Source organism: Galleria mellonella, unplaced genomic scaffold (assembly GCF_026898425.1).
Source record: "Galleria mellonella isolate WM207_F2 unplaced genomic scaffold, CSIRO_AGI_GalMel_v1 utg184, whole genome shotgun sequence".
Lineage (NCBI taxonomy): Eukaryota > Metazoa > Arthropoda > Insecta > Lepidoptera > Pyralidae > Galleria > Galleria mellonella.
The window spans coordinates 10,646,732-10,718,820 of record NW_026442025.1 but is presented as its reverse complement, the minus strand read 5'-3'; positions in this window follow the sequence as shown (position 1 = coordinate 10,718,820).

Below are 72,089 nucleotides of genomic sequence, written 5' to 3'. Positions count from 1 at the left end.
CATATATTATATACATTTCAGTGAGCTTTTTTTTATTTTTCGTACACGTATTTTTACATTATCCAATAAAACTTGTATTGAAGATTTATTGGATTTAGTTTTTTTTTTTATATACACAAAGGTATACTTATCGTTCTAATCCTATGAAAGAGCAGGATATTTATCTAACGAAACTAAATGGACTTATATTAATGTATCAATGTTGATGATCCATGGAAAGTGGTAATATTAATTCCGATTATTGATAGTAACTGTCATTCGTAAATATAGTGTATCGTAAATATTATATATATTATATAATATATATTGAATAATTTAGTTGTAAAATGAAAAAGAAATAAATATATATATTTTATATATAATTTTTCATTTTAAAAAATACAGTACTAAAAGATACAGTAATCACAACAAGTTAATACCAAAGTTAGCAAAGGCGAACTTATCTCTAAAATAGAAAACGAGATTTCTTCCAGTCAACTATATATATATATTTGAAAGATACAATATTAATACATACATATAATACACACATTTCAGCTAAATACAACATATACATATCAAATACAAAGTCACGAAAGATTTGTATTTATTATTTTAATTACTTATCAAAGTGTGACTACGTCTCAATTTTGTGTCAATGTTCAAAAACAATTCAATTAAACTTTCGCATTTATACATATTTTAAATATACTATCGGGAATTGACGTGATGAAAAATTTTTTGTAGGTAAATAGTACCTACATACCTGTCTCTTTATTGCCAACATTCCGCCACGCTGCAATCCACGATAGCGGAAGTCCCAATAGTGTATTTACAAAGTGAATATTTTTCAATGTTTCTGACAAATAATTTCAAAAGCACTTTACTAGCGAACTAAAATGGTAATTAATCATAGAATGCACTGGATGAATCTATTATTTAAAATTTTGCATATATTTATGTTTATATGCTTCGAAATTTTTCAAATACATTTTTACCATCGAAACTAAACGTTTTAGTGACAGCATACAAAAATGTGCATTTTTTTAATTTTTTTTAATTGTCAGATATTTACGCTATTGTCGTACTTTGTCATCATCATCATTATTTTAGTCATTATCCGTCAACTGCTAAATATAGGCCTGCTCCATAAGTTGTCATAAAGAACAGCTTTACATACATTTTCTGTTGAAGTTTTAATACTGGTTGTTGACACTGAGGTTTTTTAGAACAATGTATTATTTTTAAGTTTGTTCTATGTCAGATTTTTATAAGACATGTCTCGTATTTTTTCACTAAACTTATTATTTTATATATCAAATACATATATGTTTTATTACTGCATCCTTCTATTTACAACATTTTCATGTTATGAACGCTCTCAAATAACCGATCATATATTTGCTGCAAAAAAAATATTGTAAAATCGTGTAAACACACTAAAATGTTATAAATATTTGAATTTAGAACACGGAATCGTCAGTTGTAAACATACAGTTCTGCGCAGTCAGTACGCGAGTAAACATTATTGATTGAAAATAACATGATGTAGCACAAGAAAAAACAGACTTTAAGTATGGCAAAACTAATTATTTCGATTTAAAAACTAAATTACCGAACCAATTTTGATAAAATTTCTATGGAACTAAGTAACTGTAATGTCCTTTTTTATCCGAAAGGATATACCCTTTCGGATAAACAAGGATTTTCCAAATCGGTTAATAATTAATTGGTTAATATGAGGTAACAAACATAAAAGAAGTACAATCGAATTGAGAACCTCTTTCTTTTTAAAGTCGGTTGATAATAATTGTGTAAATTAGTTTAGAATTTGTGAAATCGAGACAGTCTTAGCCCATGTAAAAAAAAAAGTTTAATCATTCATGTCTCTCCCTTCTAGTGTTGACAGTTACACATATAGTAATGGTAATGGAATTATACAAAATAATTCAAATTAATTCAAATTACCAGTGATATGGACTTCCGCAAGATAACACCTAGTTCAGTAAAATATAAAAAGAAAAAAAATATTTTTTTTTTATTTTAATGAGGCACACATAACAAATTATAACCGGATATAACAAATAATTGTCGGAGGTGTCGTATGAGTTGCGTGCTATTGCTAGATTCATTCACCAGTTAGTTCTTGGCGTACCTTGGACAACCAGTGGTAGCGTTTTAAAATTTAAAACGTTATTCAAACTGATATAAATACATACAATACGCTATGACACATTATTGTCATTATTATTCAGCGTCATCACTTCTTGTTATAGTCGATGTATTTAAATAGATAATTGCAGATTGACTGCTAAATATCGATAGTTTATATAAATGTGATGGATCAGGGAAGTCAACTTGATCGATACATTATTAATGTATTTCTCTGTCACCGTACAGAAAATGGTGACGAAGGAATAAAATGCGTCATCACTTTTGGCTAAAATCGTTAAATTTTCTATTTATTATAATGATAAGTGCAGATTGAATGCTAAATATGCTTGCTTACATAAATATGATGATTCAGAGATCTGGATTTCATCACACGAAAAGTGATGATGGTGAAATAAAATGCGTCATCACTTCTTGCACTAGTCGTTAAATCTTCGGTATAACGATAAGTGCATATTGACTGGTAAATATGGACTGTTTACATAAATTTGATGGTTCAGGGGACTCGACCTAATGCGTGACTCCACTTCGCTGACAGTTTCACGCCCTGTGAACTTTCCTTTTACACAATATTGCGTCATAGTGACGGTTTAAGATTGATTCCCGTGCTCAGCGACCCGCGTTAATACACATAAATCAGAGTAGCACGTACACTATTGTGTTGGTAATATAATTTTTTTTCTTTGTCGCGACATAAGAGTAAATGACAAATATCCAGCGAATCCTGCTTAATGTCACAAATGTGAAAAAATATATATATATATATTTGTATATATACATGGAACATATACATGTCTATATACATGAATACATGTAACGGGAAATTAATGAACTCACTGTGTTTTTATCATCATTTCATTCCAACACCATTGTCTCCAGTCATTGTTACTCCACTCCCACCCCTGCCCGCACCGACGTCGTCATAGGTTATGCGAGCTACGACCACAATGCAAGGAGAAATACTGTGACGTAAAGCGCTGAACGCCCCCTGAAGAATACTTCCGGATAAAGTCGAACCGATTGTCGGAAAAGGAGAAAAACAAAATTTCCTGTTATATATCTATATATTTAGATGTCGTTATAAAAATTTATTATAGTTATAAAATAATATATTTTTTTATAATAGATCAAGATGGAATATGTGCCTGTATATGTTAATGGAGTAATAGGATACCAGTAAAGGATGAGACAATGAGAATGAAGTTAAAACAATTAGCTCATCATGATGAACTGCCAGGATTTAACGATGATGGTTTCCAGGGTGTTGGTGAAAGAGGTCGATAAATTATCTCCCTACTGTTTGGGTGTTTGTTACGTAATCGTGCTTGAACTGCTTTCTATATTATAATCGAATTTTATAGAATAAACTCGAAATATAAAGAATAAGTTATTCTTGGAGATGAAAAGGAATGGTTATTTATTGTATTTATTAAGTGTGGTCGCGGCACCAAAACCTAATTGCGATTGCCAAACATGGTAACTACTGACATCCCATATAGAGAGAGGCTTACGTTAAGCAGTGGTCATTTTATGGTTGATGTAAAATAATAATAATTTATTGTATTCTTATTCTGCTATAATACGGAAAACAAATTATTAAAAAATAATAAACAAAATCCGTTTACAATAACCGAAGATACCGCGTAACATACACACAAATAAAATATACTTTTCGAAGCCCTTATAAATCAGCGTAGGGGCAAACGAGCATCCGTTCGATTATTCTAAATCCGTCTTTAGACGACCGTTTCATTATAATTAATGACAAGTTAGTGAACCCCAAACTGATTGCCTTGTTTATGGGCACGGGTGAGCAAGGCAGGGCTGTTCAAACTCAGGACAAGTTTCAATTTCCTAAAATATTGCTTGAGGCTTCAACGTAAGAATAAACAGATTGGGTGGAAGTGACCATGATATTTTTTTCTTCACAGACATTAATGCATTAACATGCAGTAATGTCGTTAAAATTTACCCTCCTTCCCTGCTTTTAATGATAATTTAAAAAAGCTTATAAATATGTCTATTTGAATAGATGATTTCTTTTTTTTGAAGTCAAGCTGATGGCCCACCTGATGGAAAGTGGCAACCGGCGCCTATGATGATATGAGCATGGACATAACAGAGTATACTGTTTTGCCCACGATACTTCCCATGTTATTCCTCTGTACCCTGTAAATTCACTACCATATTCCACCCTTCAAACCGAATCACAGTCATGCAAACACAACTGCTTCACGGTAGAAACACGAACGAGACAGAGGTGCCCAAGCAAAAGACTTTTGTATACAGTTTTCCTCTGGTATTTTTTTTATTCCATTCAGACTCTGCATAATTTGGAAAAGTTGTTATACATTTATTCGCTATTTAACAATTAATTTGTTTATATTCCGCGACTCAAGCGATATACATATGTGCGAGACAGGCTTTGCCTAGTGTGGGGTCATAGCTATATTGTACCATAGGCTAATTTTGATTGTATCTATTGTTGCAAGCCCTGACTGATAGGACGCAAGTTGGACGCGAGCCGTCTGCGCGCTAATATAGTTTTTATTAACGAATTCATAGGAGTGCCAGTTCTACGTGAATATTTATACTTATGGTTTAACTGCATTGGAAGGGCATTGTTAATGTTATTTATATCGTGGCAAACGATGAAATTTGAGTCAAATTACTTATTATTTGATGAGCCTTTAGCAGATTATTTAGCGTTAGTGATTATTAATTTCGAGACGGGCATCTAGTGGAGTGATAGCACAACTGAAAGAGCACAAGTCCTGACAAAGTGTAGCGTGAAAGGTGCGTGTTTAAACTATGCCCACTTTGAATTTTTTTAAATTATATTATACATTTTTGCAATATATGTATACTTACTATAATATACGTATATTTACTGGGTATAGAGAAATAACACCTGAGTCCTCAGGAATGGCGACGTATGGGGGTGTCATGGGTGAAACAGTATACTCTGTTATGTCCATGGTACTGTTCATGCCTATAGGTGACGGTTACCACTTTCCATCAGGTGGGCCGTCAGTTTGTTTGCCGAAAAATCAAAACGATTACGATTCATTTAAAAAAAGAAGTGCTTTAGCAATGAAATTAAACAATTTCTATTAACATCGATTGTAAAACGACAAAAATTTAACTTTTAATACCAAAAATGGGTTGCTGACCCTGTAGAAATCTCTTTATCTCTTTTTTAGAATCCCATAAATTGTATGAATAAATAAATTAAGCAACAAATATATAAATTGAATGAATGCTCACATTTTAATGTAAAATAAATACTATTTTTTTGACGATAAATTGACAGCCCTCCTGATGGAAAGTGGTAATAGCACCATGGACTTTACAGAATATACTGTGTTCACGGTATTCCTCACGTGTTGCCATTTTTAGCGACTACGATGTTTTTTAGGTCTCCTAAAAAACATTCTATTTATATATTAATATTCATCTGTATATTATATAAACAGTTGCCCTCTGGTGAGATTGTATAATGTGATACAATATTATTATGCCTCGACATCAAAACAAATATAAATTAAACTATGTGTTATTCAAATCTACTGTAACACGTCCAATTCGAATATATGGTGGAGTGATACACTTAAGGAATTTCCTCAAATTTTTCCTTCTAATACAGTATTTATTATAACATTTACGAGAAAAAAGCTACGCAGTTTGTTTGTTTGTTCCAATGAGGTTTTCCTTGTTCCAAAAAAAGAAATATATATGTACTAATACTATAGAACTTTCATTATATACATTTTACTGAATTATGTATTATCTTGTAGAAGTGCGTATTACTGGTTAGTTGATTAGAATGATTTTTTCTATTACGCTACCATTAGTATGCGTGTTTTAAAAATGGTATTATTAGTATTATATATATATATATATATATATATATATATATATATATATATATATATATATATATATATATATATATATATATATATATATATATGGGGTACTACGTAATACTAATTTTACATGTATATGATACATATTCTTCAGCAATACAAAGGTTGTTAAGCCTCTTAGTAATAAATAGAAATGAAGCGCAAGTTCACTTAATTCATTTATTTTAGATATCACACTATTAAATCATATATTTACTTATTTTACTTTGTATTTGATACATAACAAATAATATAACATAAATACCCAACTTCTGTTAATCCATTCATACTTATTTAACTACAGCTTCTTTAGGACTTCCATCAACAATAATTGTGATATATTTTATATAATGACCACGTGGTTTACTATACTTGTTCACTCTTGATGCAGTAGGGAGCTCCGCTCTGTTCAACGGTTGGACAAGAAGTGTCTCCCCACCCAAATAACAATCTTATATCTACAGGACCGAATTCGAGTGAACAAGCCAGTGAGACCGTGTTCTTATAATTTTATTACTTTTTATTTAAGTATCATGATAATAAATAATTATAAAATCAATTAAAATATAAATTTGTGTTCTATATACATTACAAGAATAATTTATTACCAAATTTGGTATAATAACAATATTAACATTTTAATATATTTAAAGTAGTTAGTCTGATTTTTATTAATAAATGTAGGTACATATTTTAACACAAGATGTTTAAGAAAATTAATATAATTTAAAATAAAAATCTAACACGTGCGACTGTCAACATTTGAGGATTGACTACTATTATTAGTCATAATAGAGATTATAGAATTGCTACTAACAATAACAGACAACTAAGTTAGCCCATCGTGACGAATACAAGAATTAACCACGATAGTTTCCAGGGAACGTGGACCACGTAGAGGTCGACCTGATAGGGTATATTGCTAGCAATGGCGCATGTTAAATCCAGTTACTAATAATTCCTTTCCACCCGGAATCCTGTGCTTGCGAGTAGACTACTTCGTAATAAGCAGTATTTATTCCGCAAAGAAAAATTTTAACTTTTATTACAACAAAATTAATATGGTACCAGCATGAGGAAAAACTCTGTCGACTGCAAAATGAAATATCGAAATAACTTATTGTACTTGTATAGATAGATCACCATCATAATTTCAGCCATTATCCGTCCACTGCTGGGCATAAGCCTCTCGCATAGACTGTCATGAAAAACGGTCCTGAGCCACCTGCATCTACTGTCTCCCTGCAATGCATTTTAGGTAATCACTCTATTTAGTAGGGGGTCGTCCTACACTGCATTTACTCGTATGCGGTCGCCACTCAAAGACCTTTCTTCCTCATATTATTATTATATAGATTTAAGATTCATATGATATAATATCTACCATAAGATATCTCAACAACACGGCACAGGGGATTTCCGACTAATCCAACCGACAGCAAACTAGATTACGGTTTCAAGTCTTCGCCGACTTTGGATTGGGTTAAATTGCTGTTTCGAATCGTATTCGAGGCAATTACATAAACAATACACAGATATATTAATATACAATGAGCTTGTCTGAGTTTGATGAATAGGAGGTTTTAGGGTTCTGTAGCCAATTAGCGAAACCCTTATAGATTTATGTCTCTTTGTCCAGTCGTCTGTCCGTAATATGATAATCATATTTAAGTGGCATCAAAACGAAAGAGAATCTGAATTTATAGAAGAAAAGAGAAAATATTTTCAAACGACTTAAAAAAAGGAGGTTTTATATATATTTTTTTAAAGTTTGTTACCTCATAACTCCGCCATTTATAAACCGATTTGACAAAATTATTTCTTTTTTTATTAGACAGGATATACTTTCACATTGATCATAGAAATTTTACCAAATTTTTTTTTTATACTACTTAGAATGGCAAACAAGCTGACGGCCAACCTGATGGAAAGTGGTAACCGTCGTCTATAAACATGAGTAGTACCGTGGACATAACATTAATTTAGTAGTTTAGCTTTTAAATAAAAATAACTGATTCCGCTATGATTTAAGATGTTTTTAGTGGAACAATCTTAATTTCTAATGTATCTTTTTAAATGAGAATAGAATGATCTACGCTAGCGGTTTACGCTGGCAGGGTATCGGTGACCCGGTGAGGGATGATAGGTAAGGATCAAGTTAGGTTAGTTAGCTCATCGTGATTAATTCTCTAGGAATTAACCACGATAGTTTCCATCAGTGAGCGCGTAGAGGTCAACCTGACAGGTTATATTGCAAGTGATGAGGTAATACTCCCCATTACCAACAATTCCCTATATACGTATTTGTATAGGTATTTCTGTGTTTTTTTTATACAACTTAGAATGGTAAACAAGCTGACGGCCCACCTGATGGAAAGTGGGAACCGTTACCTATAGACATGAGCAGTACCATATACATAACAGAGTATACTGTTCGCTCATAATACCATCCGTTGCCATTCCTGAAGACTCAGATGTTATTCCTCTGTACCTTGAAAATTCACGCCATATCCCACCCTTTAAACCGAAACACAGCCATACAAACACAACTGCTTCATGGTTGAAACACGAACGGGACAGAGGTACCCAAGCAATCGACTTTTGTACAAAGTCTTCCTCTGTGTGTGGTGTTTTATGGCTAAGAGTAAGTTAAACGGCTTGGTGGATTTTTGTAACTGGGTTAGCAGTTTTTATTTAGTTTTTATTTTATTTTCAATTTATTGAATAATTTTATAATTGTATAATTATCGGATATTTTTTTATTATTTAACAAAAGTAATAACTGCCGGATTAACTTACATGTATTTTAGTTGAGAAAGCTCAAGTAAAATAAAATAATTAAATACACTGAAGTTAAGATAAACTGCTATCCAGTTGTTGTTATAGTGAAAACAATTTCTTTCTTAACGCTTCATTATTAACTTGTAATCCGGCCCGAGTTAGTCCGAGTAGATAACAATAATTGAATATAATATACAGTCTATTAACTAGTAATTCAACCCGGCTTCGTACAGGTAAATAGAATAGTCGTATATAGTATATAGACAATATTACTCGTGTATAATGTAGCTTTTTATAGGTGAAAAATTTTTAAAATATGTTGAGTAGTTTTTGAGTTTATTCATTAAAAATAAGCAAACAATTCAATGTTTTCTTTTTATATTATTAGTATAATAATAATTGTAATTTTTATTTCGAACTTTTTTGATCCATTAAATATTTATTAAATTTACGTACACAATACACACACACACACGCACGCACGCACGCACGCACGCACGCACGCACGCACGCACGGTTTACTAAGTACAACAATGTTGTACTTAGTAAACCATGTTGTCCATCTTCGTATAATATAAATTATAACAATGTAATTTTGTGTACAATAAAGTATAAATAAATAAACCGAAAAACATTTGATACTATTTCGCCGTAATTAAATAGCATCTGTATTCGGTAACTAGGTTTTATTTACAGGGCTAGACGGAGACGGAGTTTAAATGTTATTTTCTTTTCATTTATTGAATCAGAAAACCAGCAATCTCGTACATTTTATAAGTCAATAAAAAATATTCAATGGATGTTCAACCCAACAGACTGTGTGGATTTTTTCACACAATATAGAGCGACAAAGAAATTAAGTCGTCAATTTCTTTGGAAAGTAAATTTTAATATCTTTGAGACTTCCATGACCAATAATTACATGGGTGACACAGTATACTTTGTATTATTCATGTCTATTGAATCAGAACAACTCTCAATCAGGTGAGTTGTCCTCTTGTTTGCCATTCTTAGTTGCATAAAAAATAATGTATTTTAAATATTCTTACCTGTTACTTGTCATATATAAAGCTAATTTTATGTCACATTCCTTTATCCTCACGACTCTGAAGCATACGTGCCTTTTCCAAATATATTTGTAAAGTTATATATATATATATATATATATATATATATATATATATATATATATATATATATATATATATATATATATATATATATATATATATATATATAGTTACCGGCCATATATAGATTTCAGGACAAACTAGTTTTGCCTAGGCTAAACTAGATCTTCCTATACACGATAGGATTAACTAGTACAGCCTAGTCTAAACAAGTTTGTCCTTAGCTCGATAAGATAAACCAGTTTAGGCTAGTCCAAACTAATTTGAACTAATATAAATACGTACACTAAAAATTATAGTATATCTAGAAAGTCAAAAGTCATTTTATTGGTGAATAAAGTTTAAATAAATAAAAAAAAATCGTTTGTACGTATGAATAGTACCATGCACGTCACAGTATATTTTGTAATACTCAACTCACGGTGTCGCTCATGCGTTACCTTTACATAGAACAAGGGTCTGTTGACTCTGTACTCTTTAATTTTACTGCTATAATTATCCTTTCTCTTTGAACCGAAATATAACCGAAAATATTGCGAAAAAAATTGCAATATCTTATTATGTAACTATATTTTTGACAAATAAATTATTATTGTTAGGGACAGTAGAATCCAAAACAAAGGTTTTTTAGAATTTTTATCTATCTGTCTGTATATTTGTTCCGGCACCACGCGAAAAACACTGCACTAAATTGGATAAGATTGTCGTAGCTGTATTCCTAAAGGTGTAACTTAAAAATTGGTATATCTTTTGTTGTGTAAATACTCGTAGCTATATTTACTTATACGTGTGTGTGCGCCAACTAAGAACTTCATAGTTGTCATTTAATTAAACAGTGTGATACGCCATCTAGTGGTAGTAGTTTTCCACTTCTGAAATCCACGTGGGGCAAAGAGCTAATAATGTTATAAATGTGGAAGTGACTTTTGTTTGTTTGTTGCCTCCTAGCTCCTTAATGGCTTAACTAATCCCTTTGAAATTCGGTATATAATGACTACATGAGACAGAGAGGGACCGGACGGATGGCTTCTTTTATTCCGGTTACTGAACACATACCGGTTCCGCAGACGAAATTGCGGGTTGCTGCTAAACAAATAAACGTTTAATTGCAAACAAACAAACAAAACTGACTTGCACATTTATTATTTATTATATTAAATTACTTATTTACCTTCACGCCAGCCTTCTTTCGGGCAAAGTAAAGTGATAATATTATTTTGTTTACATGGAAATTTTGCAACAAAACGCAATTAAGATGTAAGTCAAATTTACGCAAGACTGAGTAAGTTAAGCTAACAAACCCCTTTACGGTCATAAAATCAAAATTACGACTGAATTTGTACCTATTCTCTATTTGTTCAGGGGTGTAAGCTTTAAAGGGGCTTTTAAAGTCTTTCTCTATTTAAAGGACTTTTGTATCATTGATAAAGTACAAAGCTGAAATTGCGTCCGCAAAATAAACAAAACCCCGTTTGTCCCGTTAGAGTATGCTATTTTGAGACGCCATTGTTTCAAGGGACGTCTCGTCACGACGTCCGCCTGACGTGTAATTATTGTGACCCACATTAATAAAAACAAAGGCAAGACTCTTGTGTAGTTTCAAAAGGCTTTATAATAAAAAAAAAAAGTTGTCCGGACGACGCGTTGTGGGACTCAGGTAAAATTATAAGATAGTAAAAGTGTAAATGGAATAATATTTATTTATTTATTTATAGGATTACCAACATAAAATACAGCTACAATAAAGCTAGATTTTAATACAATACATTGGCAGATCAGATCTCACTGTTCCTACATTTATGGTCAACCACAGCATGCCTTGTGTTTAACAAACATTAAAATATAATTAAATTATTAAATGAGTAAAGATATTAACAATTAATTATATATTGTGTAATCACCTATAGAATTGGTTGCATCGACAAGAGGAAAGTTTTAAATGAAAAGAAAAGAATCACCTATAGATTACGTTTTTCATTAGCTTCCATTTTTCTCAAATTTGTAAAATATATAAATTGAAATAAATTAATAAAGTATTTTGTTAAATGACAAAAAAATAGCATGTATAAATGCAATAAATAGTTGTTATTTGAAATAAAAATACTGAGGAAAATGCTTATGTATATCATTAACAAGAGATCCGGCCCGGCTTCGCACGGGCGGATAGGATTTAAGAAAATATAATATGGTCTATATTATTTGTTGATAATTTAACTTTTTAAAATCTGTTATACAACTGATCGGTTATTTGATATGTAATTTTTTAGTTTGATATAATTTTTTTATTTATGTACCGATTGAAATAAAAATTAAATGGAGCGAACCTCAACGCATTAGTGAAAACCGTATTCAAATCGGTTAAACCGTTTCTGAGATTAGCGTGCACAAACATAGAGACGTCTGTCTCTAAGTTTAGAATTAATTTTGTTTATTAATATTATTTTAGAATTTTAGTCTGTTTGTCTATTCAGACAAACAGACAAAAATTCAAAAAATCAGTGTTTTGGATTTTATTGCGTTCATAAAGATTTTCTTATAATAGTTTTTCTTATAAATTTTCCATCTAACAACAGCGACCAGTTATTATTATGTATTGATTGATTCATTGGTTTTACAAGTACTCTTTTGGGATAGATCTTTTTCTGGGACAATATTTTTTGGAATAGATATCTTTTTGAGTCTAGCATATTTTTGGGACAGTCATCTTTTTAGGGCAGGAACATTTTTGGGACAAGTAGTTTATTGACATAAAAAAAACGTCTTGCCTTAATCGAGTTCTTGAGATTTACTGTAATATTTGTGAATTACATATCGCACATACACGCAGAGAAAATAAAGGACGTAGAATAATTATTCGGGTCTCATTTAACTTTTGCTAGATAAGAGTTGGCGCGTCTCCAGAAGGAATTAAAGCAAGAGTATATAGCGGTGTGTGAAGTTTATTAACTTGTATTAAATTATCATAAAATGTTTGCAACACATACTTATCTGTAAGACGCATAAGGACCTAAAATTGTTATATGTAGAGCTTATTTAGATCCATAAAAAATAACTTCAATTTTGGACATAGACTTATTGATTTATTACTATAATGACAATAAATGTGTTAGGTATGAACTTTTAAAGAAAATGTTAGGTATGAAAGTGTATGAATGGTAGGAAAGGGAAAGGTGGATGAACTGTGTGAAAGATGATATGTACAAAAGAGGAGTGAGCCCAGAAATGATAGTTGACAGGGATTTGTGACAGAAGAAGTCATATTGTGTTGATCCTAAATAAACGGGGAAAGACAAGGCCATAATGATGATGATGATAATGACTTTTTTTTATACAACTTAGAATGGCAAACAAGCTGACGACCCACCTGATGGAAAGTGGTAACCGTCGCCTATATACATGAGCAGTACCATGGACATAACAGAGTATACTGTTTCGCCCATGATACCCCCCATGCGTTGCCATTCCTGAGGACTCAGGTGTTATTCCTCTGTACCCAGTAAATTCACGCCTGTTATTCATTAGCGTATCTGTAAGCAGACTTTATATTATAACAAGCAGTTTTTGCTCCACATTGAAGAATAGTAATGGAGTAAACCATATTAATTGAAAAAGAAATGTGAAAAAAGCAATAAAAAATCAGACGGTATGGAAACCTCCACCTTTTGGAAATGATTTAATAATATTTAAGAAGTCACATAGTTCTGTTCTTAGTAACATCGTCTCGGATAATTAACTGGAACACTGCGACTGAGCGGCTCGTTTTCTATTCTATTGGATTAGTAGCTGACCCGGCAAACATTGATTCCGCCTCTACTACCACCTACCGGATCCTTTATTTCTTATTAAGATAAAAACTATCTTATCTTCCAAATTGGAACAAACAATTCAACTTTAACAAAATTGCATTAAAGTTGATTTTAATCTATTTGTAATTAATCTTTGTAATTCTTGTTTGTAATCATTCTTTAAAGGAAACAATAAAGAGTTTTCATTTATTTTTTCATTCGATTGAACAGTTTTAGAGATTAACGTGAACGTATATCGTGAACTTAAGTTATATACATTGAAATAATACTTATCCTGTTTTAAAATCGTTGTTTAGAATTTATATTCTATTAATTAATTAAAAATAAATTATTATGCAATAATTATTAATATTTAATATAATAATGTTTTAGAGCAGATCTAAATTTAGAAATTCAAAGTAAGATAAATAATTTTTGACAAGTCTTTCGGAATTCATGTTTTATTATAGGGAAAACATAATTCACCATAATTTGCGTTTAATGTCGTCCCATGGGAAAGAAATATTCATATTTTCGAAATTATACGAAAATGCCGGTGACGCCCAAGCAATTCCTCTCGCGTTGCAAGTGTTTGTGGGCGACGGTAGCCGCTTTCCATCAGGTGGACCGTCTGTTTGTTTGCCTCCCTAATATTAACAAAAAGTTAATGGAAAATTTGTGGCAATAATGTGTTTTATAATATAATTATTTTTAGAGGGCCATTAAGGAATTTCGTGACTTGAAATATTGCGTTTGAACTTTAAAAATAATGGACATACGCCGCAGGGTATCATGGTAGTTATTTGTATATATCTGTGGACCATTAGTTTACATTGGAGAGTTCCATTTTGCATATAAAATATATTATTATATTTCGAAATTTAACCTTAGAACCTGTACTTCTATGATCAAGAGGAATTAAAAAAAAAAAAAAACTATGTATAATTTCAGTAGAAAATATTCTATTCTGATTATTTGTGGCAAGTGACTATTTGTGGTGGTGGCTCCTTGGTTATAGCCTATGTAGCCTATGCTTAAATGCGGCGCTATATATATGTTGGCATATGTTACATATATTTTACAAGTTTATCATATTTCTTTCAAGTTTCTCGATGAAATTGTTGGATTACCAAACTAACTGATGTTGGGTATCTGGGTCAAGTAGACGTCCACGCAATTCCTCTAAGGAACTGTCGTGGTTAATTTCTTTCAGATTCGCCATGATGTGGGTATATCAACCTGACCTGAAGGGAAGAAGGGATTGTTAGTAATGCAGACTACCAGCCCCATTGCTAACAAGGTACTCTATTAGGTCGCTTCGATAGGGTATTTTTTTTATCTCCCCTATTATTATCTGTATATGTTCTAGATCTCCCCGTAGTCCCCCTGGAAAGTATTGTGCTGAATTCCAGGTGTTAACATTCCATTATCATCCATTAAAATCCTGAACTAAAATTTTAAATTCTATGCTAAGACATTTGGAAAGAAACCCATGCCCAGCAGTGGGACCTTCATGGATAGTTATGGTATCTACAAAATTTTAGTTTAAAAGCATTTCGTCAGTTCGCGTCTCTGTTATAGAAATGTATATGGTTAAACAAATCTTGCCCCGTCTTGTAAGCCACGTATCTCGCTTATTCTGTAGGGGAATGCCGATATATAATCTAAGTATAGAACATCAAGAGAGCCTTTGTCGAGATATTTACACCACAACACATAGGGCAAGTCACTAAATGGAGTTTACTTTGACTACACAAGTAGACATCGTCTACACGTTATTGCTTTTTAGCTATTCGGTTTAATATAAGGAACTCATTTGTATAAATACAGATGACGACTTATTATGTTTACTTAAATACATATATTAATGTACCATAATTTAAGATATGGCTTTTAAAAGCAGTGTCTCAATTCAAATGTGACTGAATTAATATGGTACAAACATGTTAAGTGGACAGTTAACGGCTGAAATAATGATATCCATAGAGTCATAGCACTTAGTTCTCAATAATGGCATTGCATGATTATTACGCTATTACTATATCTTCATCAATTCTGAACCGGATTTTGGTGAAACTTTTTGCATTTTGCCGTATGGTTTCGATATAGAATGGGCCACCCTTACTTACCTTACACTCGTGGGTGTCGTAAGAGGCGACTAAGAAAAATAATGGTCAAGAGACGGACAACAGCGTAACCCTCATAAAATATTACCAAAAGCCTAACTGCGGTTGCTAGCCCTGCTTGCCACGCGTAGTAACTACTGGCAAAATTCCCTTTATGCAGTTGATATGATGATAATGATGATGATGATCTTAATGACCACGTGATTTTATATTCAGCCATGGAGATACAGCTGTTTCACAGCAGAAACACGCTCTTATGAGCGCAGCGTTCTTCTTCTGTGTGGAGAGATTTCTTCCCAAAAGTGGGATCCAAATGGGTCATTATAAGTAAAATCAGATCAATTATTGACGGATGCAATATATTTTAATTAGCCGTATGGTTCCGGCATAGAATGGGCCACCATTTCCTTTTCCGTGGGTTGTAAGAGGCATGCCAATCGTGATAATTAATAATAATAATTCTTTAATTGGAACAAAAACATTGGTTATAATATTATTGAAAAACGATGATATCCTCAGAAGTATAAAACTGTGTCGCGAATATCAACGCCCTCCTTCTCATTGCAGGATTCCAAAACAGATATTTAAAACGTATGGTAGCTAGTTACATCAACGAAGACATTTTGTCACTGTCACAATTACTGACAAAATTCCCAAGAGGCAGTCCTATATCCAGCAGTGGACATTTAATGGCAGATATGGTGATGTTATATTGTAATGGATTGTTTAATTTCATTAATAATACGTAAGCCACTGTAATTAACATATGCTAAGAAGTAATTAGCATATGCTGAAATAAAAAAATGTATGCCTTTAGATAAGGCGCAATGTGTAGCTCAATAATATTTAAGACCATTAGTACCACATTTTGAGCAAATAAATGAATTATTATTATTATTATAACACTGCACACAAAATACTAACAAAAGGAATTCGCCATCACAGAACGAATTGAAACGAAGTTTAGACTGAAACAGAAATAAAATTAACAATCTAGTAGGTAATACGAATTCCTGAGACGTCGCAATTTTAACATCGGTATCCTTTTACGTTGTTGAGGTATGTTCGCTGACATTTAAATTGGTTTTGTCCTGACTAGTTATTTTTCGCCAATATTGAATTTGCAGTATCACTATTCATCACCCTTTCACTGTCCGCTGTTGAACATAAGGCTCCTCTTGAAGGAGTTTGCCTACAGTTGCCATGCTTTGCAACCGCAGTTGGACTTTAGAGATATTTTAAGAGGGACGCTGCTGCCCAACCCTCGCCCTCCTTTAGTTGTCTCTTACGACACCCACGGGAAAGAAAGGGGTGGCCTATTCTATGCCGGGACTACACGGCCACTATTACTGTTAGATGTACAACTATTGCATGATCTTAAACAACTAATTACACGACGGAATAATGTTTTTTTTTTTCTAAAGGTTTTCTAAAGGTTTTTTCTAAAGCTTTCTAAAGGTTCTTAATTCATCTGTATTTTTTTTTTATATAACGTTATGTGATAAAGTTATATCATTAGACTTGAATCTATTTTGACAATTATTTTTGTAATCGAATCGATTCAAGTATCGAGCGAGTGATCATTTGATAAATTTAACGATTAGGTGGCATTCGGAAACAACGATGCATCTTCTCATTTAAATCTAAGTCTAATCTAACAAAGTTTGAAGACAAAAGTCTTAACTAGCCACATTAATCAGCTCTTAGTAGACCAACGAGCCATAGAAAGTGTTATGCTTGAAATTTTGCTGCACGACGGAGTCTAAAATGTGGATATCCAAGCGAGAATAAAGAAATGAAGTGATAATGTGACGGCTAGGTTTGAGGAATAATATCATTAAAGTTTGCGATTGTGATATTGATTTGCGATCTAATGCAGGTGAATATATTCCATATGTTATATTGTAGAATGATGATTTTAAGTATGTTGCAGGGAGTCAATGGATTGTAGAGGGCCTAGAAATTTTCGTTATGGAGACATTTGAAAGAAAAATATGAAGAAATGTTTATTTAGTGCTTAATTTCACACATAATTATAAAAATAAATAAAAATGAAAATAAAAGCATTAAAAGAAAAGAGAAACACAGATTGTGTTTATCAGTGAATAATTTAATAGTTGAAATAATTATAAAATAATAGGTACATTTTTATTTTATATTCATTGTAAGTATATCACTTTACGAATAAACATTTGAATAATCCAATGAGATCAACATTTACAACGCTCCGACTCGCTGCATCGTAAATCACCACGGGATCTGGTCATTTAGTTAAACATTGCCTTATTCCTCCCGTGGGAACTTTCAAGCGAAATAGCTGCAACCAGATTTCGGCTATTACGTTGCTTTGCATATTTAATACTAGCTGCAGCTTTTGGCTTTGCCTGATAAAAGTTCTTTGTGTTAATCCAGGATAATGGACAACCTGTTTGTGTGTGAAATTCTATTGAAATTCGTATAGCGGTTTAGATATTTTAACAAACTTTTGTAAATTATAATATATACTTGTTCTGGCGAGTGCACGTTTCTATTTTTGAAGGTCAAACTCTAAATGTAGTGTAGTTTTTGTTTTAATATGCTATTGGATGATTTTTTTTTAATTGTTAAGTATTTTCAAATTCCATGCATAAGTAGTTTTATATTGCAATGTATTAATTTGACTCCTTTTATTAATGTTAGGATTTGTGTACTAGTATAAATTTTTGATTCTCTGGTGATACAAAAAAGCCTATATCAGATTGGTTAGGAGAGAATGCTATTCAGCGTTAAGTTTTACTTTTAATCTATATATTATGAGTGGCCAATAATGTTATTAAAAAAAATCTAATTAGTCTAGTGGTAGATTCGCCTCCTATTTATACTTTTGCTAGAAGGTTGCCATGTTAGATTCTAATATGCTCAGCGAACTGTGACCACAACGGTAATAGTCAACAAATGTTTTTAGGCCGGATTCACATTATAAGTCCGTACTCAGTTCGTTCTCGGTCTAGTAAATTATTACGTACGAAATAATGGGCTCGATGTCTACTGGGAAAGGCCAGGGGACTATGGATATCTAAAATCGTGGGATATCGTAAAGGTAACACTTAAGATCTACAAAATTATGGTATAAGGCAGGAGGAAGCGAAAAGATCCAATGAGACGACGTGCACGTGAGTAAAAGAAAAGATAAAGTGGGGTCGATTCTGAGGCACCGTTTCTCTAGATATATAATAGTATCTCTTTTCCTAATTTTTTAATTTGATAATTTCATGAAATTACTATTTTATGGGCAACAATAAACTAGATTTATAATAATTTTAAGTTCAATCAATTAGAAAATTAGTTTGAATTGGTCCTTAGAATAAAAATGTCCTTGTAATATCAAATTGAACTTTTATATTACCTATAATATCAAGCAATAGAATTTAATTACTAAAGTTTTATTTTTTTTAGATTTAGAATTCGTTCTAGTAAAAGTAATATTTTTATATTATATAAGAGAAGCTTAATGATTGAGGGATGGGCAGCAGCGTCCCTGTTAGAACATCTCCCAAAGCCTAACTGCTGTTGTCAAACCGCCAACAAACAATGGCAACTACTGGCAAAACCACCCTTTTTGTGTAGGCCTATGTTGAGCAGTGGAAAGTAGACGGTTTACATGATGATGATGATATTGTGCCGTTATAAAAAAAATACGACGTGAATAAATTTATTGACATTCCGGCTGAAGTTTTCAATAGAAGGAGATCATCAGTTTGTTTGAATTTATTTTTATGTAACTTAGAATGGCAAACATGCTGATGCCTCACTTAATACAAAGTGTAACCGTCGCTTATAGATTGATAGAAATATAGACATCACAGGGTATACTGTGACGCCTATAGCAAACATAAATTTTATCACGATTGAATTAGCCGTTTTAGTGAAATAATTATTTTAACTACAATTTGGAAATTTGGAAGGGTTGTATTAAAATTGCATATTTATGTCGAACTATTTATTCTCTTCGATAAAAAAATAATAATCAAAATCAGTTAAGAGATAGCAAACATATGGTGTCATCGGCATCATTCTCATATCAGCCATTAACTGTCCACTACTGAACATAAGCCTTCCTCCTGAAAGGATTTTGCCAGTAGCTGCCACGCTTGGCAGGCGGGTTGGCAACCGCAGTTAGGCTTTGGAGATGTTTTAAGAAGTACGCTGCTGCCCATCCCTCTCCCTCTCTTAGTTTCCTCTTACAATACCCATGGGAAAAGTACAGGTGGCCTATTCTATGCCTTGATCACACGGCAATATAAACATATGGTATGTAACATATAAATATGATCAAATCTCGACCCATTCTATCCTTTTCTATGACCGTTGAAAAGTGAATGGAGTTCGGGTGTTATAGTTTTAAATTATCCACTTTTAACGGGAATTCTTATAAAGTTATCCCAATATTTTTGTCCATACCTATTGTGGAATAGAGTTGCAAATCTTTTATCATGAGTTTCATTCAATTTATAAGAAGGGTAAAAGGGTAAGAACAGATTTACATACTTATTGTAGTATTCCGTTTTAGGGTACCGTGACGATAAACTTGTGAGATAACTTGGATATGTTTTTACTACCTCATCGTGCAGGGTTATAAATTCTTACTAGAGATGGGATTATCCATCTCTAGACATGTGACTAGTATGGGCGATATCGCAATAGGTAGTTGTCAGTATCCAAAATAACTCAATATATATTGATATATATATATATAGATATCAGATATCAATATAGATATCAGATATTAATCTAATAATCTATATATTGAGTTATTTTGGATCTTGACGACTACCTATTGCGATATCGCCCATATTGGTCGAATATCTATATTCATTACGAGCGGGTTCTTCCTTTCGACATTATACAGTATTTAATTTATTTGTAATTGGGTCAATATATATATAGATATTGTTGCTATAATATATATATATATATATATATATATATATATATATATATATATATATATATATATATATATATATATATATATATATATATATATATATATATATATATTATCTGTATATACTATCAACTTACTAATATTGTGACTCTTTGTTACCTCTTGGCATCTTAACGGCTCAACAAGTTGTTATAAAATTTGGTATAAACTTAGTATTTAAGATGAAGAATGAGACACGTAAAAATTAATAAAGAATTAATAAACTTTTGCTTTTATGATAAATGAATGAATGAATGAAAACTCCTCATTGTTCGCTTCAACGAATGATACAGATTAACGGGCAAACACAGTGTAAATCGACCCCCCACTAGATGGAGTGACCCCTCAAATGCATTATGATGCACGTAGAAAGTAAGTGGATATATGTGGCTAAGGAATGTAACTTATGGCAGTCTATGGGGAAGGCGTATGTTCAACAGTGGACAGATAATGGCTCACATGACAATGATGCTGTCATGCACGTAATATTTGGGATGGACAAGGACATACACACTTTTTATCTCAGTCATGAAATTCGTAAGCCTAATAATAAGACCTGGATAAGATAAGAGGACTTATATATTTAACTATGTAATATATAAGTATATAAATGTATTCAGATGGCTACCAAATATACATACAAGTTTGGTCAATTAGTTTACACGTGCGAATTCCTAGAAGTTTTTATGATATACCATGATTTTGACAACAGAAGGGATATATGTAAATTTATCACAAAGTTTATATTTCCACTTTGTTTAACTCACAGATAAAGGTTCAACGTTGGAAATGGAAGGTTATTATAACTACGAAATAGTTAATAATTTTCACTGCCAGTTATCGGGAACACTGCTCGGAATAGTATGTACGATCTCTATTAAAACTTTCATGTACTGTTTATATATACGGAAATGTTGCATCCCTAACTATGAACATGTGAATAAGTAGGTATTTAGTTAGTACTGAAACTCCCGTGAATTTAACAATGGAGTAGTTAGCACGTTGTCTACTCGCGTCCTATTAAGCGCTAAATCAGTCAGGGCTGGCAACCAACAGATTGGGTATATTGATTTATAGTCTATTTCGATGGAACTTAATACTTACAATAGGTACAGATAATAGAATACTATATACTTAGCTAACCTAGTTTTGTGGAAATATAGACACATTCTAAATCAAGCTTTCTCAAAGTGGGCTATAACGCCCCTTTGTGGAGGCTGCAGGCCTAAAGGGGACCCAGAAAAAAATCGGGGACGTTGTGTAGAGACTTGGGGGGTGATTTGTTGATTTTGAAGTAATAGTGGTTTTAAGGTAGGTGAAAAATAATCTATTCTCAAAGTGGGCAGTAGACAAAATAAGTTTGGGAACCCCTGCTCTAAATGAACTTAGTAAACTAGCTGGCGATTTTTTATGTATACCTTCTATTACTACCATTTTTTTTAATGGATAATGAAATGATAACTCCGCCTACGTTTACAGTATACGCTGGCGGGGCACCAGTGAGGGATGATAGGTGAAGATGAAAGCAGGTCAGTCGTCTCATCGTGATGAATACATCAAGAATAAATTACGACGGTTTTCAGGGGGTATCGCGAGAAGGTCGACCTGTCAAAGTATATTGCCATCAATGGGGCCTCTACTCCCCATTACTAACAATTCCTTTACCCCACTATTACCATTAGTAATCCGTAAACCAGCAAATTGTCTTGTTATATTTTTTTTATACCACAAAGGTGGCAAACAAGCATGCAGTTTTTTTGATGGTAAACGGTCACTGTGTCACATGGGCATTTCCGACCCTGAAGTAACCTTAATATACCCTTATTGAAAACTCCCATAATGTAGTCTCTAGGGAAAACCTTGGAAGGGAGCACATTCCACAGTCTTAGTGTTCGTGGTTCGTTCCTATATCAACCATTAACTGTCCATTGTTACTGTCCATAGCCCCTATAAGAGGGGTTTGTCAGTAGTTGCCACACTTGGCAGGCGGGTTGGCAACCGCAGGTAGACCTTTGGTGATGTTTTAAGAGGGACTTCGCTCTACATTCCTTCAACATGAGTTCTTTTAGTCGCCTCTTACGACACCCACGAGAAAGTAAGAGGTCGTCTATACTATGCCGGGACCTACACGACAATTGTATTGTGCGCGGTTAAAATTATTCCTTTGTTTACATTTTTATTACATTATATTGAAGCAAACTGTGTATTTCCAGGGGGAAAAGGGATTGTTAGTAATGGAAACTGAGAATCCCATTACTAGCAATATACCCAACCAGGTCGCCCTCCACGCGGTTCTCCCTGGAAACTATCATAGTTAATTCCTGATGAATTCATCATGATGGGCTAACTGGCCTGTTTTCATTCTCATCTATCACCCTTCACTGGTGCTCTGCCAGCGTATCCCGTTAGCGCAGGCGGGGTTACCATACCATTTTCACCCATCAAAGAAAACTATGTATTTCCTATTGTGTAATGTCTATACATGAAAAAAAAAAGGATTTAAGTATGTCTATTACTTTTCTAATATCCATAGTACAGGGGGGAAGGGATTGTTAGCAATGGAGTTTGACAGCCCCATTGCTTGCAATATGCCCAATCAGGTCAACCTCCGCGTGGTTCCCTCCTGGAAACCATCGTGAACAATTCTCGTTGAATTCGTCACGATGGGCTAACTGACCTGTTTTATACTCACCTATCATCCTTCACTGGTGCCCTGCCGGTGTACACCGATAGCGCGGGTGGGGTTATTATTTCATTATTACCTATAAAAAAAAATCCATAGTACAAGTGTTACTTAGTTTTGTTACTGGATAGTACTATGTTATATGTCCAACAGTAAGGAGATACTTTATTGTTAAAAATTTCGTAAACACACATTATATTTTAATATAATAACTAACGGTTTAATTTACGTGTAATTAGATCGTGTAAGCTCGATTAGTTTCGGGATCAGTTCGTGATCCTTAATCATGAGCGGCTGTGATGTGAGCACGAGCCTAACTTTTTTTTTTACAACTTAGAATGGCAAACAAGCTGACGGCCCACCTGATGGAAAGTGGTAACCATCGCCTATAGACATGAGCAGTACCATGAACATAAGTGTATACTGTTTCACTCATGATACCCCCCATGCGTTGCCATTACTGAGGACTCAGGTGTTATTCCTCTGTACGCAGTAAATTCATGCTATATCCCACCGTTCAAACTGAAACACAGCCATGCAAACACAACTGCTTCACGCTTGAAACACGAATGGGACAGAGGTACCCAAGCAATCGACTTTTGTACAAAGTCTCCCTCTAACTGCGAGCCTCGGTCCGCTAAGTCGAACATATACAGTCACTCATAATTAAGGATCACGAATTGATCCCGAAACTAGTCGAGCTTTCTTGATCTGATTACACGTAAGTTAAACCGGTAGTTATTACATTAAAATAGTTACTTATTGTTTATATTCGTTTCCATATTTATTGTAAAATAAAATTAATAAAAAAATATATTGAACCCACGTGTAAATATAAAATCTGCCTTTATTAAAGCTTGAAATAAGGGCTGACTGAAATGGAACATGCATCGGGGGAAATGGGCGAAAATCATCGCACAATGGCCCATAAAATGTCATAGACTTACGGAATAAATCATGTAGAAAAGACATAATGGATATAGTTTATAAAGAAGTAGTATAACGGTGCGATTGAGTTATTCTTTTTTATTTTGATGGGTGAAAATGGTATAGTAACCCCGCCTGCGCTAACGAGATACGCTGGCGGAGCACCAGTGAAGGGTGATAGATGAGAATGAAAACAGGCCAGTTAGCCCACCATGATTAATTAATCAGGAATTAACTATGATAGTTTCCAGAGGGAACCGCGAGGAGGTCGACCTGGTTGGGTATATTGCTAGTAATTGGATTCTCAGTCTCCATTACTAACAATCCCTTTCCCCCCATTGGGTTACTGTTAGAACATAAAACTTGTTGAAGGTCTCATACCTTCAACTTTGGATATTTGTTATTCAATGGGTTTATCAATCAAATGGGTTTAAATCATATATGGCATATCATCCTTAAATTAGCTATTATCTGTTCACTGCTAAATATAGACTTCCCCTATAGACTGCCATAAAAAACCGTTCTAAGCCACCTGCATCCACTGACTTCCTTCAATGCAATTCAGGTCGTCATTTCATTTGGTGGAGGGTCATCCTACGCTGTGTTTGTCCGTACGGGGTTGCCAATCAAAAACCTTTCTGTCCTATCGATTGTCAGTTTTCGTGTTTCAACCGTGAAGCAGTTGTGTTTGCGTGACTGTGTTTCGGTTTGAAGGGTGGGATATGGCGTGAATTTACTGGGTACAGAGGAATAACACCTGAGTCCTCAGGAATGGCAACGCATACGGGGTATCATGGGCGAAACAGTATACTCTGTTATGTCCATGGTAGTGCTCATGTCTATAGGCGACGGTTACCACTTTCCATCAGGTGGTCCACCTGTGGTCAGCTTGTTTGCCATTCTAAGTTGACAAAAAAAAAAATATAATCGGCCCAATGCCACTTCAGCTTGAAAATAATTTTAGTACATAGATGAACTATATTATATTTATAAATGAACTTATTTTTTCTATCTATCAACGCAAAGCCAAAACTGATTTTCTTTTTGCCGGGACCTACACATGACCTATGTATTTATTATTATTTACTAGCTATTTCCGGCGGCGTTGCATGCTTTAGTATACAAAGTATATTATGTGTTAGAATATAACCCCTATGTGTGGGGGGAAAGGGATTGTTAGCAATGGAGTTTTACAGCCCCATTGCTAGCAATATACCTTATAAGGTCGACCTCCACGTGGTTCTCCCTGGAAACCATCGTGAACAATTCTTATTGAATTCGTCACGAAGGGTAACTGACCTGCTTCATCCTCATCTATCATCCTTCACTGGTGCCCCGCCGGTGTATACCGATAGCGCGGGTGGGGTTACCATTCCATTATCATCCATTAAAAAAAAAAACCTCACGTGTACTAACTTTCATTCAACTTTGTTCAGTTATTTAAGAATATTGAATAATAAACATACAAACCTCTAAATTCACAACCAACTTTACAAACTTTCACATACTATACTTCCATATCAGCCATAAATTGTCCAATACTCAACATTGGCTCCCCTCTTTCATATTAATATAATACGAGTATCAGAATGGTGGTCCCGGCATAGAATAGTCCATCCATTCCTTTCCAGTGGGTGTTGTAAGAAGCGACAAAGCGAGAGCGAGGGATGGGCAGGAGCGTCCCTCTTAAAACATCTCTAAAGTCTAACAGCGATTGTCAATCCATCTGCCAAGCGTGGCAATTACTAGCATAACCCCCCTAGGAGAGGCTTATGTCCAGCAGTGGACAATTAAAAGCTGATACGATGATGATGATGAGTATTAGAGAAATGAAAAGATGCTAGAAAATGTCGTATAGCATTAAAAGCTCGCAATTTGTACGAACATGGCTGTGTTTCGGTTTGAAGGATATGGCGTGAATTTACAGAGCACAGAGGAATAACATCTGAGTCCTCAGGAATGGCAACGCATGGCGGGTATCATGGGCGAAACAGTATACTCTGTTATGTCCATGGTACTGTTCATGTCTATAGGCGACAGTTACCACTTTCCATCAGGTGGGCCGTCAGCTTGTTTGCCATTGTAAGCTGTATAAAAAAAAACATTATCGTGCAATAAAGAATAAATAAATAAATAAATAAATAAATATTTGTAATAATTATAATTTGTTACATATTGATAAGCACTCGAAAAGCGTAAATTAAGGAGTCTCTATTCGGCCGTGGAATATTAAATTAATGTTTCACGGAACACATAATTGTGAATAACTTATAATGATTCCATGAAACCATGCAATTAATGTTATCAAAATAAACTGCCAATTACTACTCGTAACTTAGAGAACGACAATCTCTCTGATCTTACTAGCTTTATCTTTTGATCGATAATGTAATAAGGACAATGACAACTTTTAAATAACTTAATAACTTAACAAGTTGACTGATGGAAAGTGGTAACTATATATCTTTCATGTATTTACATTACATCTTTTATATATTCCTGAGAACTATGGTGTTATGTCACTGTACCCTATAATGTCATTGCCATATCCCACATTTCAAACCGAAACACAACCATGCAAACAGAACTGCTTCATAGTAAAACGTGAATTGGACTGAGGTCCCCAACAAAATGATTATTGTACAAAATCTTTACTTCCTTTGATAAAAATTTGTCTTTTATGATTTTCTGAGGATGAACAAGAATGATGTAGTATAATTGCAGACACATTTTTAAAGATAACACACTGTAGATCTGGCTACAAAAAATATTTAAAACACTGTTTATTTATTTGTTTAAACTTTAATGCACAGTAAAATTATATATACATTTGGCGGATTTAACATCGGATGGTGTTCTCTACCAGTCAACCATTGGGCAAATTGAAAAATACGTAGGCGGTGCATTATTGAATAGAGGAAAACTGAAGTAATACTTGATATATTCATATAATATAAACATAAAATTAGATTAATATAAACATACACATAATTTATTAAATAAATAAATACATACGTGTAGTAAATACATATATACATAAATATTACTATATAAAACAAATAACTGTAACAGAAGAGCAAATAGCAATCTATGACTCAAACAGTAAGATTAAGTTTAAAGGAAAAGTGATTTTTCTAATAAATAAGCATACAATTTATGTTAAAAAGCTGGTTTGCTTAGAGTAGACCTTATGTCAAGCGGAAGTGCGTTATCCAATCAGAATTTAACAAAACTCTTAAGTTATTAAGTCTTATTTAGTCGGTGTAGTAGATAGATAAATAGATAGTCTTTGTTATTTCTTCCAAAAGATTAAAATAGTAAATTTATTATAGATACAAACAATTACAAGAAATAATCATAGTGAGAAAACAATGGGCGACTTTATCTCTAAAAGCGATCTCTTCTAAGCAACCTTTGGATGGAGAGAAGTAATTAAAAACAGTTTGATCGGAGGCACGATGAAAATTCTATCATTAGTAGTAATATTTATTTGTGACTTTGTCCATCTACTCTCTACTATTACAATTAAATTTATTACATTTAATCATTAATAGGACACGAATTTCATTTAATTTATTAACATAGACAGATGTTAGGCAATCTTTTATAGTGGTACGTCTAAATATATATTGAACACCTTTTTATCACAAGTTTAACCTATTTTTAGTAAAACCGTGCGTATAATAATAATTTACGGACGTTGTACTATCGATTGCCTATTTATTAATTCCGTTTATAGCCGCCAAAATCGACTGATCTGTCAGCAATTAATCAAATGTTCGAATCATCGCATAAATTACCAAAATCAAGTAATAAATCAATACTTATTACATATACCGCAGAACTGGTCGTACCTACGTTTCATTTAACGTTTCTGTCTGTTAACAAAATATTATTTACTAGCTGCGTTTCCTGGCTTCGAACAGGTGTACTAATGAAAAAAATAAGTACAAATCTTTCCTGTCGTTTACATTTGTTTTGTTATTCTAATTTGCATAAAAAAACGTAAGAGAATTAAAAAGAGTAACTTTTGAAGACGAACTTGCGGGTTCTTTTCAGCAGATAACAGCATTCCGAATCCAGCAGATGTCATCACCTTATCAGCCATTAACTGTCCATTGCTGAACATAGGCCTCCCCCGTAAGGGGAGATTTTGCTAGTAGTTGCCACGTTTGACAAGTGTATTGGCAATCGCAGTTAGGCTTTGGTGTTGTTTAAAGAGGGACGCTGCTACCCATCCCCTTGACCATTAAGTTCCATTAGTCACTTTTTACGATGCCCAAGAGAAAAGAAGGAGTGCCCCAATTTAGTAAATCAGTAGTAGAATCATAAAAAAAATATCAATTTAAAACAGAGATTTGTAAACAAGTCTATTTGAATAAAGATCATTTCTCTTCTATTCTATATAACGCTAATCTGAAATTATCCCTACATTTCTATTTTCCTTACATTTACCTCCCTGTGACGTCTACATTCCCATAATGTCTGCACTTCGCAAGTCTTATTAAGTTAATATCCACATTTCCATAATGTCTATATTACATTATGCATACATTAATGGAATTCAACGGTACGCATGTACGAGACGGCATAACAGAATTTTCAAAGAGATGTAACAGGAAATATGTCTATTGCGGAGATGTCAACTTACCCTCTTATTCATAAAAACTCTCTTAAACATATTTTAGCTATTGAAATTGTTTTGTCTCTTTCATTGATACTAAATTTCTAATTTGAAAGAAAGTGAAAAAAAAAAAAAACAGTGAAATTGTAACAGATTATAAGTGATAGTGTATGATACCCTTTAGATAACGTTATTAATCTATGGTTAGCAATTTAGCATAGACACGATTAGAAAAGTTTACAGTTGGGGCACTTCTGCTCATACGAGTGAGTTTTATTTAATTAATATACATAATATAATAATATAAATAATACAATACAAGTTAAAATAGATTTGTAGAATATTTTAGTTTTTATGAATTAGGGGATTTATATATGAATCTCATCTTACTAATATAAAATTGTAACTGGAGAATGTCTGTACATGAAAGATATTCAACAAAAAAATATACAATAAACATACAATAAATACATACATAATTCAGTTTATCCACGTAATATTTTACATAATTTCTCGGTCATCTTTACATTAAGCTGATTATGTGCGTCCGGAGACAGTGTAATGTCATTGAAGGTTATAAATAATTGAATATAAAATAAAAATAAACAGTCTAGCCGTATAAAAATTAAAGGCAAACTCAAAGAAAGTCGCCTTTCGCATTTTAAGTGTTCGAAGACATCTGGAGTTTTATTGGCTTTTTAACGACATCTAGATAACTCAAGTGCGCGTACTGAATCTATAATAGGGAATGAACAGGCCTGGAAAATGTAAAGCTGAACAAATTTTCATTTCGTTTTTAGTAAACAAGTAACAACTAGGTGCTTAATATTTAATTAAAATCCATTGTTGGTAAACGATTAGGTATCATTTAATTAATGCCCACTGTTGATTAACAATTAGGTTTTTTTTATACAACTTAGAATGGCAAACAAGCTGACGGCCCACCCGATAGAAAGTGATAACCGTCGCCTATAGACATGAGCAGTACCATGGACATAACAGAGTATACTGTTTCGCCCATGATACCCCCCATGCGTTGCCATTCTTGAGAACTCAGTTATTATTCCTCTGTACCCAGTAAATACATACATATATAAATAAATATATAAATATAATACATGCCCACTGTTAGGTAACAATTAGGTATCACTCAATTGATGCTCACGTCAACTATAATCTGTTTCCATTAAACTTAATGATAATGTAATCAAATTGTATTGAAAATATCACAGAAATATTCTCTAAAATCGTAATGTTCAATCAGTTAATTGAAAATCAATTAATATAATTATTTCTTGCTTCTATTTGTCGATTATTCATTTGTTTACATTTTCAATCGACTACAAAGAGAAGGAGGGACGCAATACGGCTGTATTTTCTTTTTATGTTTGTCACCTCATAACTCCGTCAGTTCTAAACCGATTTGGAAAATTTTTTGTTTATCTAAAAATATATACTTACAGATTAGCGTAACAGAAATTTTACCAAAATCGGTTTAGTAGTTTAATTTTTAAATCACAATAAGTGTTTTTGTCACATCTGAAGATGGGTTTTTTATGGGACATAATATTTAACTATATACGAACCGTGAAATAATACGGAAACTTTAAAAAATACAGTCGTTAATACATTGTTATGGCTTATCACAGTGTGTGATTTAGAACAGAATAGAATAGAAAAGAAAAACATTTATTTGGCATTTCATATAAGAATACAAAATAGGAAAATAACCTTAATCATTTGACATTACATGTATGTACTTGTGTGAATATTGTATCGTAAAAATAAATAAATATATTTGATTATTGTTATGTTTGGCAATATAAAATTATTTTTTGGTATGTTGGCTACATTTGTGCGCATTCTTCTTCTCTTTCTATTCTGTAATGGCGTCGTCATTGTTTTGTAATCATCTTGTTTTTCTATATTTTTAAAAAATATAGAAAAACAAGATGAAATTTTCAAAAGCTGTGTTTTCCTTCGATCCACAACTGACTTATCAATAATTATTACTATGGTCAATAACTTCTATTGTAATATTATGAAAAACAATATAACTCCTATAGAGTTTTTTTTTTTTATGATGGATAATAATGGAATGATATCCCCGCCGGCGCCAACGGTATACACTCGCAGGGCACCAGTGAGAGATGATTAGTGAGGATGAAAAGGCAGGTCAGTTAGCCCATCGTGACGAATTCAATGATAAATTAGTCACAATGGTTTCCAGGGGGAACCGCGTGGACGTCGACATGATAAGCTATATGGATAGCGATGGGGACTAACCTCCCCATTACTAACAATTCCTTTCCCCTCACTCCTATAGAGTTAAACTCGCTTCTTGTATATCTTTATTTAATATAAATTATAACAATATAATTAGATGTTGTGTACAAGAAAGTATAAGTAAATAATGAAAGATAAGGAAATATGAGATTTATTTATTATTTTAATTTGTATTTCGTTATCAATAAAAGCATTACTTCTGTGTGTGAGACGTCACACACCGCCGAACATTGTAATAGATTGCAACGTGGGCAGAATGTGACCCAATATTTTGGATTAATTAGGCCTATGTACTCCATATTTGTACAATCTATTAATGTAACATAGGGTTAGGTAATTACGTACAAATCAAACTCAGATCATCACAAATATCAGCATCGAGTTATTTCGATAGATAATTGAATAAATTCCAGCAGACAGACGCAAATTCTCAAAGACAATTTGAATAAACAAATGTTAAAAATCTCTTTGATCACAAATATAGAAAAATACCGCATCATGATTCAATTTGATTAGAAATTATTGTTTATTTCTTTTTAAAGTAAAAGTGAAGTAAACATATATTTATTATCAAAGTATATTTTAATAAGCGCAAAGTTTAACATTGGTCGGTTTTCCTGTGGTCGACATGAACGAAAACTAATTTTGAAGGTCGATTTGAACGGCATCTAAAAATCGACCCCTTTTTAATAAATAAACTCTATTTCTTATTTGAAACTTTCAAGATATTGTATATTACACAGTATGTTTAAAGTAACATAATTTGTATTAATAATTATTAATTACACATGTTATTTACTGAATTTTATATTTATTTATTTGGTTAAATATTGATGAAAAAAATATGTCAAATCTACTCAACTACCCGCAAAGTTTTTAAATTGATAAGTATTTTGTATCAATAGGAAAGAAATTAGGGATAGGATTTTTAAAGTAATTTAAGTATGGAGGTCTGAGTATCAGCTCATTTTGGTAAAGGGGTCCCTTGCCCAAAATAGTTTGGGATTCTATGCCTTAGAACTGTTCAGTTTTGTTTGTAGACCACTCCTCTTTAATGGTACTAACAATATTATTTTCACTCTGTATGTAAACAAAAAAAAAAAAAAAACAAAGAAAGCGATTGTCAAAGAAACTGAATGGATGTTATCAAATATCGACGGAGCAATTCGCGGTAATGATCTCCCTAATTGGGACTCGTGTCTCTATTGTGCCGTCAAATTCGTTGGAGTTTGTTTTCGATTCAATAAGTGTTTTGTATCAGTTCTTTACGGTTATCTATTTTTGACATTCGTGTATATTGTGATAAGAGTCAAGTGTGCCGTTTGTTTGGTTAAGGTTGTTAACATTGAGGTACCAAAACATATAGATAGTTAAATATAGATAGAGAGGGAGACTTTGTACAAAAGTCGATTGCTTGGGTACCTCTGTCCTATTCGTGTTTCAACCGTGAAGCAGTTGTGTTTGCATGGCTGTGTTTCGGTTTGAAGGGTGGGATATGGCGTGAATTTACTGGGTACAGAGGAATAACATCTGAGTCCTTAGGAATGGCAACACATGGGAGGTATCATGGGCGAAACAGTATACTCTGTTATATCCATGGTTACTGCTCATGTCTATAGGCGACGGTTATCACTTTCCATCAGGTGGGCCGTCAGCTTGTTTGCCATTCTAAGTTGTATAAAAAAAAAGATAAAACGTATAGTTATAATATATAGATACTGTATTTACAATCGATCATGTAGCTTGTGGTTACACATATTTATTCAATAGAATAACTACTGTAGTCATCAAAGGGTACATTTTTTTAATGAGCTAAAGTGGAATGGTAATTTCGCTTGCGCTATCGGTATACACTGGTGAGGAACCAGTAATAGACGATAGGTGAGGATAAAGGCAGGTCATTTGACTCATCGTGAAGACTTCAACAAGAATTAACCATGATGGTTTCCAGGAGGAAGCGTTTCAAGTTGCTCTGATAGGGTCTATTGCTAGCAATGGGCCTGTTAAAGCCCATTACTAATAATTCCTTTTCTTCCAAGGCCACTTATTGGAGCAAATTACCTTAGCTGCTCATAATTCTACAGCAGCCGCCATAGTTGAATTCGATTGGAAATGTTTTTTTTTATACAACATAGGATGGCAAACAAGCTGACGGCCCACCTGATGGAAAGTGGTAACCGTCGCCTATAGACATGAGCAGTATAATGGATGTAATAGAGTATACTGTTTCGTCCATGATGCCCTCCATGCGTTGCCATTCCTGAGGATTCAGGTGTTATTCCTCTGTACCCTGTAAATTCACGCCATATTCCGCCTTTCAAACCGAAACACAGCCATGTAAACACAACTGCTTTACGGTTAAAACACGAATGGGACAGAGGTACCCAAGCAAACGACTTTTGTACAAAGTCTCCCTCTGGTAAAATGTAATCGGTATATGTATATGTATGTATACATACATATACATATACCGATATTCATATATCAGATATCCGACTAAAATAGGCGATATCGGAATAGTTGATGATTTTTTTTCACCACTCATTATCTAGAGAAATAAATCTATTAAACAGAGATCTATGGCAAGGTGTTGTTGCTTTAGTTTTGTTTTCAGAATCTTCTAACTATTGAGCTGACCGATGTCACGTGTCGTTTATTTAAGTACATTTAATTAAACTACGAGTAATAACTAAACTCCTCCACCGTGCGTTTTTCAAGGCACTTTCTCCCACGCACAACCACTCTTTGGAATCAACTTCCAGCAGCAGTATTTCCGAACCGATACGACAACATAACCTTCAAGAAAAGAGCATATTCCTTTTTAAAAGGTCGGCAGCACACCTGCAATGCCGTGGGTGTTGTGGGTGACCATGGGCGGCGGTACTCACTTACATACTTACGTGTTGTAAAAAAAAAAGAACTAAGCAACTAATTGTTTGTAACTTGTTGCTTTTTCACGACAAATTCAGGGGAAAAAATGAAATAGTTATAATAACAAAACTGGCTGTGAAGTTATATCTGGAAAAATTCTGTCAAAATATTTCCATGAACTTGTTTGTAGAGAAAGGATTTCAATTTTCTATTCATCCATTACCCAACGTCAAGAACAAAAGAAAGAATCATAAACCACTTTTATAGAATAAAAGTGGCTGAGAAAAATACTTTCATTCATACTAAAGGAAATGTAATTATAGATAGAAAGAGGACTCTTTATCGCCAGCAGAGAATCTTGCTTCTCAAACTTTAATGTCAGCTATGAAAATAGCTGATCACGAAATGAACTGATTAACATTATTACAGTTAGATTTTGTCTAAATTTCTATTAATATAATAATGTGGAAAAGTTTATCTGTTTGTTTGAAAATTTCATTATATATATAATAAATTTTCCGTAAAAAAATAACTAACTATAACAGTGAAACTTGTATTGTACGCCTTTAACTGTCCACTGCTGAACATAAGCCTCCCTCTTGGGGGGTTTTGCCAGTAATTGCCACGTTTGTTAAGTGGATTACCAACCGCAGTTAGGCTTTAGAGATGTTTATAAGGAATGCTGTCTATGTCTCGCCCTCTCTTAGTCGCCTCTTACGACACTCACGAGAAAAGAAGGGGTGGCCTATTCTATACCAGGACCGAGGATTAGGAGAATATACGACATAGTGACTTTAATTATCCTTGATTATTTTTCTAGTCATGACTATAATTGTTATTTATTACTATACTATGAATTTACTGGTGACGCTCGGCTTCGCACGGATAGATAGGTCTAGATCTCTATCTCTCTCTCTTTTTTAATGAAATGCAGCCCATGTTGCTTGCTGTAATAATAAATAGGATTAATTAACCAGATGCTTTCCATAGAAACTGCATGGAGGTGGATTTAGGGCAAAGGTTCCTAAACTTTTAATATAACGGAACACTTATTAAATATCTTTTATAATATGGAAACCCATATCAAATGATTACAGTCAAAATGGCCAGCAACACATCTGCAATGCCGCTGGTGGTGTGGGTGATCGTGGGCGGCGGTAGTCACTTACCATCAGGTGAGCCGCATGCTCGTTTGCCCCCTGCGTTTTAAAAAAAGGACATTTAAATAAGAACAAAACTTTTATTAGAAATATTTTAAAAGTAAAACACTTTCAATGTAAATAATGAAATTGTATCACTCTTATAGATTTCGCAGAACTCTGGTGACTATTTTACGGAACCTCTAGGTTCCACGGAATCCACTTTAGGAATCGCTCATCTAGGGTATATTGCTAGCATAACATTTAGTCTGCTACCTTCTAACAATCATTTGATGATAATCACTTTCGTACTCTTGTAATAAAACCGCTTGTTCGCCACGAAAGTATGTAAGCCAAATGACCGAACTACATAAAAACCTCATATGGATATGTACGTTGTGATGACATAACAGTAAACTTGGGCGTAAACTTTAAACGAGCCATGAACTGCCCTTAAGGCATATTTATGAGGTCTCATTCTATTAAGGCGAAAGCTGGTCGTATAGTGATACATTGTCGCTGATATAAATTAATTTTTATCTAAGAGAAGGTAATGAAAATTGAGATTAATCTGAGATATATGAAAAAATGTGGTCATGACATAGAATGAGCCACCCCTTTATTTCTCGTGGTTGCCGTAAGGGCACTTAATGGTTAAAAGATGGGTAGCGGTGTCCCTCCTAAAACATCACTAAGTGTTAACTGCGGTTGCCAACCCACCTGTGAAGCGTGACAACTACTGGCATAATCTTCCAATATGGGGGAAACCTATCTCTAGCTATAATGTGATTGTTAGATAACATTTTAAACCAGAGGGAGACTTTGTACAAAAGTCGATTGCTTGGGTACCTCTGTCCCATTCGTATTTCAACCGTGAAGTAGCTGTGTTTGCATGGCTGTGTTTCGGTTTGAAGGGTGGGATATGGCGTGAATTTACTGGGTACAGAGGAATAACACCCGCGTCCTCAGGAATGGCAACGCATGGGGGGTATCATGGGCGAAACAGTATACTCTGTTATGTCCATGGTACTGCTCATGTCTATAGGCGACGATTACCGCTTTCCATCAGGTGGGCCGTCAGCTTGTTTGCCATTCTAAGTTGTATAAAAAAAAAAACTTCAATTATGAACCTTGTTGGGCACAGCAAGTAGGAGAGAGGAGGACAACTATTTATTTTCACTTTAGAAATAGTTTAAGAGTTTGTTACAATAATATCCAGTCATTGCAATTATTTCACAATAGGTACGCATTTTCTGTGTTATTACGAGTATTATTAATTATTTAAGTCGTTAATCAATTCAATGTCTATTATATCTATCTATTTGTGTATTTTACGATTTATTCAAGAATCAATTCGTTTTAATCAAGATTTGATTGTTTTGTATAGTTTAATATCAAAAAATATGAAAAAAAATTTGCTCGATAGATAAACGCTGTGATCTAATTATTGATCTTAAATAATCGATTTATAGAACTAGTATTTTTAATAGATATATTCGGCAAAATTTATGATAATTTACAACCAGAGGGAGACATTGTATAAAAGTCGTTTGCTTGGGTACCTTTATCTTATTCGTGTTTTTACCGTGAAGCAGTTGTGTTTGCATGGCTGTGTTTCGGTTTGAAGGGTGAGATATGGCAGTGAATTTACAGTGTACAGAGGAATAACACCTGAGTCCTCAGGAATGGCAATGCATGGGGGGTGTCATAGGCGAAACAGTTTACTGTGTTATGTCCATGGTACTGCTCATGTCTATAGGTTACGACGGTTACCACTTTCGATAAGGTGAGCCGTTAGCTTGTTTGCCATTCTAAATTACATATAATATAAGGTTTATATAATATTTATTCATATTCGCAATGTAGAAGTAATTGATAAATGGTTTAATATTAATATATTTTTCTTACTTATTTCTTACCTATGTTGTCTGTAACATCGTATAGTTACAATTTTATTATTATAGCAAGAAATTTATAGAGACTCCATCATGAAACGTTACTTCTTATTATATGATATGAAGCAGAAAATTCTTTGCCAATTTACTGGTGTCACGTCGCATTCTCGACGATAGACCGAATTTGATTACAAGGGTCAAAACAACTAACGTCAAATACTCTAAACATTAACTAGAGAGAGAGAGTGATGTTTTATAACATTAAATTACTAATGGTGTGTCCTCGACTTCGTTCACGTCGACTTTAGTATCAGTTAGTTTTTTTTTCTTTTTTCTCCGTCGCGTCTGCAATAAAAATCAGGTATATAAATACTATTTAGTTGTAATTGCGTCGCGGCAATTCCCAATCGTGAATTTAAGACTTTAGCATCTTTTCGTTTATAAAGCGACTCTTAAAAGAGGTTTTCGTCAGAATTCTTTTACCACTATGGGATTAACGCGATTATATCGCTGATTCTGGCTCGATTATTATAATTCGTTTTGTATTCTATAGTGTTTATTCGTTTTGTTTCTATTTTTAGCCGTCTTATCTTCTTTTTTGCTATCTTCATTTATGTACTTTATACCCTACTATACGGTTTACAAGTATAAAAAATTTACAAGTAAAAAAAAATATATATAATTTGATGTTTGACTGACTAAAAGTTGACCCGTTTTTTTTTTCCAATCGTTTTATATAATCTTAGAGTAGAATTTATCATAAAATTAATACATATTTTCCACATTTTGGTGTATTGTCTCAATAAATGATTTTATTCATTGTATCAATTATAAAAGAGTATAAATATTACTTAACCTATTTAAGTATATTAATGAAAAAAAAGTTAAAACATTTTCAGTAAACTTTTTAAGTTAAAGTACCTACCACCATGCGTCTCTTTGTTACGCCATAAATAATTAATATTTGATACTCTATTATTGAGCAAGCATTTTCCGCTTGAGTTTCTGTACTAAATGAACACCCTTGTTAATTTATGGTGCTTGGGTAGGTTCATATACGACAAATATAAGATTTAGTGTCTAACAAATGATGCGCAAAGAATATGGCTCTAATAAAGTATTTATATTTGTGACTTATAATCAAATTAATGTTCTTAATAAGACATAGGAAGGAAAATATGATTTATAGATTGTTTTTAATAAATTATTTTTAGCTTGAAATTGAAAAAACGAAACGCAAATCTCTTTCGCGCCAAAATACAGAACTGGTGCATTAGAAATGTCACTATTATTGTATTCGATATTTGAAATCTTAAAAAAATATTGTTTCCAAAATTATGATAACTAACTTTTAGGTAGATTTATTTACCTATAAGTTATATATTATAATTTATTTATATCATTTATCCTTTATATATATATATATATATATATATATATATATATATATATATATATATATATATATATATATATATATATAAAATAGTAATATATTTATAAAATGTCTACGACTCAGTTTACTTTCTTGCCCTCATAAGGATTTTTTATTGTGCCCAATAGCCATCCGCAAAATTTCTTGACAAATAAAAAAAATGTGTGTTAATTAAAATCTATGGTAAACGTTTCAAGGTTTTTAATTAGTCGCTAAGTTATAAGTGACTTGGCGGATCTTTTATCTGATCGAACACAATATACGTGTTTGCTGATGTCGCTGTAAATTAGCATTATTAAATCTTCATTCTCATATTTCCCTGTGACATGTTTAATTTGCATAAGTAATTTGTTTTGTGTTATGTTGTTCAAGAGTTGAGTATAATATTGATTTATTTCATTATCCATAATCGTTTATAGATTGTGTCGCCCTCTCGTGGTGGTAGCAACTATTATATAAAATTAATAATAATCAAGCGTCAAACAATCAAATTCAATTAAATACTTAATCAGACTCATGCCGGAAACGGTTCACCTGCAAATAGCCTCTCTTTGGAGTTTCTCTCAAATTTTCACTTTATAATTAAAATTCCTGAACCCACGTCTTTTTGCCTAAGGTATGGGTCTTATTAAGACATTTTTTTCTTTTTTTAACTTTTTTTAAAAAAGGAATACGTTTTATTTCGACATTATTTTCGTGTGTTGTTACGAATACTGCAGTGAGTTTTGTGTTGTTACGGGATTTATTTATCAACTGTGGATTGGATGAAATATTGGTTTTAGTAATTTTTGGTTTATTTTGTAGGCCGAAATCGACATCATTCATCCTTTTACGTTTTAAATTAATATTCTTGTAAATATTAATGTCTTATAAGGATTTTTTAGATACCTAAGTGCGTCTCATCTGAGATCTTATCATCACTTACCATCACGAGTAAAAGATCAAACAAAAATCTATTTTGACAAAAAGTTTTTTATGCAACGTATATTGGCAAACAAGTTGACGGCCCACCTAATGGAAAATGGTAACCGTCGCCTATAGACACTGTACAGTACCATGAATATAACAAAGTATACTTATGTGATTCTCATTCGTTGCCATTTCTGAGGACTAAAATATAATTCGTGGTCAAAAAGGACAAAATTTTGAAGCCTCTTATACGAATTGGAAAATCTGTTCAAAATCTTAAATTTTTTCTCGTTCCCATGTTTCCCTGAGAAAAGTGATTAGTTTCATTTGATGAATACGCCATTAAAAGATCTCTGTAATAGTCCTGAATAAAAAATATCCTGTGTCTCAACGCTAAAAGTTTTCTGTGTAACGAAAGAATCAATTGAAATACACGTCTGAATGAACGAACAAAAAGCCATGTCTGTTGATTACATCATAATTAACGTTGTGTTTTATAAAAAAAAAAAAAAAAAATCTTTTGTGGCAAAATCTGTTATTTTAATTTAAAAATATCTATCATACCTACTTGTACAACAATTAGTCCATTACCCTAACGTTGTCTTGAAAAGATTGCTCTCAACAATAAGACCGCCTTACTGTACTTATACAATTATATCGTTATATTTATTTATTGTTTTGCTCATTTCCTATATTGTATAATGCAAATAAAGTATACTCATTCATTCATTCATTAAAAACTAAACTACCGAAACGATTTTGATAAAATTTCTATGGAATCAATCTGTAAGTATATCCGATCAGATAAAAAAGATTTTTCCAAATCGGTTTACAACTGCCAGGGTTATGTGATAATAAACATAAAAAAAATACAAGCTAATTGAGAAATTTCTATTATTTAAAGTCGTTTGAAAATAACCAAATCTATTCCATTGTTTTCAAGTGATATAATAGAAATAAGTACTTATTTGCTACCAATTGGAAATTATGTCATTACCTATATAAACATACAGGTAAGGAAATAATTTTCTATTGGTAGCAGAGCACTATTTATTTATTATTTTTATTATTTAATAAATAAATAAATAAGAACACTATTCTGTGCAGCACTAATCCATTTATTGCCCATGTATATAAATGATAATTACCATTTAATATAGCATTTAATACAACCGAATTGACAACGTCCTTATTCGAATGTCCTTATTGAAGTCGCTTGAAAATACTGTTAAGTGGTTCTCAACTGGAAAATTAGAAATTACACAAGCAAAGAGATTACTTAATTACTGAAAGTTTTTAATTATCTACACCAATGCTTTTTATCATACATCCTCATACTGGGCTAATTAGTTTAACGTTCTCTTTTTAACGTAACGTTTTGTATGTGTATGAAATGTAATGTAGGATGTAAAATGGAGTGATGTTTATTTTTCATCAAGAACTTCTGTAATATAAAAGGCCTGAAAATGTATTTACTAAAATTTATACAGGCCAAATTAATAAGGGAAGCTCTTCGCCTTGAAGTTCTTTAGGAATACTAGGAGAGCAGAACCACACTGGAAATGTTGCTTAAGATTATGTGCTGTTCTAAAGAAATTTATTTTCAAAGTTACCTTGTAAATTAGACACCCTTAATAATGTGATCCTAGTAGTGTTTTTATGTAACTTAGAATGGCAAACAAGCTTACGGCCCACCTGATGGAAAATGGTAACCGTCATTTATAGACATGATTAGACGGTAATAATAGTATATATTATAGTATATCATATTCTCTATTAGACGGTAGAAACATGAATGGGACAGAGGTACCCAAGCAAACGACTTTTATACAAAGTCTGCCTCTGGTAACTCATAATAACTCATCATCATCATCTTTCTGCCCTTATTCCAAATATTTGGGGTCGGCATTATGATATTATTGATATATGATATTAGTATAGTCATATTATACAAGGATTTGGCTTTTGGCAGTACATACTCATACTGTTAATAAATGTTATAGTTAATTTAAGCTTTCATGTCGTACCAGGAATACATATCAGAGTTCTCGTAAACTTGCACACAAGTTATGCATACTAAATTTTGTATTTTATTAATATAATAAAATTGTATTTAGACGATGTCTGTATGTAAAAGATATTACATAATAAATAATGTGAGGAGATAATAAGAGCAATAAAACAAACATTTTTTAGGAATTTTGTCTCTCTGTATGTTTGGTCTGATATCATGAAAAAATTACTGTATTGAATTAGATGCGAATTTCAGAGTTGTGCTCCTGAAATCCTAACTTAAATTTGACGCTATTTAAAAGTAGTTTTGCTTCATTGGTTTACCTATTTCTGAAACCACGTGTACAATGTAGGTGGCGGGAAAAAAGCTAGTATAGCCTTACTAATATTATATATTTGAAAGTGAGTTTGTTTATTACCTTATAACGCCTTAACGGCTTAATATATCACTATGAAATTTCATATGCATGTACTATATGGCATGGAGAAGATATAATCGGCTTTTATCCCGGACTGTGAACATATCCCGGTCACGCGGACGAAGACACGGGTAGAGGCTAGTAATAAATATTTTATATTATACAAGTTTCGGGCTTCCAGTGTAATTTTAATGTTGAATTTATCTCATATATCTGATATATCTAGTTAAGGTAAAACATAAAAACGTCTCAGATGCTGCAAATACATGCACACACGCGCGCGCGTACACACACGCACGCACGCATGCACGCACGCACGCACGCACGCACGTACGCACACGCACACACACACACACACACACACACACGCACAACAATCACGCTTGCACGAACACATATACATGCACGAACACAAGCACATGAGATTTCAGTTAATTAATTCTCTACCTATAATAATGTCTAATGACTAGTCTACATAAAAAATGTAATATTAATTGCAATTACATTTCACAAATATAATAATTTCATATAAAAAGATAAAACTATATCTATAAAACAAAGTCTCGGTTTAACTAACTTGTTTAAATCTTTCCAACGTACAGACCATTGAAACCTCGAGTGGACAGCCCTAATGTGGGACCGACTATAAATTGTAGTTATTTTAAAACTTTGGTGCACGAAAGAGATCGTAACTCTGTTACGAACTTTATATCTGTGGCATGTTGTGACTTGTTATTTTCTAGAAGCTCATTTGGTAAGAGTTAAACTGGCAACATAAAATGTACCTGCGGATAATATGTACACAAAATTTTGCAAAGTATTTGGTATGATGAGTATGGAGACAAACGAGCATGCAGTTCACGTGATGGTAAGTGACTACCATCGCCGATAAGAACCCGCATTACTTGAGGAGTGTCGCCGCCTTTTTATAAAAGAATATGATCTTTTATTGATGGATACAATGTCGTATCGTAAATAAGCACCTATTTTAAGGTGCTAGGCTCTTGGAAATTAATTTTAGATACGTCAGTTTTTATTGAATGAATGAATGAGTATACTAATATTTTACTTGAATTATACAATATAAGAAATAAGCAAGACAATTTACAAACACATCGATACAGTTGTATTTTTTTATACAACTTAGAATGGCAAACAAGCTGACGGCCCACCTGATGAAAAGTCGTAACTGTCGCCTATAGACATGAGCAGTACCATGAACATAACGGAGTATACTGTTTCACCCATGATACCCCCCATGCGTTGCCATTCCTGAGGACTCGGGTGTTATTTCTCTGTACCCAGTAAATTCACGCTAATGAATAATAAAATAAATAATGTATAAGTACAGTAAGGCGGTCTTATTGCTGAGTGCAATCTTTTCAAGACAACTTTTATTGTAAATTTTTATTGTCAAACGTTTCTATATTAGTTGGTCTCTTTTTAGTAACTTTTAACAATTGATACAATTTCCTAATCCAACGTCAGAAACCTATTATGTAGTACCACAGCGACATTGATTTTACGACTTCCTTACTTTGAAAACTTTTGTTCAGAATCAAATCGGTCCGTACAATCTATACTTATATAATTGTTTTTCATAAGAAAACCGACTTCAATTGCGGCAAATCCATTTATTTTGATTAAAAAACTAAATTTCATTGATAACGTTTTTATGGGACCAATCTGTAAGAAAATCCTTTCAGATAAAAAAAAATTAAAATTGGTTCACGACTGACGGATTTATTAGAAGAAGAAGGTACTCTTTATTGTTTTCTCATAAAAGATTACAATAGTAATCTTATTATAAATATAAATAATTACAAGAAATAATCACAATGAGAAAACATGGTATTAGGTAACAAACATAAAAAAATACATGCAAATTTAGAACGTCATCCTTTTTGAAGACGGTTGAAAATCATTTATCTTGACTGACTATCAATGCATAGCTAGAACTATTGTTCCAGATTTCAATTTACAAAATTGAAATCTGGAACATAGGGTTTTTTATTACAAAAGTATTTACTAATCAAGGTTTTAACTTAAGAAGAAAACACGGTCCTACACGTGTAAAGTCGCTCATAACAGTTCCCCGATAATCTCTGGTAATATTTTTTTTAAATTTAGATATAAGTACCCTCGTTACGAGTATGTAAAACCTTTGGGCCGATACGACAATCTTCACGCTTGGCCCTACCCTCGATCGACTGTGAAAATAATCAAATTCCTTTTATTTATTCGCTCCGCTCACCTTATAATAAAAAAACGTAGGTTATTTTCCCTTGTTTGAAGTATTTCCGCGCGACAAACATTTTACGTGATGTGAGAAAAAAAACTATGTAAACAGCTCTTTAGTGAAATAACTGCCTTTTTCAGTAGTTATGTCATAGATAACATTCATTTTATTGGGAACGGTGAGTATCAAAAAAACGTGATATAACAAAAACTAAGATCAAGGAATTACATGTAAGGAATTATATAATAAAAAAAAAAAAACTTTTATTTGCTTAACGGATGCTTATTTTTTTTTATTTTTTTTTTTTATACAACTTAGAATGGCAAACAAGATGACGGCCCACCTGATGGAAAGTGGTAACCGTCGCCTATAGACATGAGCAGCACCATGAACATAACAGAGCACACCGTTTCGCTCATGATACCCCCCCTGCGTTGCCATTCCTGAGGACTCAGATGTTATTCCTCTGTACCCTGTAAATTCACGCTTATGTTTTGCGCTGTGGATAACTATAATTTACTAATATGTAGTAAATGTAATTTAATATGTATTCAATTATGTAAAAAGCTGTTGTTATCCCAAATAAAATAAATAAATAAATAAACTCATATAGTTGCCTCTTTTCTTCTTATGCTTATATAATTAGTAAGAAGAGGACGAGAGATATATTATCAGTTATTTTTTTCTCGATTCGTAGCTATTCTGAAATCATTAAAAAAATCTACTCGTCTGCCGACCATTTTTGCTCGGCTTTTTCATATTTAATGTTAAAACCTTAGAAAGATGACTGGAGGTACTTTAGGTGGTACTATGGTAAAGATGTTTAATCTGAGGTCAGAGTGCAATGATATAATAAAAAAAAAACCGGATACGTTACAAACGCGCTAAAAATAAAACCCGGAGAGGGCGCTAATTAGCATTACTAAAACATTTGCATACACTTCCGTGCAAATGACAGGAAAGGATGAAAGGACGACGTTTTATCTATTATTAAGTGTATCCACACACTTCAATATGAAAATAAACCAATTACAAATAATTCCTTTTCTAAAATTGCAAAAAATAATAATAATGAAGGTATATTAGGTTTTTTTTAATGGATGATAATGGAATGGTAACCCCGTCTGCGCTATCGATATACACTAGCAGGGCACCAGTGAGAGGTGATTAGTGAGGGTGAAAAGGCAGGTCAGTTAGCCCATAGTGACGAATTCAACGATAAATTAGCCACGATAGTTGCCAGGAGAACCTCGTGGAGGTCGACCTGATAAGGTATATTGATAGCGATGGGGACTAATCTCCCCATTACTAACAATCTCTTCCCCCCGGTATATTAGGTCAGGTGCATAGGTATATATCTGAGTAAGACTCTTCCCTCTAGGTAACTATCTACTTAGAGGGAAGGGTCTGTTTGTAATAGGTTTAACGTTTTTCTTCTATCAGGTCGACCTCTACGCGGTTCTCTCAGGAAACCATCTTACTTAATTGTTGTGGAATTCGTCACGATGAACTAACTGACATGCTTTTATCCTCACCTATCATCTTTCATTGATACCTCGCCAGCGTATACCGACAGCGCTGGCGGAGTAACTATTCTATTTTCACCCGTAAACAAACATTAGTTTTAATTACTCTGTTTAATCATTGTTTTAATCACTTCATCTTTTTGTTTTAATTATTTGATTATACGGGGAAATGCATTTGCAGGCCAATGCTGTGTTCGGAACAGTTGTTTTCTGAACATGTATGGTAATTAAATCGACTCTGAGAACCTCTTTTTATTTTTATACCATGAAGGTAATAAACTAGCATATAACTCGACTGATGTTAAACGGTCACTATAGCCTATAGACGCCTGTAACACTAGGGGTGTCACATGCGCGTTGCTGACCTTGAAGAAACCTTAATATATCCTTTTTGAAGAACTCCGTACGTGGTGTCTAGGGAAAAGCTTGGCAGGGAATTCATTCACACCTCTTTCTAAAATTAAAATTTTAAATCGATATCATAGCAAAATCTTTATTCGAAGATTTTTACTAAATTTAGGCGAAAATTTCTATACATTTAGTTTATGACAATTTATAAAACGTTGGTAAAACAGTTGGCGAAAATAACAAATTAAAATATTACATTTAGAGACAAAATTAGAGAAAAGGAGCCTCAGAATTGACCCCAATGTATTTTCTTCAAAAACATGTTATTACAATATAGGATATTCTGAAAGTATAAATCGTAGTGTGCTTAGAATTAGATTTTCCTCGAAAAAAAGTATTTTTTGATTTACGAAAAAAAAAAATGGTAATTCCAATAATCGTAAAATTAATGGATGTTTGTCAAGTTTAAATTCAAATCGTTTTTATTTAAGTTGAGAGAGAGAAAGAGAGTTGCTGTAGAGTTCGAAAAGTTGTTATCTGTTGAGAAGAGCCTGCAAGAAACTGAACAGTTACTCTTTTAACCAAATCTGTGTTCACCATTGGATTAATCGATATCATATTAGGCGCTAACTATGCCATGCTGAACTAGGTCTAACATGGGACTAATATGGGTGAAATATCTATCAGTTAAAAAAAGAATTGGAAAAAAAGTCTAATTGCGGATAGCAAACCGTTTGCCAAGCGTGGCAACTATTGGCAAAACTTCCTATATGGGAAAGGCCTATGTGTGCTGATCCCCCCTTGTGCCCCTTGTGCACCCCTATATAATCTAACTACCCTCAAACTAAACCTACACATGGAACACCTACAAAGCCTAAGAAAAGCCTACGAAGGCTTAACCTAATGAAAACTCATGAAAATCTAATGAAAACTTACCCTAAGGAATGGCCTAACACCCTCAATATAACCCCATACCTATATTGCCTTATATACCCCAAACACCCTATGAATCATATAACCTTTACAATAAACATATAATATTGAACAGATCTTATAGTAGAACACTTGATCATCTGGCCAGATAAATAAATGTGTGATCGTCTAGTAATGTAGGACCCGTTGTGTGTAATAACCAAAAGGTTCTTTAATTGGTATATGATAGGAGTTAAATAATGAAGATGATTGATAAATATTTAAGGATTAAGAATAATTAATGAATTATACTCATAATTCATGTAACTAGGAAGTTAGAATATAATATATTAATTTAATAGTAAATTACAGAATAACTGTAATAATAAAAAAAATGGGGGAGCGGTCGGGCCCCTCACACGCCCGGACCAGTGGAAGACTTTCCAACTATCTATAACTCTTCCTCCTAAAAGGTAGGGAAGGGTATTACTATTTATTAATGCACTCTGATGGTAATAAGGGAATGAGTATTCTCAGTTCCAAACCAAACATATGTACATTTACTTCAACATTACAGTGGCTCCACCAGCCCCACGATGCTTCCAGTATAAATTAGTGTTTGCCAGAGGCAAACGGATCGGAACTGAAATCCCAGGATCACTCCAACACGAGAGCTTACTTATGGGCGATGACCCTTTCAGTCCTATATGGCGACATAGAGATCACCCACTAACAGTACGAAACTGTTTCCCAGCGTCACCCTGTTACGAGCTTACTCAATGGGGGTTTCCCTTCGGCTCCACAAGAGATCAGACCAAGAAGCGAGATCACCCAGACACCAGAACTTACTTTGATGGGACATAACCCTTCGGCCCTATAATGTGACATTAGAGATCACCTGTGAAGACAGTCCGATAGAGATGAAGATTTGTGTGATAGGGGATACCTTCCACACCCCGGAATTGGCCAAGCCATATAATGTTGATATATAAAATCATCATATATCACCGTAATATACAACTAAATTATCAGTGACATAAATAATCATGGTTTACACCAGAAATAATTAATAGTATCCAGTAATGCTGCAGTTTTATATTCATATCAGTAACCAAGCTTACTTTCAAATTCAAGAATGAACAGAAGATTAGAAGTTTAACATTCTTATTGCAATTGTACTTGCAATAATATATACATACAGTACTAATTATCAAGAACATTCCTCAAATACATGTGTGGTGAAGATATCCCAATATGCTATCTATTTGATTCCTAACCTCTAATGTAAATTTATTAAAGAAGTGAATAATCAGTGTTAGTGTTTGCTTTATTAATATTTAAAGTAATTGTCCTAACTTGATATTAATAAGATCATATCCCCTTGGATACAGCCCAACATATACAACTAACTCGATAATGAAATTTATAAAATACTAATATTATATTTTACTACTTGTATATCCCCATTCTATTCCCATAAATATTCAAAATATGTATATTAAATATAAATCCAATAAAGATTCACTAATTTTAACCCTGTCTGAACTTGTCTAGTCAATATAGCATGAACAAACAACACACATACAAACCTTATCGCCATGACAACTTTCTTCCTAAATATGAGTAAAATAATATAATAAATAACTCACACTTGTCATTTAGTACTAATTTTATACTGTACCTCATACCTAGTTAAGAGTAGCTATAGTCAGAGAATCCTTTAGTACATTTATTACCATTAGGAAATAAATCCACACCTATAATATCAATATAATTAAATATTATTAAAAGCAGTAATATACAAAGAGTTGTTATTGTCAGCTTGCTCACTACAATAAAATCAATATTAAAGTTTATAATAAATCAAGATAAAATATCTATTTAAACAATACAGGCTTGTTTACCATAAACACCCACAGTCACATGAATTTATCTAGTAACACAATTAATAATGTATTAAAAGTACTACATTCACATAATATCACTTGCAACAGTTAAGCTGTCTCTTTGTACATCTGATGTAAAACAAATTCCCACATATAGTCATGGATAATCAAATATAGACTAAGAATCATTAATCTGGTCGACCGAGTAATGGTATAAAAACACTTCACCATGAAGCGTTAAGTATGAACAGATATTCCAAACCAACACTGTAATAGTGTAATAAATACAAATATTTCATCATCATCATCGTCTCAACCATCACCAACCCACGACTGAACACAGGCAATTTCCACCGACTGACACAAGGAACGGCCCCACAATACACATAAAACAGTCACTCCAAACAATGGAGGTAGCCCACACCGCACTTGCATCTACAGGGTCGCCACTCAATAACCTCTCTCTCATCAATGGCTGTTTCCCCAGCAATGAGACCAGACCATAGTCACTTTAGTCTATTATCCTCAATAAATAAATACTTTATAATAACTAGATATGAAACTAGTTAGTATTGTAATAGTTCAATAGTTGATTCAATAAGTATTTTCCAAAACTGGACAATTAGAACATTGAATCAAATTGATGAAGTTCTATCAAACGACCATATAATTGGATTTTGTATATGAGTAGAATAACGTAAGTACGTAAATTATATTGATGTAAATTTTGTTCAAATGTGATTGCATTTAACGATATACGCATTACCTAAAGGTATATGGACTCGACTAAATACGTATTTTAATAGTTGTTGAGAAAAATATTAAGTATAGACTTTGCCTGTGATCACAGTCAAAAATCTAACTACGTAGTAATAAATGGAACAAGCTCACCGGATTCTCCAGTCTTCTATTGATTAATTTCACACACTTAATCGATAGTGATACACTAAGATCTCAAACCCCTTCATCGAACCAGTCCCTCCTAGATCTATATCCTAGTTATTTTTTTATTTTATTGCGCCATCCCTAAAACACGACTCCCGCGCCATTTTTTTTTTCTTTTTTTTTCTTTTTCTTTTTTATTGCGCAATTCCTCCTAAAAGCGACTCCCGCGCGCCCGCCGATCTGCCGGCTCTCTTTTTTTTTTTCTTTCTTTCTATTCTTTCTCTAATAACGTCATAGATTATGTCACCGAAGGGTAGATACTTCAATAATCAGATTTAGCCTATTATTCGAACTGAACTTTTCTTCAAATTCAATTTAATTATATGTTAACGTATTTTGGTATTTTCTATTAATTTTATTATCGAATTTATAAAACTTTAAAGGCTCTCATAAACCTTATTAAACTGTGTTGTATGCATCCTTTTTACACCTGATGATAAAAGGTAAACTATAATTTGGTTATATATAAAATATAATATATTTTTGTTTAATTTATTTAATTTTCTTGTGACATCTACTACACTTTGGAAACACATCAAAGGAGTTTCCCTTCTGTGTCAATATTTTATATATGGTAACGTCTTCTCTGTATACTATTGTGAACCTTGACTTTAAAGTTTGTTTATATTAAATAGCTCAGCTTTCGCAGCGGTCACCCATAGGAACCCCTGTTTCTTTTCTATGCACTTATATGGTATTAAACCTATTGTACTATAGGCGAACCGTCACATCCGGCCCCCTAATTATCAAGGAGTTTACCGGATTGATAATTACAACAAGATAAGTCTATTGTTACAATTTTTTTTCCAACCCTAAAAATGTACTTCACATATGTGTATATAATTTAACTTTACAGAGCTTAAGATCATCATTTAAATTTTTCATTGATTCATCGATACTAGCCTAACACTCTGACATTCTTAAGACTCAAAACAATAAAAGTATTAAAAATATCTTTAAACCCGAAGTTATGTGTTGTTGAATGTTATGTGTATGAATAGCCTTAAAATTTCTACTCAATATATTAATAATTAAGCATAATATTTATTTATGAATAGATTTGTAAATAATTATTTATAATTAATTTGCATACGCTGTAATGATAGAGTGAATCCATTAAATTTTATAATTAAAATTTTTATACTCGTTTATTTATATGTAATAAATTCAATGCATGTAATTACAATGTCATAAACAGCATAAATGAATACAATCCTAAATGTGTGTAAAGGAGTCTATAAAACCTAAATGTATGAAAAGCCTAAGTATGTGAGGAGTCTAAATGTATAAAACCTAAATATGTGAAGAGCTTCAAGTAAAGAACCTAATAGATACGTTATTTGTATTAGTAAATTTAGATAAAGTATCTATTTAAAAATACAAGTTAAACATCTAAGTGGAAGCTCATAATAAAAGCATAAATGTATGAGTGTAATGTATCAACAAGCGAAAGAACCTAAGTAGAAAACCTGAAGCGAAATAAAGTGAAAGAATTTAAGCATTAAAATGTAATAAATGCAAAAAGAATCCTAAAATAATTGTCTAAGTGTAAATAAACGATTAGATAAAATCCCAAGTTAATTAAATATTAAAATGAAGATGTTCAAATAAATTTGTTAAAATAAATTTAAACAATACGAATAAAACTTTATGAAGCGTCTAAGTAACCACAAATACATATTTCATCTAAGAAATAACCTAGTGTTCATTGAATAAAAAAATAATAGTCCCTAACAAAATTCAAATAAATTTAATTTTTATTTATTAATTTTAATCATAGAAGTAAAGCTTATATAAATAATAATTTATCACCACCGGCCCCCTTTCTGAAAAATTTTGCACGGCCCCCCAATTTTAAGACTCCTATAAATATGTTGCATAAAATAATACAAACGGCCCCATAGTTTAAAACTCTTATCTGTCTGACAAATTTTGCACGGCCCCCCAATTTTAAGACTCCTATAAATATGTTGCATAAAATAATACAAACGGCCCCCATAGTTTAAAACTCTTATTATAAGAAATTCCTTTAATATACTTAAATTACCAATGACTATTTCTTAATACTCTCAGAAATAACATGATCAATAAGTTTTATAATAAAATATTATGTAACCCCATTAGATAGGTAGATAGACACCCCCCATCGCCTCCTCCAAAAGATCACAACAGCAAACCCAACATAAATACAACCAACTATATTAGATACATCAATTAATTTATTTTGTACAATAAATTATCATTTAAAAAGATACAAATGTCTTGTGTTATGTGCAATTACAAAGAGCAAAATAAACTAAGTGTGCGCAACATCTAAGTATGTAAAATGTTTAGGCATGTAAAGAGTGTATATGTATAAATAAACTACAAAATCTCCCTCTGATATAAGTATAAAGTTTTTTTTTTTTTTTTTTTTATAATAAGTGTCTAAGTCAAAATAAGCGAATAATCAAATAAAAGCTGAAATATAATTGTAAAGTGGAATAAAGAAATTATGTATAGAACCATAAATAAAATATTATAAATGCATCCTAATAAATTGTTGGAATTAAATTTAACAACATGAAAACAACTAATTAAATTTTCAAATTTAGGTAATCAAATAAAGTAACTAAAGGCCCTAACTAACCTTAATGATATTTTATGACACGTCTAACTTTCATTTTGAAACCCCCTATAAAACATTATATAAGCTATTTAAACATCTTCGGATGATCAAAATCAAATCATAATTATTTAATATTTTTTTTATATATATATATATATAATCAATGTCACTGCATCATAAAAGTTTATGAAATAAAAGTCAATAATTTCCTCAGAAATAAATAATGTCATTAATTCATCTTAAGTCATTTCTTTCACAATAAAAAGAATTTAATAAATTTTATGTATAAGTCATTATAGCATAATTATTGTTTATAAAATTTATATAATGTTAAATTAATAGTTCAGTAAGTATTGAGAATTAATGAAGCAAAAGAATAATAAATGTGTCCTATAGCATAAAATTAGATCAATGTGAACTGAATATAACCTAGCAAGCTATCCTCACTACTATTGTTATGTACCTATTAGTGTAATACTTAATATTATTTACTCAATTGATATAGAGTAAAATAAAATATAAACCAAATCATGTAAATTTGTTGTATAATAGACTCCAATAGGTAACCACTGAATGAATTTGATAAATTAAATCCTAAGAACATGAGATAACAGTAAAATAAAACTATTTACCTATATAGAGCTCATGAAATTAGGTCCAAATCCTAGATCTATGACGGTATAATTATTTAGTCATAATCATCAAAGTTGGTTTGGAGTTATACTATTAGCAGATATTACTGTTTAACTTTATACTCCTTCATATTTTAATAACCAATCCCTGAAGTCACAAGCTCCAATTGTGACCAAGTGTTCTTATTGATCTGATATGTAAATAGCCATGAACCAATTATATCCTGGTCACGGCACCAATTGTGCTGATCCCCCCTTGTGCCCCTTGTGCACCCCTATATAATCTAACTACCCTCAAACTAAACCTACACATGGAACACCTACAAAGCCTAAGAAAAGCCTACGAAGGCTTAACCTAATGAAAACTCATGAAAATCTAATGAAAACTTACCCTAAGGAATGGCCTAACACCCTCAATATAACCCCATACCTATATTGCCTTATATACCCCAAACACCCTATGAATCATATAACCTTTACAATAAACATATAATATTGAACAGATCTTATAGTAGAACACTTGATCATCTGGCCAGATAAATAAATGTGTGATCGTCTAGTAATGTAGGACCCGTTGTGTGTAATAACCAAAAGGTTCTTTAATTGGTATATGATAGGAGTTAAATAATGAAGATGATTGATAAATATTTAAGGATTAAGAATAATTAATGAATTATACTCATAATTCATGTAACTAGGAAGTTAGAATATAATATATTAATTTAATAGTAAATTACAGAATAACTGTAATAATAAAAAAAAAAATGGGGGAGCGGTCGGGCCCCTCACACGCCCGGACCAGTGGAAGACTTTCCAACTATCTATAACTCTTCCTCCTAAAAGGTAGGGAAGGGTATTACTATTTATTAATGCACTCTGATGGTAATAAGGGAATGAGTATTCTCAGTTCCAAACCAAACATATGTACATTTACTTCAACATTACAGTGGCTCCACCAGCCCCACGATGCTTCCAGTATAAATTAGTGTTTGCCAGAGGCAAACGGATCGGAACTGAAATCCCAGGATCACTCCAACACGAGAGCTTACTTATGGGCGATGACCCTTTCAGTCCTATATGGCGACATAGAGATCACCCACTAACAGTACGAAACTGTTTCCCAGCGTCACCCTGTTACGAGCTTACTCAATGGGGGTTTCCCTTCGGCTCCACAAGAGATCAGACCAAGAAGCGAGATCACCCAGACACCAGAACTTACTTTGATGGGACATAACCCTTCGGCCCTATAATGTGACATTAGAGATCACCTGTGAAGACAGTCCGATAGAGATGAAGATTTGTGTGATAGGGGATACCTTCCACACCCCGGAATTGGCCAAGCCATATAATGTTGATAATTGCTATATCATAACATAGCATTGTCAATTTAATATTATTTACTTAATACCAAGAATACTCAAGGTTCAAGTTACATTTGTTAATTAGGCCAGAGCCTAAGAACGAGTAGTCCAACCCATAGGTCGAGAGCTACTAAAAGTAATGAGTGCTATTGAATGAACTATAAGTCCAGTCAATTATATTTAATATTATTATTGTTGATTAACCACATTGTGAATTAACCAATTATTTATTCAGAGAGATATATCTAAAGGAACTATAAGTCCTTTAAAAGACACTGATTAATCACAAGTTAACAACGTCTCGTGAAATAACCAGTTGGGTTTTCTATAAGTTTGAGGACACTAAGTCCAACAAGCTATTATTGTGTTGAGAGTAATAGAGATCTTTTGTAATATTTGTAGAGGTTTGATTAATCACATTGTGAAATAATCAGATTAAATAATTATGTAGCTTTATAGAGAGGACTATAAGTCCTAATTGGTTGTTGTCATAAGTACTGATAAATTACACATTAAAGTGCCAGGTCAATTATTATATATAGGTATATAGGAAGGACAATAAGTCCTATTTGTGTATGTTGTAGTAGTAGAGGCAATATATTGCATAATTATAATGTGAAAGATATAGATTAAATATATATTTGTATAGAAAGGACAGTAAGTCCCATACAATTATTGTAGCTGTACTATAGTTATACTATATCTACTTCCTTTTAGTGTCTTAGTAAACCTATTTACTAAGAGGATTTCTCCGATAAACAAGTGTTTTAGTGTTTAAATCATCATGATTAAATCCCTAAGAAATTAGGTCTTTAAATAATTATCATATCATTTAAGTGAAATTTCTCATATAAATAATTCCAATATTTCCCCTACAGTTATTATAAAATAACAGAAAATTATATAAATTTTCTATAGACTTAGATATAGAATCATAACGTGTATAATCTCCTTTTGTTTGACATCTGTCATATTAATGACGTATTGAATGACGTATTGATGTATTGAATTGAATTTTGATTATCTATCACAACTGTCAACGTAATAAATACTAGCAAGTTTGTTTATTTGTATTTGTTTAATATAATTAAATATAAAATCATCATATATCACCGTAATATACAACTAAATTATCAGTGACATAAATAATCATGGTTTACACCAGAAATAATTAATAGTATCCAGTAATGCTGCAGTTTTATATTCATATCAGTAACCAAGCTTACTTTCAAATTCAAGAATGAACAGAAGATTAGAAGTTTAACATTCTTATTGCAATTGTACTTGCAATAATATATACATACAGTACTAATTATCAAGAACATTCCTCAAATACATGTGTGGTGAAGATATCCCAATATGCTATCTATTTGATTCCTAACCTCTAATGTAAATTTATTAAAGAAGTGAATAATCAGTGTTAGTGTTTGCTTTATTAATATTTAAAGTAATTGTCCTAACTTGATATTAATAAGATCATATCCCCTTGGATACAGCCCAACATATACAACTAACTCGATAATGAAATTTATAAAATACTAATATTATATTTTACTACTTGTATATCCCCATTCTATTCCCATAAATATTCAAAATATGTATATTAAATATAAATCCAATAAAGATTCACTAATTTTAACCCTGTCTGAACTTGTCTAGTCAATATAGCATGAACAAACAACACACATACAAACCTTATCGCCATGACAACTTTCTTCCTAAATATGAGTAAAATAATATAATAAATAACTCACACTTGTCATTTAGTACTAATTTTATACTGTACCTCATACCTAGTTAAGAGTAGCTATAGTCAGAGAATCCTTTAGTACATTTATTACCATTAGGAAATAAATCCACACCTATAATATCAATATAATTAAATATTATTAAAAGCAGTAATATACAAAGAGTTGTTATTGTCAGCTTGCTCACTACAATAAAATCAATATTAAAGTTTATAATAAATCAAGATAAAATATCTATTTAAACAATACAGGCTTGTTTACCATAAACACCCACAGTCACATGAATTTATCTAGTAACACAATTAATAATGTATTAAAAGTACTACATTCACATAATATCACTTGCAACAGTTAAGCTGTCTCTTTGTACATCTGATGTAAAACAAATTCCCACATATAGTCATGGATAATCAAATATAGACTAAGAATCATTAATCTGGTCGACCGAGTAATGGTATAAAAACACTTCACCATGAAGCGTTAAGTATGAACAGATATTCCAAACCAACACTGTAATAGTGTAATAAATACAAATATTTCATCATCATCATCGTCTCAACCATCACCAACCCACGACTGAACACAGGCAATTTCCACCGACTGACACAAGGAACGGCCCCACAATACACATAAAACAGTCACTCCAAACAATGGAGGTAGCCCACACCGCACTTGCATTTACAGGGTCGCCACTCAATAACCCCTCTCTCTCATCAATGGCTGTTTCCCCAGCAATGAGACCAGACCATAGTCACTTTAGTCTATTATCCTCAATAAATAAATACTTTATAATAACTAGATATGAAACTAGTTAGTATTGTAATAGTTCAATAGTTGATTCAATAAGTATTTTCCAAAACTGGACAATTAGAACATTGAATCAAATTGATGAAGTTCTATCAAACGACCATATAATTGGATTTTGTATATGAGTAGAATAACGTAAGTACGTAAATTATATTGATGTAAATTTTGTTCAAATGTGATTGCATTTAACGATATACGCATTACCTAAAGGTATATGGACTCGACTAAATACGTATTTTAATAGTTGTTGAGAAAATATTAAGTATAGACTTTGCCTGTGATCACAGTCAAAAATCTAACTACGTAGTAATAAATGGAACAAGCTCACCGGATTCTCCAGTCTTCTATTGATTAATTTCACACACTTAATCGATAGTGATACACTAAGATCTCAAACCCCTTCATCGAACCAGTCCCTCCTAGATCTATATCCTAGTTATTTTTTTATTTTATTGCGCCATCCCTAAAACACGACTCCCGCGCCATTTTTTTTTTCTTTTTTTTCTTTTTTTACTGCGCAATTCCTAAAAACCGACTCTCGCGCGCCCGCCGATCTGCCGGCTCTCTTTTTTTTTTTCTTTCTTTCTATTCTTTCTCTAATAACGTCATAGATTATGTCACCGAAGGGTAGATACTTCAATAATCAGATTTAGCCTATTATTCGAACTGAACTTTTCTTCAAATTCAATTTAATTATATGTTAACGTATTTTGGTATTTTCTATTAATTTTATTATCGAATTTATAAAACTTTAAAGGCTCTCATAAACCTTATTAAACTGTGTTGTATGCATCCTTTTTACACCTGATGATAAAAGGTAAACTATAATTTGGTTATATATAAAATATAATATATTTTTGTTTAATTTATTTAATTTTCTTGTGACATCTACTACACTTTGGAAACACATCAAAGGAGTTTCCCTTCTGTGTCAATATTTTATATATGGTAACGTCTTCTCTGTATACTATTGTGAACCTTGACTTTAAAGTTTGTTTATATTAAATAGCTCAGCTTTCGCAGCGGTCACCCATAGGAACCCCTGTTTCTTTTCTATGCACTTATATGGTATTAAACCTATTGTACTATAGGCGAACCGTCACATATGTTCAGCAGTGAACAGTTAACGGGTGAATGATGATGATTACAAGAATTCCATAATTTTAAGTTTGACTTTTAGGTGCTACTGTGCAAAAATACATGTAAAGTTTCGACTTATACTGCAGAAATAATTTGTTTAAACTTCAGTAGATGGTACGGAATACAAGGCGGGTTTGCTAAAAGCGTTCTCCCCCGACCTTCGGCAGCTTCTCAAATTCCACGCGCTCTCAGTAAATAAGATATAGGTATATACTAGTTATATATTGTATTGTATTGAAAAATCTTTATTGTACATAATTCATACGGAATAGATCAAAAGATTTATTATACAATGGCGTACTTATCCCATAAAGGGATCTCTTACAGTCAACCTTTAAGAAGCTGAAAGAAAACTATAGAATGTACAAGGGTAATAACCGTACAGCTAAAGATAAACTAAATAATACCCAGTATAAAATTGAATATATAATACAATAAAAATAACTGTATACACTTACATATATAAATATTACAAGTACATACAAGTAATATTGTTTTTTTTTCTATTTATTTGCTGATCACGTTGCGCAATCGATTATTTTTTCTGTTACATCTGTTTACGATCGACATATGGTGTTAAGTCCGCCATTTACACTTTCTAGATGTATTAAAACTTAATCAATAATAAATAAACAACTACAATATGAATAAATACACATCAATAAATACATATAAATACTTAAACAATGAATAATAAATTTACAGAAAATATGTATATAATTTGAAAGAATTTTTTTTATACCACTGAGGTGGCAAACAAGCATACGGCCCAATTGATAGTAAGCAGTTACCGTAGCCTATGAACGCCTTCAATACCAGGTGTAATACACGCGTGTTGCCGACCCTGAAGAAAACTCTTTGATGATTGAATAATATTGTCTTAAACTTAATTATTATATTTCAAAAAATAAAAATTATTGTCTTGCTCTCTTCTACTTATTCTGTCCAACAGGGTTTATAATTAAATCTATTTCAATATTTACTAACTACATTATGGATTGTAATAAGAAGTAAAGTAAATAAATACATATTTAGTTGGTTATTTGATTAGAAATATTTTGTTTAATACCGCTACTACCAGAAGTTGTATAATAATACACATAATTGTATAATAATACACATGCTTACGCACACACATACACACACGCGCACACACACAAACACACACACACACACATGCACGCACTCCCGTACATCCACACACATACGCACGCCCATACAAACACCTACGCATATCCAAAGTTACATTAAATGTCACATATTTAAATTAACCCTGTTCACCGCACCATAACTGTCAAATTTCTAGCTTTGACTTAAATGAGACTGGCTTTGCCTAGTGTGGGTATATGGTTATATTGTATCATTGGCTAATTTTGTTTAAAGAAAAAAAGTTTATTATTAATGATAATAATACCACTGGATCTATCACACAATGCTTTAAATTAAGCAGAAGTACTACTTAAATACATTTTTCTGTTAATAAAATGTGAAATACCATGAAAAATACCTACTGTTATTTTAATAACATTTGGAATTTTTCATGGCATTTTCAAATAAAGCTGACTCTGTAAATAGGTTATTTTCGTCATCCTAAATATGTTGGCATTGTTGAAAGTACCTTGCGTACTCGCAATTGCTAAATCTTGCATTCTCCAACTTCCGAAGTCGCCTTGAATCTCTGTCATTCCGTAAGACATATTTTCTTTTCAATGTACCAAGTTATTTATTGGTGGTTTAATATTGTATTCGAAGCAATAGGATTACCATGGCAAGACAAAAATCCTTTAAAGGATTAAAACAAAAACACATTTTAATATCCCTTTTTGTTCCCTTTTCCCTTTTGTTTTCCAAAATATATGAAATGACCGAAAGCACATTGTCCTTACCAATATCACATACATACATACATGTCTCTCCTGTCTCCCATTAGGGTAGGCAGAAACAATGGAACGCCAATAATTTAGAAAATATTATATATGTGAAAATTTGTTTGTCCGTTATATTTAATGCCTTATATTTTTGATGCCTTACAGCTTAACCAAAAGTAATTAAATTTGATATAGACCTTGAAATGAAGAAGGACATAGGTAAATTATCATCAAGACCAATCATTATATTATTTGGCCACGTGTACTAGTTGGAGGTAAAAACTGTTCTCTATTTTGCCTTACTAATATTAAAAATGTAAAAGATTGACTGATGAAAGATTTAGTGATGTTTTAAGAGGGACGCCTCGACCATTATGTTCTCTTAGTTATTACGACACCCACGTAAAAGGAAGAAAGATTATATATAGCTCATTCTATGTCAAGACCACACGGCGGTATATAATTGTCCTATATCTATATATTTGTTAATGTCTTCTTTTCATTTAAGAGTTTCCTCTTGTCGGTGCAACTAATTCATGCATCTTCCTCCAGTCAGCTCTATCCCAGGCCATATCCCTTATCTCCCTATACGACATGACGCCTAGTGTTTCCTTTATCTGTCCCATGTAGTTAATCCTCGGTCTTCCTCTTCCACTTTTGCCCTCTATCTTTCCTTCTATTATGCTCTTAAAAAAATCGTCATGTCGTATAAGGTGGCCCAGCATTTTGCCTCACTATTCTTTGTTATTGTTAATGGTTGTATAACCATAAATATAATAATATTCGAAATACGTCATCTAAAAGAATATTATGAAAAGGTAAGATTTATTTTTGTTTGTAATAGATAAAGGCAAAAAATATTTAATCAGTTTTAAAAATTCTTACACCTATAGAAAGCGAAATTTATTAGCGAGGAACATGAGTGATTGTACCGCGCAAAGCCGGGGTGCGTCGCTAGTTTCAATATAAAATATAAATAACAAGGAAAACATTTTTTTACTATCAAATCTTCATCATCGTCATCATCAATATTTAAATTGTAATAAATGTAAAAAAGAACTGCATAAACGGCTAGTAAATAAGTGTTACTATTAGTGTCCAGGAATATTTACAAAATATAAAATATTGATACATTGCAAAAGATTGACATTTCTGTATATTACAATAATTATTATATTATTGTATCTTTACAATTAGCGTTTAAAAATTTGACATGTTATTTTTATTATATTATTACATATTAAGGAATTATTTTGTCATAACTATTATTTTGACTGTTGCACGTCAGTTTTATTTTTTTATACAACTTAGAATGGCAAACAAGCTGACGGCCCACCTGATGGAAAGTGGTAACTGTCGCCTATAGACATGAGCAATTCCATGGACATAACATGGAGTATACTGTTTCGCCCATGATACCCCCCATGCGTTGCCATTCCTGAGGACTCAGGTGTTATTCCTCTGTACCCAGTAAATTCACGCCATATTCCACCCTTCAAACCGAAACACAGCCATGCAAATACAACTGCTTCACGGTTGAAACACGAATGGGACAGAGGTAGTCAAGCAATCGACTTTTGTACAAAGTCTCCCTCTGTTGTCAGTAATGATAAAATATGTGAAACCATTGTAATAGTACCATATGACCTTATTGTACCACATTCTTAGCAATAAAATTCATTCATTCATCGTCTATTAGCCGTTAACTATCCACTGTTGAACATAGATCTTACCATAAAAAGGGATTACGGGGGTGTTCTATCAAATCTTAATTTGTGAATAATATAAGGCGATTACTACATGTATTTTCAAAAGCATGCCTTACATTTATGTTGGCTTCAATTAATTATTATAATATCGCAATAACACAACCTTATGTTTGTAATTTCTCCAAAACAAATCCATTCTTAAGCTTTGTGGAATTCTGGTTGTAAGTCGGTTTAATTTCGTCGACCTGAATAAGCCATACATTTATTTCGCAGACATCAAAGTTGTTTGATGTTGATAATAATAATGAATCTCATTTAGACAGGTGCGGTGTTGATAATTAAGATGGCGCGTGAACTTCGCGTCGAGTAGTGTTGACTAATATTCGATTATGAATCATTAAAAATAATCGATTGTATTCCCCTAGAATTGTTTAAATATCGATTGGCCCGTCGATACTATCGATACTAAATATCGAATTAATTGATATTGATGATATAAAAGGTTATTCAGTTTAATAATCAGTCATTGAAATAATTTGCATGTAAATAAACTCGATGTGTAAATAATAAAAACATTTTACAATAAGAAATAAATGAAATAAAATACAAATATTAATTATATGTATATCATATTCCGTGTGGTCCCGGTATAGAATAGGCCACCCCATCCTTTTCTGTGGGTGTCGTAAGAGGCGACTAAGGGAGAATGAGGGATAGACAGCAGCGTTCCTCTTAAAACATCTCTAAAGCCTAACTGCGGTTGTCAATCCGCCTGCCAAGCGTGGCAAATACTGGCAAAACCTACCAAGGGGGAGGCGTATGTTTAGCAGTGGACAGTTAAGGCTGACATGATGATATCATATAATTGACAGTATGTTTTTAGATTTTAATATTTTTTTTACTTATAATTAATAAAGATTATCTTGTATTATCGATTGTTAGATTATTTGTGATTCTAATCGAATTATTGTCGTCTAACCGAAATCGTTACCTACCGTTATTAGCCAACACTAATGTGGAGATGTCGGGCAATTCATACGGAACCATAATGTGACACGCGCGCGACCCATCTTGATTGCTAGTGGTAGGGTTGCCAACTCACGAAGGCACCAACCCGGGAGAATTTTATGTCTAAGAAGTTATTAAAAGAAAATCTGTAATAAATTTTTAAATTCAAATTATTTTGTTTTCGAGCAGTATATGTTTATTATGTTTGTCGAATTTTCACCACAATATCATAAAAATTTTTGCATGAAAAATCGAAGTTTCGTTGTACTTGTAACTCTGATTTTACTAAAGAAATAATTATTCGGTTTCTTTCCGCGCGAATACGCGCTCACATGAGGCATTAGAGACAGGATTGCATTTGCAGTGAATTTACAGTGTATAGCGGAATAACACCTGAGTCCTAAAGAATGACAACGCATGGGTATCATGGGTGAAACATTATACTCTATTATGTACATAGTAATGCTCATGTCTATAAGCGACAGTTACCACTTTCCATCAGGTGGGCCGTCAGCTTGTTGGCCATTATAACTTTCATAAAAACATTTTTTAGAAAAAACGGGGAAATTATGGCATTCCGGGAGGGTTGGCAACCCTATATAGTGGTAATATCTGCTCTCTCGCAAATTCCTTAGTGAAGAAAGTGCCAAAGATTACATTTATATGCCTGTTACTGTGTAGTTTTCCTCCTTTACTTACCTATGGGTACATAGGATTACCTAGTATAATAATATACTATGGAGAGTATACACGGAATTGCCCATGTTAAAAAATTATCACTTGAATGATTTTTTGTTGTAATCTTTTGGTTAAAAAAGAAATTAATGTTAATTACAATTTATTTGCTGAGGGAAGGGATTATTAGTAATGCGGACAACCAGTCCCATTGCTAGCAATGTATCCTATTAGGTCGACCTCCACGTGGTCTCCCCTGGAAACCATCGTGACTGATTTATCGTTGAATTTGTCACGATGGACTAACTGACCTGCCTTTTAATTCTCACTTATCATCGCTCACTTGTGCCCCATCAGTGTATACCGATAGCGCAGGCGGTGTTACCGTTCCATTATCTTCCTTAAAAAAATACAATGTTTTGATGTTTTGTCGCCATAGATTGATTAAGATTTTGCTGTGATATACACATAAAAATATCGTAGTACGCATCGAATACGATCCCGAGTTATCTGCATTTACTGATTCCTTGCAATGCATTTGAGGTCGTCGTTCCATCTAGTATATGCCTGTTTGAGGTCGCCACTCAAGAATATTTTTTCTCCATCGATTTCTGGTTCTTCAAGCTATGTCACCAGTCCATTGCCACTTCACCTTGCTCACCCTTCCGGATACGTCGGTTATTTACGTATAAATAAAGTAAAAATATAAATCCTTCATTCTATGACAAAAGTTTTTGATGTACCAGCAACAATGCCAACAAATTTCCCAAGACGAAAACGTGTACTATAAAAAGCCAATATCTGTGCCGGGTTGCCAGTGAAAGTGCTAGACAATCACAATTACTTTGTCCCTAGGACATTTTACGTTATAATAAACCAGATAGTATAACATCTGGGCCAGATTTAGCAGAGGGAGATTTCGTACAAAAGTCGTTTGATACCTCGTGTCCTACATTTTATTGGGAAATAAAGTTTAAATAAATAAAAAAATCTTGTAATCATCGCTTATACATATGAATAGTTACCAGAGGGAGACTTTGTACAAAAGTCGTTCGTTCAGGCATATAGGTATATAGGTATAGCGCGGGTGGGGTTGCCATTCCATTATCATCCATTTAAAGGAATTCTAATAATTGGCAAATACAGAAATTAATTTTTGTTGCTAATAATTTCTTTACCAATTGAACAATAGATAGAATCTATTTTGATGACGGTCCCATAGTAATTTTTCAACACTGAACTCGAGGCTGCGTGACATTAAGTATCAAAGAAATGTGAGGTTTGTTGCCAAATAGAGACGTCAACCATCTTGGCTGTCTGCCACACGTACCTATTAGTTACATAAATAGATTTAAACGAATATGCTATTGGAATTTATGGGGTATATTTCTTTATTATGGCATCGCTTTCATCTGGGTGAATTCTGTTTATTGTTTTCTATAACTTGAAAGAAGCTGACGGTCGACCTGATGGAAAATATTAACAATCGTTTAAAAAATTTAAAAGTACTATGGATACCATAGATACAGTATCATACTTCTCAAATTATTATTTGAGAAGTATGATACAGGATTTAGTATTGATCAGTATTGTTTATAAGATGATGATGATATTGTTGTTGATAAGATTTGAATTTTTTAAAGGTTGCATATTTATTTATTAATTTATACTATATTTACAATAGCGCATATTGCACCTTTAAAAATATTTTTTTAAATATATAAATACAATAAATATTAATGAGAAGTGATACACTAAATATTAATAAGAAGTGATACAAATATTATTCGAATATTTGTATCTGAAGAATTGTTCGGATTGATACCTGCTGCTAATTTTCACCATCGTACAACTCGCCATAAACTAAAATTTCATCCTAACCATCTAGACGAGTGGCGGTCGTCCACCGTGCGTTTTCAAGGCACTTTCTCCCACGCACAACCACTCTTTGTAATCAACTTCCAGCAGCAGTATTTCCGAACCGATACGACAATATAACCTTCAAGAAAAGAGCATATTCCGTTTTAAAAGGCCGGCAGCACACCTGCAATGCCGTAGGTGTTGTGGGTGACCATGGGTGGCGGTAGTCACTTACCATCAGGTGAGCCACATGCTCGTGTTGTAAAAAAAAAAAGAATTAATACGATCACAGCAATGGGATAAAGCTAGTACGAGTATATATATATTTGTTGTAACAAATAAAGTAAGAACCGAATTTTTCGGGAAGCTCGTTAAGCAGATACTATAAAAATCTGCTTAACGAGCTATATCTTATACATACAAGTTCTTAGTCTTTTATTATGGGAGATTTTGGCGTACCTACTGTAGCTTTATAGCGTCTTTGGGGTTAATGTTATTTACAATATCTTGATTCAGAGTATCCTAGTTATTAGAAGATTTATATTCGAACTTCGTCTTCAATATATAATTATTTTTTATACAACTTAGAACGGCAAACAAGCTGACGGCCCACCTGATGGAAAGTGGTAACCGTCGCCTATGAACATGAACAGTACAATAGACATAACAGAGTATACTGTTTCGCCCATGATATCACCCATGCGTTGCCATTCCTGAGGACTCAGGTGTTATTCCTCTGTACTCAGTAAATTCACGCCATATCCCACCCTTCAAACCTATGATGATGATGTCCTAAGTTAAGATATAATCTATCTTTGTACCAAATTTCGTTCAAATTCGTTCAGTAGTTTTTGCGTGAAAGAATATCAAACATCCGTCCATCCATCCATCGTTACAAATTTTCGCATTTGTTAAATCATATCGTATCGTGTCGTATCGTGTCAAATCGTGTCGTATCGTATCGTATCGTATCGTATCATATTCATTAAATCGAAGAATATTTTTAGCAAGTCGTAAACATTTCTATATCCCGCACATTCCGTTTTTGTTTGTGTTATTGGCATATAAAAGATTGAACGAAACCACAAGAGTGTGGTGATCGTCCATACATATGGGAATTGTGTGAGCAAAGGGTCGCGGTTTGAAATTAAATATTTATGAAGTTGGAGTATTGCAATTTGTTGATATGACAATAACAGGAATTATTGGGAATGAGAGTAGTTAGTGGAAAAAGGTTTATAATATATTTTTTTATTTATTTATTATTTATTGGCCATATTACAAAAAAAAATATCGTGTAGAAAAGGCGGACTTATTACTATATATAGCATTCTCTCCCAGTCAATCTTTGGCAAAACATAAATTGTTCTAGATAAACAATTACACGTACGTATCGATATTGACTTATAAATCACAACACATACAATGGAGAACTAATGCACATTATGATTATATACATACATACATGAATACATTAAACAAATATTGCTACAATGTGATGAAATTTACGTAAAATTGCTAGCAATATGCCCTGTCAGGTCGACCTCCACGCGGTTGCCCTAAGCAACCATCGTGATTAATTGTTGTCGAATTCGATGCAATAGGCCAACTGATCTGGTTTTATCTTCACGCGGGGGGTTTCCATTTTATTACCATCCCTTAAAAAACGTTTTGCTGATATCACGATATAAAATGCTTTTTAAATAAAATTAATTACAAATTGAAACATTCAAACTATCTATTTTTTATATGTTTGTACTAATATTGACTAATACAGCCTAAATGGTCACGTACAACGCGCTTTCATAGATGTTTTCTCCCACAAATACTCAGGTTATGGAATGAGCTCCCTGCCTCTGATGAGGTTATCCCAAGAGACTACAGCATGGGGTTCTTCAAAAAGGGGGTAAAGAGGTTTCTTCAAGGTTAGCAACGCGCGCGTAATACCCCTGGTATTGCAGGCGTTCGTAGGCTACGGTAACCGCTTACCATCAGGTGGGCCGTATGCTTGATTGCCACCTCAGTGGTATAAAAAAATTAAGGAAATTCGCGCGCGCCGACCCTGAAGAAACCTATTTTTCCCCCTTTTGGAGAATCTCATGCTGTAGTCTCTTGGGAATACTTCGACAGGGAGCTCATTCCATAATCGGAGTGTTCGTTAAATTTAAAAATTATAATTTTTCTTCGCAACTATGGAACTAATTAAACTAATAAATGAATAAGTTTGAACTTATTATTATTCTATATTTCTTTATTGTTATATGTTTGTCTGAAATGCTTTTAACTGATTCTGTTATAACTATATATTCTTTGCGTACATCAAATAATCTGGCAGCATTTTTCCTTTGATAAAAATATAAAAAAAAAGTGTAGTGCTATTCATATCGTCTATCGATAGCACAAAGAACTAGCATTATGATGGTGTCCATAGCAACCCGTCTGATGTATAGATACTCTCATGTAGAAATAATAAAAGGAAAAATATATATGCGACAGGAAAATATTTTCCATAAAACCCATAATGGTATTACATTAGTGTTTTCGTAGAAATACAGAATCTCCACAAATATGTTTGTGAGAGAAAGATTGGATAATGTCTGCAGGTGGCGCGTAGGTACTTTTTAACGCTGATTCCAGTGGGAAGTGTAAAGAAAATTCAGTTTAAATTTTTCAACTTCACTCTTTAGAGATTGGATGTCCGAGAAAACTTTGCAGATATTTTTAAATTCAATTCATTTTAAACGGGGGGAAAGGGGTTGTTAGCAATGGAGTTTGACAGCTCCATTGCTAGCAATATGCTCTATCAGGTCAACCTCCACTTGCTTCCCCCTGGAAACCATCGTGGTCAATTCTTGTTGGATTCGTCACGATGGGCTAACTGGCCCGCTTCATCCTCACCTATCATCTTTTACTGGTGCCCCGCCGGTGTATACCGATAGCGCGGGTGGGGTTAACATTTCATTATCACCCATAAAAAATCTATTTTAAACACATGAAAGGTATGTACACGCATAATAATACAACCAATAGAATGTATACTTAAGAGACTTTAATCACTTTTCCGTAGATTTTGTATGTAATTGGAAAGAAAAAAAAAGTATTTGGCATGCGTCAAATACCAATATTAGTTAAAACAACTGCAGTTTAAAATATTTTTATGTATATTTTACGATTTACTCAAGAATCAATTAGTTTTGATTAAGATTTGTTTTGTATAATTTAATTTAAAAAAATTTACAAAAATTTGCTCTATAGATAAACGCTGTGATCTAATTATTGATCTTAAATAATCGATTTATAGAACTAGTATTTTTAATAGAAATGAAATTGGTTTGAATTTTAAATAAATTTATTGGGTAAAATGTATGATAATTTACAAATCCATATATTTTACTTGAAAGAATGACGTCGTTTTAAGGTCACTTCAAAATTAGTAATAAATTACGTATTTTTAGAATCGAGCCGTCAGCTGTAACCGTGAGATTCAGAATAAGTATTATTATGAAGCTGAAGTCTTCGAATTAAACTGTTAAATTAAATCATTCCAAGAAATCATTGTTAAGACTCAGCTCTTTAAGTATTAAGTATGTATTCAATTAGGTATATATGTAATGACACATATATATAATCGGAGGAAAGGCATGTACTCTCACTGAATAAAGAAGGAATGTTCTGGAATAAGGGGGAACATCACTATGCATAGGTATAACTGAAATTTCAAATTGAAGTCGCAGGTAACTAGTTAGATGTAATTGCAAAGACGCCGCCATCTTGGAAAATATTGCATCGCGTAAAAGATTTGTCGTGCAAATGAATCGTGTTACGAGTACAATTATTTGCCACGTCACTACGTGGATTTTGTTACAGACAGAAGACAAGCAGTGTTTCGATTCAAATTAAATAAATTTAGTTCTTTAATGCATCAAAAAAAAAAACATACAATTAGAAAATTCAACTAAAATACAGTAGCATAAAGTACAGATTAAAGTACAAGCATTCTAATTTGCATAAAAAATCTGTCAATTATTATGCATAAAAAATTAAAACGAGCAAAACTGTAGTTTATTAGTACAAGTTACCACTTATTAATAAAAATGCGGTTAAAAAAGCGAAGCTTAAACTTGGTTACCATTATCATCCCATTAGCCGTTAACTGTCTAGTGCTGAACATAGACTTCTCCCTATTGGGGGGTTTTGCTAATAGTTGCCATTCTTGGCAGGTGGGTTGGCAACCGCAGTTCGGCTTTTGATTATGTTTTGAGCTATAATTTTTTTTAAAGAATTGATAACAGCAAAAACGTTAATAGCGCCTCTCATGCAGTGGTAACTATTACCTATAGACAAGAACTTATTGGACATCGTAGAATACTCCCCTCACCTTCGCACCTTGTAATTTCACTGTCACATCCCACCCTTCAAACCGAAACAGCCATGCGTCGATAAGAATCTTTAGAGACATTAAAGGAGATGTGTCAAATATAACGTGAAGCTTCATAACCTTTTAGGCAATACCTACCTACAGTTAGTTAGCTGTCTATAGTCACATCGGAATATGTGTCGCTAGTTTAGGCTGTGGTTTTATTAGTTACCAGAGCGATTTTAATGTCTGTGATACTTTTGTTTTATATTTTATTTGTGATCCTTGATTTTGAATGGCACATTGTTTACCTACTATTTCGATGTCAAACATGTCGACACATGTAGGTGTACCGATCTTCTGAGCCAGGGCCTCTAGACAAATGGCAAGCGAATTCGTCGATGGAATCTTCGTGTTGCAATGCTACATTAATCAGTGTTTCCATACATAAAATTTACATTATTAGTTAATGGTTTTACAATAAAAAATATTCTATGTTAAGAAATAATATTGGATCTTAACACACAGTATAAAATAAAGACCCTGCTGTGTCAGTCAATTTGTCTGTTTGTACGTATTTATTTTAGTTATGTTTACGTCTGCAATTTTATGTGCCATTTCGTGTGCGTTGCCTTCCCTGAAGAAACCTCTTTACTTCTTTTTTTTATGTAGTCTCTCTCTAGATATATGTCTCCCTTCTACCTCTATTTCATTTACCAATAACTTCCCCCCATGATCTGCGGTTAGGTGGAGCAACATACTTAATGTGAGCCAAAGATCGTTCTCAATAACGTACGCGACTGTAGTCGACTGACTGTGACGATATTGATTACTAACTAAAGTATTAACTTTATAGTAACTATTATTACTATTAACTTTTTTTTTACAACAAACGAGCATGCGGCTTTCCTGATGGTAAGTGACTACCGCCGCCCATGATCACCCACAACACCAGCGGCATTGCAGGTGTGCTGCCGGCCTTTTAAAAAGGAATATACTCTTTTCTTGAAGGTTATGTTGTCGTATCGGTTCGGAAGTACTGCTGCTGGAAGTTGATTCCAAAGAATGGTTGTGCGTGGGAGAAAGTGCCTTGAGAAATAGATAGAAACCTCTTTACCCCCTTGTTACTTAATAACTTATTAATTTCTATATTAATGAACCTTGATTAATTAAACGCTCCACTGTTATTACTTTAGTAGCGAGCCGTCTGAGCAGTTATTGAAAATGTTACCTTCAGTTATGAGGGTCACAATTTGAATAACAAAGTCCGCCAATGTCACTTCAGAGGTTACATCGTGAAATCGAGATAGTATTATTAGTATTTTCCACTTTAGAAGGAAAGTGGCTTTCACTTCGGCTGTATCTTTGTCCGATCTCGAAATGAGGAGATTCATAATTTGTTTGTTTTTTTAAAGTAAATATACTTGTTAATCACATGCTCATGTTTAAACGTCAGAAATGAATATTATTATTCATGGTATTGTTCAAATCTATAAGTGACGGTTACCACTTCCCATCAGATGGGCCGTCGGTTTGTTCGCCATTCTAAGTTGCATAATAAAGAATAAAAGAAAATAAAGCATTTAAATAAAGTTCATACACGAATTCTCTTATTAAAAAAAATATATAAAAAAGCTTTTATTTTAGTTAATATGCGTAAAAATGCGGAGTGAAACTATTTAGTTACTGTAATTGGTATAGAAAGAAGGTTAAATTCTTTTATATACTATTACATGTCTACCAAATTTTGTGACAGTTGGTTTAAGTCATCAAGGAAGGGAACAAACAAATTAACAATTGTATTATTTATTTGAAAAATCTATTATGTTACGATCCTGAGCCATCTGCATCCTCTGATGCACTACAATGCATTTGAGGTCATAAGTCCACTTAGTGGGGAGTCCTCCCACACTGCGTTTGCTCATACGGGATCGCCACTCAATTTTGTAAATACTTATTATTATTGTTTTAATTTCTGTTTAGCACTACTGCTGCTCACTCACTACTTCCTACGCTACTATGTGACGTTGACTGGAAGAGATCTTTTTTTTTGAGGTAAGTTCGCCTTTGTTTACATTGCTTCTAATAAATAATAATAAATTTATCGCAATTTTTTACAAACATACAGAAATTATATTGTACATATATTAATGAATAAATACATTGTGCAGTATTCGTATGCCTGGCAATAGGTACAAACTCTGATTTTGCTGGACTGATGTTCGTTCAGCGCTGATTTTCAATTTGCACCTACACGGGGCACCCTTTCCTTATCAAATATTTATATATACTGATGTAGATGTTACACAAAAAGTGAAAAAAAAAACAAATAAATAGGTAAAAATATAATGAATAAAAGAAAAAAAAAAACAGAACAAAAATCCAGTGTACCAACAAATTAATGACAAGAAA